At 43.4% G+C, this 72,089-nt stretch overlaps 1 protein-coding gene across 1 annotated transcript; it reads left to right on the top strand.

Moving 5' to 3' along the window:
* Window positions 1-13,201: 13,201 nt before the first annotated feature.
* On the top strand, window positions 13,202-67,496 carry SUSD3 (sushi domain containing 3). Its single transcript, XM_063123387.1, has 5 exons — window positions 13,202-13,306; window positions 47,250-47,438; window positions 49,948-50,095; window positions 52,829-52,987; window positions 67,185-67,496. The coding sequence occupies exons 1-5, from the start codon at window positions 13,219-13,221 to the stop codon at window positions 67,399-67,401; spliced, it is 801 nt and encodes a 266-aa protein (XP_062979457.1). The 5' UTR covers window positions 13,202-13,218; the 3' UTR covers window positions 67,402-67,496.
* The last annotated feature ends 4,593 nt before the right edge of the window (window positions 67,497-72,089 follow it).

Below are 72,089 nucleotides of genomic sequence, written 5' to 3'. Positions count from 1 at the left end.
ATCCTGAGACCACGGGACTTATGGTTGGCTGTCCTGGTTTCATCCCGGCTCCTTGCAACGAGCCGGGAACCGGGCATGGGGCATGGAGCTCCTGAGGAGCTCCATGCCCATCGAGGGTGGGGTGGGGGAGCGGGAGGTTTTGTTTTTTTAAAACTCACTTTTGCGATGTAGCGCTCCTGTGCTGTTTTTCTATTAAAAAACAAAATGGCGGGCGCAACGTCCTCTTCCTCCCAGGACGTCACGCGCTGCGTGTAGACTGAGGGGAGGATCTCACGATAATCATATCACGAGTTCATCCCCCTCCACCCCCCTCATCTAGCCATGCCCTTAGAGTACACCTATTGAAATGAATGGGACTTGTTAGGCATGACTAACTTAAATCCCATTCATTTCAATGGGTCTACTCTAAGTTGGACTTTAGTTGGATTCTACGCCCTGTGTTCTTGAAAACCAATCTTGTTCCTCAGCACCTGAATAAAGATATGAAAGTCTAGTTTGGGAATCGCTGTGTGAGAAGAAGCGATTCTGCTGATTCCCCATGTCTTTGGATTTACATGTCAAAGAACAAACCTTTGATCAGTTGGCTAGTGTAGTCTCACATTGTTCTATGAAGAAAAGAAGGCAGCCACTTCTATATTGCAGGCGTCGGCAGCTGATAAAATGACACTGATCCTCCAAGCGTGCTCAAGATTTTAAATGCCACTGTTCGGTGGTAGGAAAAATGACAACACGGCTCTCTGAAATTGAGCAGATTATATCACTGTAAGTTAAATTTTCATGTAGCAGAAATTCAGAACTTGAGCAAGATTGCAAACAGCACATTCCTATACACGTCGACTCAGAAGTAAATCCGATTGAGTGAGTAGGGCTTACTCCCAGGTAAGTATTGTGGGATTGCAGCCTAAATCACTCTTTCTAACGATGGTATTATTTACAGGCATGGCATTATTTATCACCACAGCCACTGGTACTATCTCATTATTTCACAGGTACCAGTCCATTAATGCCTGTTTGCTACTCACAACTCAAACCAAAGGTGATAATAATTACGCATCATCAGAGTTTCTTCCGAATATCCTAATGTGTAGGTTGACCCTAAAAGTTGTCTTCTCATCAAATGAGCAATAATTCCCACCCAGCCATAGCCATATAGGCCAGGCCTAAGACATACTGCTGTATGAAGGAAATGGGCCTTATGATCCCTGCAGGACTCATTCTGAACACCATGAAAAAACCCATTTGAGAAGCCTTGGGTTAACATGGCAACATTCTTGTTAGAATTATGAGAATTCTAGTAGGGAATAAATAGCTCATTGAGAAGGCACAGTTTTAACCCTCATCATTATTAAGACAAGATTTATATGTTCCAGTCCCAGAATGTTCATCTGATCTTCTTAATCTTCATATTTCAAAGAACAATCTGATACACTAGACTCATGTCCTTGGATTTGGCAATTCCAGAATTCCACAACATTTGTCAGCTACCCAGAGAAGAAAATAAGTGTTACAATTCATTCATATATATATATATATATATATATATATATATATATATATATCCCCAGAACTGTTGTTGTTTAAATGGATACTGTTGTTTTATACGATTGTTTTTATATTTTTGATGGTTTTAAATTTTGTATACCTTTTAATGTTCACTGTTTTAAACTTTTGTAAACCGCCCAGAGAGCTTTGGCTATGGGGCGGTATATAAATTTAATAAATAAATAAATAAAATAAATATTTGATTGTCATACTTCCCAATTAAATTAAAATACACATAGAACAGAGCAATGGAATTGTTTGCTATGGACCATAATGGTAAAAATTTCTTCATCCTTGTTTTTTTTAAAATGTGTATATATATCATGTATACACAACACACACACACACACACACATCACCTTTCTGGACAAACATCAAGGCAGTTTACGGAGTTTAAAATATAAACCTTTACAAAAATAAATAAATAAAATGCCAATGATATAAAAGACAAAACATTTATTATCTATAATAAAATAGCAGCGACTAATTAAAATTAATTAATCAACCAGACCAGCATCAATGAATTAAAAGCAATTTTAATTAGAAGCAGTTTCTCTCCATTTCAATTAATTTCACTTTAAAGCAGATTCTTAAGGCCCTGTTTAAAAGCATTCAATGAGAGAGACTGATGCACTTCCAGAAGGAAGGTAGTTCCACAATCATAGGGCCACCGCAGAAAAGACCCTGTCTCTTGTGCTTATCAACTAGCTAGGTTGTAATGGTAAACTTGACTTCTGTGGCTGATCTTAGAGTCCAGGCTATTTCATATTGGCGCCTGTGGGTAATTTCCATGCCAACTCCAGAAGCCCAGACAGAGCTCTGGCATTTGTGAGTGGGGAATTATCCTCGGCAGTTGTACTTTACTGCTGCAACAGGGAGTATGAGCCTTACATTATGCAAGTCTAATTTTATGCTGCCAAAGCAACTTGTGAATGGACTGGGAAACAAGTCCGAGGTGAAGAAAGAACAGGAATATTATGCCGCTTCTGTCAGCATTACAGGACTAGTGCAGGGGTGTTGAACTTATTTTAGCCTAGGGGCCAAATCCCATTTCTGAGAAGCTCAGGGGACGAGGGGATGGGGGACATTGGTGGGCAGGGCCAAAGGGTCATGGCCAGAAATACCAGCAAATTTTAGTTCAAAGCTCTTACTGCAGGTGACTAAGCCTTAGGAGAGGCATTTCCGCCTTTTAGAATGGGGAATAAAACTGCACAAAAGCCAGAAAACCACTAAACTATGAGTGGTTGAGGGAAAAGAAGTGGGGCCATAGGAATAGGGTGTGGCCCTCTGGGGAACCCTGGAGGACCATCCTGGGACACCAGGTGGGCCAGATTTGTTCCCTGGGCCTGAGGTTCAACACCCATTGCTTAAACGTTTCTGTCGCTGATGAATGTGCACTCCTAAAAAGCACAAACCCTCACGTGCATTATATGTTCCAAGCCAAAGGGATTGAAGTGTTGAGATCCTTGTTGCAGGGGTGGGAAAGCTACAACAGAGGGAAAAAGGGCAGCGTCTCCTTTTTTGACAGCTGCAGCTCATAACTAGTTTTGTCTCCATCTGGTTGGGGGAACATGGTTCTTCATCCGCCTTTCCCAAATACTTTTTTAACTTATTTTTTGTTATAAAATTTCAACAAAAGAAAGAAAAAACAAAGAAAAGAAAATAGGAAATGTGGTTACATAGATTGGAATATATCAGTTTCAATGGATATATTATTATACATACATACATACATACATACACACACACACACACACACACACACACAGAGAGAGAGAGAGAGAGAGAGAGAGAGAGAATACAGGTTTTTAAGAACTATATATAAATTTCAGCAAAAGCAGAACATCACCACCCATTCACAAATGTTGAAGACATCATGGTCTTCAATCCATTGCATTATAGGAGGTGAGCAGCATTTATTTTTACAATGTTGTAGTATCAATCTTTTAGCTATCAAAAGGACACAGGGAATCATTTGTGCTGATTGCATGTAGAATCCAATCCAATGGGGTGTTTACATGCCTGCTAATTCTTTTGTACTCCCCCCTCCCCCCCTGATTCTGTTACTTCAAGTGGTGGGTCCTGCCAATTCTGTTGTGCAAGTGGGACCCACCATTTGCCCAACAGAGATTTAGCACTTCCCAGAGGAAGCCGTGAAAAGAGCAGAAATGCTCCTTTCTTGATTATGCAAGCTCCGTTGACCTGCCCCATTCTAGAAACAAGCTTTTTCGCTTCTTTCTGCTCATCCCAAAAGTGCTACATTTTTATTCTGCAAGTGGGAGGAACTGATGGGGCATAAAAGAATTGGCTGAGGTGTATGCTAAACTCAGCCCCATGTCTTAACTTCCAGGAAGCAGGTAGATAATTTAAAAGACTGTGTACATCAGTAAATAGTAAGGACTGTTCCAATGCAAAATTTATCTGTATAGTGACCTCCTTCCAAACAGGGGCAACTACTGGGCACTGCCAAAACATATGCTTAAAAGGAAGCATTCACTGTATTACACCTCCAACAATAGCCAGCATAGAGAAGCCCTTATTAAAGAGGGTGTTGCAGACTTGCCAAACATTTAAGAGACTCTTGTGTATCATGGAGCTGCCCCAGTATGGGGTCTCTCTGGGAGCAATTTGTGTTAAACACAGGGCAGATGACCTATGGCTACAAAACCTGACAGGTGCTTTGTGATGAATCCCATAGATTTTAGTGAGTTGGGTGGAATTCTACAGCTGTTTTGGTTTGTAACCTTCAGACCCTGACATAGGATGGTGACAGTAATGGACATGATTATTCCATCTGAAGTTCAGCACCTTTAACCCCCATTTATTTCTATGGGAAAGTAATACATAAATTTATCACAATTAATCAGATGGGTGAAATGTTGCAGTTGGGCCGGGGAGATGGGCGTTCAAATCTCCATTGTTTCCTGAGGCACTGTGCATGACTTGAGTTTAGTCACCACTTCTTTGCATAATCCTTACAGGTGAGATGTAAGGGTAAATTGGGGAAACCCCCCCCCTTCCTGCTTGTAAATTGGAGGTACAACTAGAATAATTATAACAACTCCCTTCAATTGAAATAAAAAAAAAAAATAGGGAGCAATCCTATCTATCTTCAGACAGAAAAATGTCCTACAATACCCTCTCCTAATGATGGTCATTCATGCCATCTTAGAGCTCCATCACGCCTATTCTTTTATCCAGTTTTCATCCACGGTTTCCCCCTCCATTTCCTTAGAGAATCCAGTGCTGGGCACTTTCAAGTGTGTGTGTTGTTGCACTCTTTCAGCTCATGTATCTTTTCACCTGGAGCGCTACCATGCCGGCAAAATCGCCTGCCCCACCCCCTACATTCTCCTTTCCCCTGCAGTTAATTTTTTATCTTAAAAAAATATTTCTTTATTTCTGCCAAATACAATAGTACAGAAGCCTGAAACTGTTACGGTAAAACGACACACTATACTTCCCCCTAAGACCATATTAAACAAACTCCAAGGAAGGGAGGCCATTTGTAGGAAGCAGGAGGCTTGGAAAAGGTTTACAGGGGAAGAGGAGTGAAGGTTTGTTTTGCTAGTTTCAAAGGGTGGGCAGTTGAACAATAATTTTAATTAATTTGTTTTGTAAAGGTGGTCAGGTCCCCTCCTTTGCTTGAGGTAACCAAAATGCTTACATCTGCATAATTTTTAAAGATAGAGATCAAACTTGGCATGGTGGTAGGTCTTAAAGAGGGCTTTAGCCACCCCAAGACTGAATTAGATTGGCTCATCCCTTGATTTTAAAGAATTTTAAAAATAGAAATTAACAAAAATGCTTACATCTGTGTAATTTTTAAAGATAAAGAGATCAAACTTGGCACAGTGATAACTCTTAAGTAGAGCTTTCAGCATGCCATGTTTGAATCAGATCGGTTCATTTTTAGGAATTTTTAAATTTCCCCCCTTAAGCTCTTTTCCTGATAGTCCACCAGTGCGAAAGTCCACCTGTTTGCATTAGTGAAGGATTGATTTTCCTTTACTTTGATCATGCAAAGATGTGCGTCTCCAAGTTCATAAAATAGAGATCTGCTGGTTCCCTTACTCAAGAGTAAATCTCATTGCTTTCAACTGCATTTACATTGAAGTCATACTAAAATCCCATGCATGCTTACCTTTGAGTAAATCCCATTGAACAGATTATTATTATTATTTATTTATATAGCACCATCAATGTACATGGTGCTGTACAGAGTAAAACAGTAAAACAGTAAATAGCAAGACCCTGCCGCATAGGCTTACATTCTAATTAAATCATGGTAAAACAATAAGGAGGGGAAGAGAATGCAAACAGGCACAGGGTAGGGTAAACAGGCACAGGGTAGGGTAAAACTAACAGTATAAAATCCAAACAACATCAAGTTTTAAAAGCTTTAGGAAAGAGAAAGGTTTTTAGCTGAGCTTTAAAAGCTGCGATTGAACTTGTAGATCTCAAATGTTCTGGAAGAGCGTTCCAGGTGTAAGGGGCAGCAGAAGAAAATGGACGAAGCCGAGCAAGGGAAGTAGAGACCCTTGGGCAGGCGAGAAACATGGCATCAGAGGAGCGAAGAGCACAAGTGGGGCAATAGTGTGAGATGAGAGAGGAGAGATAGGAAGGAGCTAGACCGTGTAAAGCTTTGAAGGTCAACAGGAGAAGTTTATATTGGATTCTGAAGTGAATTGGAAGCCAGTGAAGAGATTTCAGAAGTGGAGTAACATGGTCAGAGCAGCGAGCCAGGAAGATGATCTTAGCGGCAGAGTGGTGGACAGAAACCAGCGGACTGATGTGAGACGAAGGAAGGCCAGAGAGAAGAAGGTTGCAGTAGTCCAACCGAGAAATAACCAGTGCATGAACAAGCGTCTTGGCAGAAGAGACAGACAAAAATGATCGAATCCTGGCAATATTATACAGGAAAAAATGGCAGGATTTAGCTACTGCCTCAATATGAGGAATAAAGGAGAGCGAGGAATCAAATATAAAGCCAAGACTACGAGCTTCCTTGACTGGAGTAAACGTAACATCATTGACAGTAAGAGAGAAAGAGAGATGAGGAGAAGGTTTAGGAGGAAAAACGAGCAATTCAGTCTTTGCCATATTAAGTTTCAAACGACGATGCAGCAGCCAAGCTGAGATATCTGAAAGACATGCCGAGATACGATCGTGAACATCAGGAGAAAGTTCCGGAGATGAAAGATATAATTGTGTATCATCGGCATACAGATGATATTGGAGGCCATGAGATTGAATAAGCTTGCCCAAGGGCAACATGTATAAAGAAAACAACAACGGGCCAAGCACCGAGCCTTGCGGAACCCCTACTGAAAGGGGAAAAGAGGAAGACGAGCTGCCATTAGCCAACACGCTGAAAGAGCGACCCGCTAGATAGGAGGCAAACCAGTTATAGACAGAGCCGCAAAGTCCAAGGTCATGAAGGGAATCTAGGAGAAGATCATGATCAACCATGTCAAAGGCTGCAGTTAGATCAAGGAGAATAAGAATGGAATAAAGGCCTTTAGACTTGGCAGTAAGAAGATCATTGGTGATCTTAGTAAGGGCTGTTTCAGTGGAATGCAAAGGACAGAATCCAGATTGAAAGGATCCAGAGCAGAGTTACTAGAAAGAAAGTCAAGACAACGAGAGTAGACCACACGCTCCAGGATCTTTGAAACAAAAGGCAACAAAGAGACAGGTCGGTAGTTAGACAGAGCTAGACTATCAAGAGTAGGTTTCTTGAGAATGGGAGAGACTGTAGCATGTTTAAAAGCAGAAGGAAATGAACCAGAGGACAGAGAAAGATTAATAATATGAAGCAAGGAAGGGAGGATAGCGGGAGTAAGATTAATAAAGACACGGGAAGGAATCAGATCACGAGAACAAGTGGAAGGCTTCGAGGAGCGTAGTATTGTAGACAGTTCATCAGATGAGACCAAAGGAAACGTAGAGAAATTTGCAGGAGGAACTGACAGATGAGGAACAGGAACTGGAAGAGGAGCAGAGCTGGCCAGATCAGAGCGAATAGTTTGGATTTTAGCATTGAAAAAAGAGGCAAAGTTATTAGCAGACAGAGAGGCGGGAAGAGATGGTGGATTAGGCTTCAGAAGAGAGTTGAAGGATGCAAAGAGCCGCTGAGGATGCATAGCATTTGACCGGATCAACGTTGAGTAATACTGCTGTTTGGCCAGTGAAATGGCAGAAGAGAAAGAGGAGAGTACAAATTTGAAATGGACAAAGTCCGCCCAGTCCCTGGTCTTACACCAAAGGCGCTCAGCTGCCCGGGAACAAGAGCGAAGGTAGCGGAGGGAAGAGGTGAGCCACGGTTGGGGTTGAGAAGGGCGAACTATCCGAGTTGTAGATGGAGCAAGATTATCAAGAGTTGAAGATAAGGAGGAATTAAAGAAGGAGACAGCAGAGTCCAAGGAGACAGCCGAAAAGACAGAGGGAAGAGAGGAGGCTAGAGACTGAGAAAAAGCCTAATAATTGATAGATTGCAAGTCGCGACAAGAGCAAGAAGCAGGACGTGAAGGAGGAGGATTATGAGTAAGATTGAAGGAAACTAGATGATGATCTGACAGAGGAAAGTCAGCAGTGGAAAAGTCCAAAACAGAGCAATTCCGAGTGAGAACAAGATCCAGACAGTGTCCAAGGGAATGTGTGGGTACATCAGACCAAAGCTTAAGATCATAAGAGGAAGATAAGGAGCGAAATCGTAGAGCTGCAGCGTCTTGAGGGTCATCCACATGAATATTGAAATCACCCAAGATAAGAGTAGGACAGTTATCAGAGAGGAAAAAGGATAGCCACGAATCAAAATCAGAGAGAAATTTTGAGGACGAGCCTGGGGGGCAGTACAAAACTGCAATCCGCAATCGCAGTGGAGTGAAGAGCCTCACCACATGTGCCTCAAAGGAGGAGAAACAATGTGAAGGTGGAATGGAAAGAGGCTGGAACTGGCACAAACTAGATAATAAAAGACCCACACCACCACCCCGACCCTCTGGGCGACTAGAGTGAGAGAAAGAGAGTCCTCCAAGAGAGAGGGCAGCAGAGATGGCAGTATCATGGGCAGGAAGCCAGGTTTCAGTAAGAGCAAGGAGGTGAAGAGACCTAGAGATAAACAAGTCCTGAATGATAGGGGCCTTAGAAGCAACAGATCGACAGTTCCATAAGGAACATGAAAAAGGCAGCTGAGAAGAGGGGAGACGCTGAATAGGAACTAAGTTGGGAGAGATGAGATTGGAGCGAGCCATAAGGAACAGATAGGAGGAGAAAAGAATTGAGAGAAGAAATGAGGAGAGAGATAGCAGGAGGTCAGAGAAGTAAAACAAGCGCAGGAAAGCAGAGAGAGACTTACTTCTGAGTAAACAGAAGTAAGACTTCAGAAGTAAGCATAGGGTTGCAGAGCAATTCTTTCCAATATGCTATTTTAGACTTAAAAAAAAAAGCTTCTGAGTGACCACACTATTAAAAGTCAGTTGTATATGTGTTTACTCAGACTTCCTGTTGCTGTCTGGAAACAATTCAAGGCGTGGGTTTTGATCTTTAAACCTCTAAGGGTACAATCCTATGCATCTTAGACAGAAAAAAAATCCTACAAGTCCCAGCATTCCCCAGCCAGCATACCATACCATAGCTGGGGAATGCTGAGAATTGTAGGACTTTTTTAGTTTAAACATGCATAGTATTGGGCCTTAAGTTGCTTTGGGTTTACAGGCCATTTCTTGCCTTGTTTTTCCTCTGTCACAAAACTAAAATGTTGGAGAGAGCCCTCCTCACTATCTCACCCGTAGCCCATGTCAATATGGCAATGAGAGGTATTCTGTATGAGGACGATCTCTGTCTCTGCTAATGACCTGCCAAAATCTGCCATCACATCACAAAAACAAAGATCAGTTTTCAGATACCAGGTTCATAGGCATTTAGCAAGATTCACAGATGATCTAAGCCCTCATATTTTGCTTAAATCCAAATATTGTATTTGGTTCATAGCCACAATAGATAAGAGGTGAATACTCTCGCGCAGACACAGACACACACAGAGAGACACACACGCAGGGCTTTTCTACACAAGGCATTTATTGTGCACTTGTCATTCCCTACTCATGGTTGTTTACAGGTTCTTTAGACTACACTGTGATTCTCTAGTTTCATTTCTGTGTCTAACCAGCACTTTTGGTGAGTTTTTTAGATGAGGGAAAATGCAGCATTTAATTGTGAAAGTGAAAGGAAGTGCAATTTCCTTTTGTGTTTTTGTGCTATTCCATCACACCACAGTGCCACCTAGAGGTTATGTACCAGAAAAACAGGAAATGCTCCTCCTGTAGTGCTCGGATCATAATTCTGCGATGAAACTGGAAGCAGATACAGTGGATTATCCAATTATCAGCCTCATGTTGAAAAACTCTCTCACACACAGGGTTGGATCCAGATTTAAGCTGGGTCAACTGCACTGGTGGAAGTGGACTCCCCCAGCCCCTCATTTCCTTGGCAGCACCATCCAGCACATAGAGAGGCAGGGGACCCTGCTGAATGGGCTGAGTTGTGATGGGGAACATCCCCCCAAATTAAATGGAGGTTCCTTCCTCAAGTACAGCTCTCCCTCTTGCAGAAGGCTGATCCTGGATCCAACCCAGTGCTTTTGTGTTTCCGGCTACATGTGCTGGTGTTTCCTTGAAATGATTTCCTTGTTGCTGATAAGCATCCTTCTGAGGCCACTTCCATTTAAAAATTACCCCGTGGTCTCTGCAGATCAGGCTCCAGTCATATAAACAGATGGTCCTGCCCAGACATAGACCACCCCAGATTAGTTTTCTGCAGCCTGCCAGTCAGTTGGTCAGGTGGTGGTGAAAGCCACGAGGAGGGGATTATGTTATCAATTCCAAGACTAGGGATTAATCATGACAAATTCATTAAGAGTTCACTCACCCCTTTTAACCCTCCAATGCTGACTACAATCAAAGCCACTCCACATATGTAATGTTTCCCTAAAAATAAATTAGGGGGTTGGCCTGATCCTGTGCACAGTTACTTAGAAGTAAGCTCTGCTGAGAAGAATGCTGCTTATTTCCAAGTCAATGTGCATAGGATTGTGGTTCATCATAGTTTTCAGCGATGCCAAAGAGCATAATTCATTCACAATTCCTTGTATGCAGGAACAATTAGTTACAAAAGGGATTTGTGTGTGCTAGAGGCTTTTACTGGATTTGCTTTAGACATTCTATTGAATGGGGCAAAAAACCTTGTCTGCAGTGGAAAACAATTCAAGAGCACTGAAACAAGGGTGAGCTCAATTTGTGAACCGCCCAGGGAGCTTTGGCTATTGGGCGGTATAAAAATGCAATAAATAAATAAATAAATTCATGCTGTAACTCAAATGTTGTCTGTCTGATTTGCTATGAAGTGATTCTATTACTTCAGTCAAGGCTGCAGATATTTTGTACTGACTAGGGAGGCTGGTGACTATAGCTATTTCCATTACATGCATATTTCTATTTAACACCCCCCCCCCAGCCCCGTAACGATGAGAACTAGAAACTTATAGCATGATCCAGTTTAGTACGGACACAGTGCCCATATGTGGAGGATTCCCACGGGCTTAAATGAGCTAGTGCAGGGTCTTGCTATTTACTGTTTTACTCTGTACAGCACCATGTACATTGATGGTGCTATATAAATAAATAAAATAATAATAATAATAATAATAATAATAATAATAATAATAATAATAATAAGACACATATAGCTAAACACACACTAGTAGCACTAAGGGCCATTGGAATGAATGGGAGTTTTGTGTGGGTCTCTCATATCCCCCATCCACTCCATTTGGCGAAATTTACTTGTTGCATGAATAGCTTGTATTAAGTGGAAAAGAAGGACTAGATATGTGAGGTGTACATATTTCTTGCAATGGCCTCCTGCATTGCCTGCTTACACGTAGGCAGGGGAAGAGGTGGGGAAAACAGGATTCTGACTCAATGCTTTCCACTGTGTCCATTGTGAACGAGGTTGTGGCATTATACTTTTAATATTTTTTTTAAAAAATAATTTGCTACCACGTGTTTTCATCCTTGTTGGTTCTTGGTTTCTTTTCTGCCCTGTTCCACCCACCCAGCCCCTGCCATAGAGACGTTTTGTAGGGTGTGAATAGCTGCAAATCCATGGATCTTGGGACACTTCAGTCATTGGCAGGATCTACGCTGCTGCTTTATAGCGGTATTAAAGCACATTGACAACTGTTGGGGGCCAAGATACATTCCACATACTGTTTTCATGACGTTATATCCTGCCTGATCTGGCCATTGTATTTTTAGAATACATGTAAAATATAAATGCGAATGTATACATGCAAAGTGTAAATGTGTACATTGTGTTTGAAAACACTCAGGCACAGGACTGTTTCCAGATTCAGTTATACTTAGAGTAGACTCATTGAAATAAATGGAATTTAAGTTATATGACTGCCTTAAGTTCCATTGATTTCTACGGGTCTATGTCTAAATTTGGAACCATCCTGCAGTCTTCAGAGACCTCTGACTGTATCCTCCGTTGCGTGTACACTGCGTAATGTGTGAATACCCCCGTTGTTCCATTACACATCACGTTTTTAATACACAGTGTAAGAAGTATCACCCACGTGTGCAGTTAGGTAATTTTAGGCTCTTGACTTAATGGTCTTGCGCCCTTCTCCCCGTTTCGTGGGTAACATGTTTTGCTTCACCGGCTGCAAAATGCGATACGCCAGCCTTGCTGCATTTGGGGTCCCCCATACTCATGATTCTGTTGAGTTGGGGTTTGTGCGTGTGGCTGGAATCCTGCCCGCAAAGTCCTGTCGGCACCACCGCCAGTGCATTCACACGCACGTCTGAAAAACCCTCTGGGTCCGCCCCACCGAGCAAAAGAAACACTTGCGAGGCCTTCCCCCACCAGCGTGTGCATTAACCCTTACGGTGGGCCGCCGTTAAGGGGAAAAGCAGCTGGGACGGCGATCCGCGCTCTGCCAGGCCTGCTTGCAACTCTCTAGGGTGGGTGGAAGGCGGCGGATCTCCTCCTCGGAGTGTCTGAGGTTGGGTGGGTGGCTGAACTAGAAAAACCTAGCCGAGCTTCCTATCTGCAACTCAGCGCTGCTGATCTAGCGAAGGAGGTTGGGGGGGGGGGGCGGCGGCGGCGGGGGGAGGGCGGGTCTTCAGGTGCTCAGCACCGTCCTTTTTCTCTCTCTCTTCTCGCTTAGACGCCTGAGGAGCGGAGGCGGAGCGGGGCGAAGAAGTGCGTGTCAATCGAAGAAAGGGAAGTAAGTGCGGCGAAGGGGCGAGCACGGGGAGGAGGGGGCCGCTCAGGGCGGGATCCGGATCGTGTCCCCTCCAAGCGAGACCCATCTCGGAGTCCTCTTTGAGCCCGCAGCGGCGGCGGCGGCGGCAAAAGCAACGTGCGACGTCGGTCCTCGGGATTTCCTGCATGCAGGGAGAGGTTTGCTGGAGCCCCTGGATCGCTCAAGGGCCAGAGATTGAAGGCAGCGAGGAGGAGGAGGAGGAGGAGGAAGGGGACCTCTCCCCTTTCTCCCCCCCGGGGAGGAGCGGCGGCTGCGCCCAATCCCGGCAGCCCCCCCACCGGACCCCGCCACCTCTGGGTTAGGAGCGCCAAGGGTCGTGCGGCGGGGCCAGCGACGGAGCCATGCAAACGGCGACCGCCTCGATCCTCGACGTCTCAAGGACGGTGGTGATCCGGGAGGACGCCAGCCGTGGCCAGAATAACTACACGGGTAAGAAAGCGCCTCGGCGAGACGGCCGTGGAGGCAGCTGAGGATCGCCGGGGGTGGGTGGGCAGGAGGGGGCCCGGTGCCGCTGGGAGGGCAATGGAAGGGGTGGACGGGAGTTCTTGGTGGGATCGGACGAAAAAGCCCCAGTAGCTTTGGTTTGTGGGATGTTGGCTTGGCAGGTGCAGAAAAGTGTGTGTGTGTGGAGGGGTGGGGGAAGGCGCTAGCCCTAGCGGTGAAAGCTACACTCCTCTGATATCCCCCTGCTTCGTATTTGAAGAGGTCCCGGGGCACATTTGGAAGGTGATTTTTTTTTTGCAAATCTAATAATTACAAACAAACAAAAAAGGGTGGGGAGCAACGAAAAAGAAAGAGCGGGGAAAGTACCATAAAACATCTATACACAATAATCGTTTTCATCACCCTTAATAAAAAAGAAGAAGAATTTGACACTTCTGATTCAAATGCACATGTTAATGTAAGCGGGGATGTGGAAGTTCTGCCTCTCCGCGGTCTGACTATGTGCCATCACAGGGCGGAAGGACCAGCACTTTGTAGACTCCCCGAAGCACTCTTGTTTGGACTATTAGAGGCTATACTCGGAGCCTGGCACTGTCGTAGGTTCAGGAGCTGAACTCAGCTAAGCTCTGGGGTCCCCTGGTAAGAGCTGGAGCTCAGTAACCTGGCACATGCCCTGAATGAAGGAGACGCCTAAATCGATTCGTGGGATCTCCACTGAAAAGGTCTGAGGTACCTGAGCTAGAAAAGAGCTTTCCTTGAGGCCTTGGAGAGCTGGGCAGGATCAGACCCTGCAAACAGCTTGGTACAGCCCAGCGTATGTACAGCTAGAGGCCTTGAAGAACCTTCTGGGTCTTTTATGCTCAAACCAATGTTATCATGTTATCTGTAAAACCCCCCCCCCCCCCCAGTTCTGTAGTGTCTTGGATGAACAAAGTACTTTCCTATCGTTATCTCTTTTGCCCCAAGCTTGTGAGGTAGATGGGTCTCAGGTTGTACTCTGTGGGCACATGATGCAGCCACCTTGCTGAAGCTAAGCAAGGATATGGGTCTGGTCATTGTTCAGCATGCAACCCCTTGGTCATACTTTTGAGTGCAACAGTGCCATACGATGGTTAATCTACAGGTCTGCCTGAGCTGTAGCTTGCACAGTTCAGCTACCTGGCTCGGAGGATGGCAACAAGGGAGAGGGCCTTTTCAGTGGTGGCCCCCCAATTATGGAATGATCTCCCTGACAAGGCTTGCCTGGTGCAAACATTGTTATCTTTTCGGCACCAGGTTAAGACGTTTCTCTTTTCCCAGGCTGTTAACAACATATGCTGAGTTGCTTGTTTTTTAATTGCCCCCAGAATAGTTGTATTAAAGGATATTGTTTTTATGTTCTTGATGGTTTTAAATTTTTTATACTTGTTTTTAATGTTCACTGTTTTTAACTTCTGTAAACTGCCCAGAGAACTTCAGCTATGAGGCGTTATAAAAATGTAATAAAATAAATAAATAATAGGAACTATGGAGTTCTGAATTTAAAATCTGATTTGAAGAGGTTTTCTTTAGGGCCAGACATATTATGTGAGATATCCATGATTGGATCTCCCTTAAAGTATTTTCTCCTCCCCATCTCAAAGTCCAATGGAGGAAATAAAAATTTACACGGTCGTCCCCCACCCCCATGCACTGCACAGCTGAAGGGAGCACAATTAAGAAACTGGTGTGTGGGAGTGTTAAACACAACCGCAGCATTGCTCCAGCCAAATTTGGACCCCTCACCCCCGCACAGTTTGCTTGAATGTAAAAAAAATCTTTGGGAGATCTATTTTATTTATTTATTTATTACATTTTTATACCGCCCAATAGCCGAAGCTCTCTGGGCGGTTCACAAAAATTTAAACCATGAGGAACATAATAAAACAACCAACAATCTAAAAACCCAAATACAAAATACAATATAAAAAGCACAACCAGGATAAAACTACACAGCAGAAATTGATATAGGATTAAAATACAGAATTAAAACAGCACAGTTTAAATTTAAGTTAAATTAGGTGTTAAAATACTGAGAGAATAAAAAGGTCTTCAGCTGGCGATGAAAAGAATACAGTGTAGGCGCCAGGCAAACCTCTCTGGGAAGCTCGTTCCACAGCCAGGGTGCCACAACAGAGAAAGCCCTCCTCCTAGTAGCCACCTAATCATAGATCTTCCACAAAAGGCGTAGTTTGGCTTTTACCTAGAAATGATTTTTCTTTTTCTTCATGAGAAGCAGCAGCAGCCCAGCTTGGGGACTCCGCATGATACTTAAATATATTCAGGATAAACATGCCATCAACATTCTTGTATCTGAGTATGTATGACATGCCTGATGCTAAACACACCATGGTGATGATCCAGCCAAAAGTAGGGGCTTTAAAATCCCATTTTTTGATAGGAGAGAGTCTGGTATATGTTGCACTCTCCCATTGGAATACATGTGACCTGAAGGTGCTTATCTTTGGGTGGATCCTGCCCATTATTTGGTAGTAAATTCCAATGAAGAATGGTAAGCAGTGGTGTAGTGGTAAGTTTTTAAGTGCAGGCACTCATCATGACAGTCCCCCAAAGCCTCAGCCCCAGAGAGAATCCAAAAATTCAGGCGCGTTGATCTGTATGAGCAAATCAGTTCTAGCAGCTTTCATCTCTAAGAGGAACAGGTCTGTTTTAAAGCTGTTGGGTCTTAATTTCCCATTCAAGACCAATCCACCCCAAAATATAACAGGGAACAATATATTGCTGTTGGAAGAATTCATTTTCCTCCAGCTGCTGTGAAGATTGCAGATAAGCTCAGAGAAAACAGGTGTGGTGGCAGATGACTCCATAGTCCCTGCCACCAGGCAGCAGATGTTGGGATACTACAGCAAGATGATGAGGAGAGGCGGTCTATTCTGCAACCCCTAAGTTAGCCTGCTGCCTCCAGGTGCAATGGAAGACACTGTCCCATCTTCAGTGTTGAAGGCCAGTCCAATTGGCTTTTGGTACACGGAATGGGAAGAATGCCGTCTTTTTCTTTGCCTCAGGCAGCAAAATATCCTGGGCCGGCCCTGCTAATGAAAAAGTGCTGGTGCTGCGTTTCTGAGAGTCTTGGCTCCACTACACCACTGTTGGCAAGGAACAACTGAGGGGCAAACTGCATGTGACACTTGTCTGGTTCCCCACCCCACCCCACCCCAGTTAACATTTAACTATTTTCATTGGGACCATAGCATGTGGAGAGGAGATGCTTAACCCTTCAGTCTTGAGCAACGATGCTGATGGAAAATCTCCCAATGCTATTAGCCTTAGAGGGGAAACCTTGACTCATTGACTACTCTTTTTAAGAGTGAAAAATCCACGCCAGCAATGCCTGCTATTACATTTTTAAAAACCTGACACGCTTCCAAGTGACACATGTATTTTAGCCCCAAGATAACTTCAGTGCTAAGCCTGTTAACGGTCTAGAACAGATGCTGTCTGGCATGTTTTAACAGCAAAGAAAGAGAAACCTCTACTGGCTTGCCGATTCCACCTGACTTTGAATAGAGCTGAGTGTGCATCCTTTAGAATAGGGCTAAAATGGTACCTCTTGCCGCTGTACCGCACATTTTGCTTTCTTTAGAATCCTTGCTGTAGAGAGGGAAGTGATGTCAGCTGGGGTCATGCAATAAGCTGGCCTCCTGCAGCGAGAGGATGGGTTGGAGAGGGCACTTGCCGTGTTCATTAATGGGATGTGCTTGCAGAAACACCGTGCTGTAGCGAATAGGACAATTGAATATACTAAAAGTCAATAATGACTTCCTTCATACCTAGGAGAAAATGAAAGTGACACCGTAGTGTAGCTCTCTTGAGAAGTCAGCCATTTGTGGCTATAAACCTTATGTCCTATACCCTTTAGCTAAAACAGAGGATTCATTGCACTTTCAAAAGCCTGTAGCTGGAAGCAAATGCCTGCTCGGCAGTTCTCTGCGAGGATGATAAAATAAACAGATTTCTTATCTGGAACTCCAGGTGAAATGCCTAGCTTGCACCATGCCTCAAAACCAGTGGGCATAAGGACAGGGGAAACTCGCTGGTCTTTTTTGTTTTTGGCAGCATCCATGTTAATATTTTCAGCTAAAGTGACATAGTTTAAGGCGAAGCGTTTCTTTTGCAAATGACTCTGTCCTTGGTGCAGCTTCAGTTCTGCTGTAATCATCTATATGCTAGTATTGGTCTCCAGTCTTCTGGTGCCCAACTTGCATAGCCAAAATAGCCCCATCCATGCACAAGAGGGAGAGATCATTAGGCTCATGGAAACCCCAAGGTTTGCAGAAGTGCAACTATTGTTTAGGGGGGAAATCCTAAGCGGGGAGGGAGCAAAAATAGCCCATTAAGAACTGAGCATGCTCAGTGGCTATGGAATGCTGACTATTGAGGAGGAGAAAAACAAAGAAAATCAGCGGGGAGAGGGAATGGAATGGAGTACCATGGATGAGGGCATAGTCGAATGACTGGAGCAGTGAACAGGCACATTCCACACTGCAACATTTTACTGTACGTTCTACTTGTCATTTCATAATGGCTCTTTAGTGGCTGGCTTTTGTAACTGATGGCTGAAAGTGTTCATTTGTGTTGGTATAATTGTATTGAAAAGCTGTCAAGATGAAAAGCTATGGGAAAAGAAGGGGGCTCGATCAACATAATTTAGTTAGGAAAATGACTGCTGATTGCTTAGGATTTGTAAAGTACCTTTGCTATGCCATGCATTTTTGCAAAGCCACAGCTGTGTTTTCTCTAAAAGTGTGTGTGTGTGTGTGTGTGTGCGCGTGCATGTGTGTGTGTGTGTTAGAGAAAGTGTATGTGTGTATTGCAGGAAGAATCCACCAGTGCCCGATCATACAAAAAGCTAATGCTCTCTAGATATTTCAAAATGATTTTTGCAGCCCTGGTGAGAACTACAAAGGGCAAGGTAGTCCTCTGCTCTACATTTACAGCCTAGACGCCTGCACCAGGAGCAGATGTGCCCCTCTACGTACGTTTGTCTCAGAGCAGCTTCAGCTTGTCTTTTAATGCCTTCTTTTCGGTAGTATGCTTTGTTGTAGCGCCATTAGGAACGTAATCTACTTTACTCGCATAAAGCCTGATTCTGTGAGCTTTACTTGACTATTTATGGTACAGTAATGGACCCCCAAGGGAGTCGTGCCCTAAGGACTGTCTGTTCGAGGCTGGCTGAACCCATCCAGATTGTCCGTAAAGAGTAACTGTTGGACCAATCAAATGTCCTACCTGATAAGTTGCATTTGCTTTGATCCACTCTCTCTGTTCTACCTGCATTCAAAAAACTATTTCAGTGGAAGCATTCAGTAGTGCACACCCTTCTCTTGTCCAACTAATGCCACACACCTTAAATCTGTCATGGTGTAGAGCAGGTTTCCCCTAACCTGAGGCCCTCCAGAGTTGGACTGCAACTCCCATCATATATAGCAAGCAGTGCCAATGGCTGCAGTCATTCTGCTGTTCCTGCCAGGTGTTTGAAACTTCCCTAAGAAAATGCCTGAAATTCCTCTCCTGTCAAGTGCTGAAGTCATTTTTACCAGCCTTCCTGCTGATATGTGCCTGTATGTCCTGGAATGACTTGAGCAATGCATCAGGCTTGCCTAAAAGGAACTGCTTCTTGCCCCGGGTAAGTAGCCTACTGTAGGACTTTGGCAATAGTCAGTGTACTATAATGTTATGCTCACCCCATTGCTCTGAGTGACGAGAACCTCGATGGACTCAGTGCAATGTCTCCTCATCAGCTCTATAGAAAGAACCAGCAGCATCCCAAAATGCTATTGGTTTACAAAATCCCCCAAAATTCCTCTCTCAAACGGCAGTGTGTCCCCTTTGTCAGACACAAACCTCGATGATATCATTCTTAGCTAGAGGCAAAGAATCCCCTCCCTGATTAGGTTTTCCCTTTTCATCCCAGACTAGTCTTGCATCAAGAAGCACTTTTCTAACAATTCCCATTCGAACACATCACCTGACTATTCTGGGCTAGTAACACTCCTTTGTCAAGTAGTCCAAGACTCTGGCTAGGTTTTACTTTATTTAAGCTTGGGACAACCTACACTGACAGTCCAATTTACAGTAATCTGGTAGCAAAACCTATAACAGTAAGTTATAATGAGGAACTTTAAGGAACCCTTGTGGACGCAGGAGGCCTTGGCCTTCTGTTTTCCCTACCTAAGGACAGTTATGGTACCACATTGGCCCCAGTCTAGAGACATAGCAGAATGGGTATTCCAATATTTTTGGTCATAAAACAGCGGAAGAGATCAGCCTAGGAGAGAGATGGTGTGTGAGATCAGTCTTTGCTCAGGGAGTGGATGAACAGTTAGTTAATCTTGGAGTTAAGTTATTATTTGAAAAGACCTGCAGGAGCCAGAAAAATCTGTTTGTGTGTCTCTGAAGTGCCTGCTTGCCTGCCTGGGGCTTTTCTGTAAGCAATGTCTTTGGGTTCTTTCTTCCAGCCCTGTCTCCTGTCATTCGCTCTTTTCCTTTTGCTTAGGCACCATTCACTAATGATGTGGAAGAGAACAAGGAAGGAGATCAATAAACTAGTTAATATAATTTGATCTGCATGTATTGATTTCATAGCCAAGCAACAAAGATTGTCCCTTGTTTGTTCGTGGTGATTTTGGTATTTCTTGTCTTTATATTCTTCATCATCTTATGTTTTATTTGTTTTCTAGAAAAAATATCAGATGCTTGTCTTCTCTAGATTTCTCGTCCTAGTTCAAAGATTCTTGCAAAAATATCCTGAGTCTGGCACAATATTATTCATACAAGGGAAGGCTAATGAGGTTCTCCATGCAGTGGGGTCCAAGAGCTGAGAGTCTGTTTTGCTGCGTGAATGGTCCCCCTTACAAAAAAACTGGCACCTTCTAGCAGTCTGGGACATCACAGTTATGGAGCATATATGCTCAGCCATAGCAAATATACATACAAATATGTATATTTACACATTACATATGTGTTATACACAACATCCAAAAGAAGGGTGGAACATTAAGATGCAAAACGTATCTTTCTATTTCTTACACCTTGGAAACATTCTTTCCTCTTGAGTGAAACATTTAACTATACCTTGATGAAAATTTGGTCTCAGGGGTCAGATATGGCCAGTTAGTCATTCCTGATTTATATGCCACCCAATCCTGCTACTGCCTCTAGAGTTAATGTTTTGTTTCTTTAAAACAATTCTCACAGTGCTACTCTGCTGAAGGCACACACACATTTTCCTTTATGCCACAAGACTGCTCATCTAATCTTTTTTTTTTTAATGTATAAGCCTTATTATCACCTTTAATTTGTGATAGAAATTTTCACAGGGTTGCGGCATTATAGATCTTGCAGTAGATAATTTCACCCAAGTCATGATTACGAAATGACATTTGTGCTACTAATGGCATTTGGGGGTTTATTTTCTTTTTAAAAAATCTGCTTAAACTAAAAGAAATGCTTTTTCCTACATATTCTGGGAATGCTGTGGATCAGGTGGTTGTCCTTAGTCCCAGGTTGTCCTTGGCAAATCTGCACTGGGGAAATGAGGATAAGAAGAGTCCATTCAGGTTCATTAAGGCTTTTGCTGTATGAGGTTTTCTTGGAGGGGGCACACAAGGCTGAGCATTCCCTTGGAGCCCCTACTCAACTGAGGGCTCCATCTACACCAGTGTTTTATCGCACTCTCGTCATGCCTGGTTTGTGGTTTTGCAGCATGGCACTCAGATGACGTCGGGCCTATCCTGCAGACACCCCGCCTCTCCCCTCCCTTTTTTGTGTTTTCCTAGAGTGGGGAAAGTGTGGATTATTTTCCCCAAACAGAATTAAAGTGCCCTTCAGCCCCCGTGTATTGCTGTCCTCTTGCTATTTCCTTTGTTGTGGACATGTGCTTTGAAGGGAGAGATTGTTGACGAAAGAGGAGGGTGGGGCGGTTCTCCTTCAGCACCGTATTGGTAAATTGCTAGGCAACAAAGCCAGAGTGAGGGGGAGAGGGAGCCTACACCCATCACAATGTTACAACCAATGAACTGGAGGCAGAAGGAGAAGGAACGGAGTGGAGTAGAGTGGAAGAGCAAACAAGCGAAAGGGAGGTTTCATCAGTTTAGCATGATACCACAAACCCACGTGAAAGGGGCCATTAGCTTGACACGCTAATGTAACAGAGCTAGAAATCGTGGAGGAAAACCAGGGGTGGGGGAAGTAGGTGTGATGGAGCTCTGAGTGCAAATTAATAAAAACAGAAGTTGGGAAAGACAACTGGGGGAGAGTGGTAAGAGTGTGAATAAAGCTAACTTAGGGCATAGTTCGAAGGCACATGAGTCAGCCACCTTGCTGAAGCTAAGCAGGGCTTGGTCTGGTCAGTACTGGAAGTGGGGGAGAACATCCAGGAACTCTTGAGTTCCATGAAGGAAGAAAGGTGGGATATTAATGAAACAAATAAAAAACAGAGGAATGGGCAAGATCCCATTGGAACTAACTTTTAAAAACTTTCATTGCGTGTGGGTGGGAGGGGCAGAATTCCCCTTAGATCAAAAGAGGGATGAGAGGGATGTAAATGATGAGGATAGGGTTTGGTTCCCCCGCCCCCCCCAAAGTATTTGGTGCAAAAGGGGGTTGTGTGCATATTTTGGGTCTAGATACCTAATCTTGACGGATGCTAATGTGTGCTAATGTGTTTCCTGGTAATGGCAGTGCTTTTGGCCTGGAGCTCTCTAGGATGGTCAATGAAATGGGTTTGTGTGGATGATTTGATTGCATCAAGAACCAATCATAGAGAAAGACACCTGCATGTTACGGAAGTCTCAGTTCCCTTGCATGTTTGGGTAAGAGCCACTCCTGCATAGGAACACAGGAAGCTGACTTATCCTGAGTTAGACCATGGCTCCATCGAGCCCAGTATTGTCAACGCTGACTGGCAGAAGCTTTCCAGGGTTTCAGGCAGGATTCTTTCTTTGCTCTAGCTGGAGATGCCGAGCATTGAACCTGGATCTTCTGCATACCAAGCAGGTGCTCTACCACTGTGTTACTCCTCTTTTCCTCTTCTAGCCACTGCTTCTGCGTTTTATGTTAATAGAGAACAGCCTATATATAATGTGACTTTGCTTTTTTGTCTTGGTAGTCCTAGTTTAGTTTATCTTTCCCAGACAAAATGGAGATTTGGGAGTTAAGGTGTTAGGGAGAAATAAAATGTAGCCATGAGACTTGGTAATAACACATTCATTGTACACTCCTCCAAACTACATAAAAAGGGTTTCTAGCTCAACTGTTTAGCACTGAGTTTCTAGTGGGATGAAATCTCCTGAGGAAACCTGTAGTAGTTGTTCTTCCAAAAGCTAGCACTTTATCATGCGCAGCTATTCCAGCAAAGTCGGGACATTTGACCCAAGCTGGTTATTTCTCAACTTAAGGCAAAAAGCGTTTACCTTATTGTTGCCACTGCAGCCAAGAAACCGAATACTGTTCCACTGCAAAAGTGTGGCTGAAAAATTAAAAACACAAAAAAACCCTATATAACATTCTCTTCACTCCCTACTCTCCGTCCACCCCTCATATCATGAGCCATTTAACTAGAGAAATCACAGTAAGAATAAAAGTTCCAATTATTCGACTCTATTCCACCATCAGTAAAAGATGCAATATTCCTTTATCAGGGAGATGGCCTGATTTAATGGACTTCTGATTTTATTCAACTCCAGCCCTGGAGTGACCATAAACATTAACAGAATCTAAGGGCTTTGCTAGACCTACCTTAAAATCCAGGTGTGTGGAGGTGCGAGCCCGCACTGCAACTAGCGGGGCTGTCATTCTAATCCACACGTCAGACGCGATGGGCTAAAGGAAAGCCCTGTTGCGTCTGCCATTTTTTATTTTTAAAGGGCCGGGTGCGCAGGAGCGCATGAGCGCCAAAGATAAGTGTGTTTTTTTAAAAAAATGTTTCCCCACTCCCCCTGCCCCCGATGTCCCCCCCGGCCCCGATCTCCTCCCCCCCCCCGGTCGTGATCTCTCCTCCTGCCCTGTGCGCGGCTTCTCCCAGCTATACGAGAGTAAGCTGCGTAGCCGGGAAAAGCCACGGAATGGGCTAGACCTTCCGGGGTCCTGGGCTCAGACAGGGACTGCAGAAATACTGGGCCAAAAGTGGAGCCCATTAACCCAGGGCAAGGGTTGACCCCTGCCTGACCCTGGGATCCCCTGTGCGTCATCTGGACACACAGGGGTGAGCCCGGGTATCAGCCCAGGCTAAACCCTGGTCTAGCAAAGCCCTAAGTCTCAATCTGTCTAGGTTCTGCAGTTACCACTGATTATTTTTAATTATTAGTCAGGCAGATCAGAGGTCTGAGGTAGAAATGGGATAACTAATCTGACTAGAAAACTATTCATTATTCTTAGGAAGTGACATGATTGACTTAGACCAAATGACAAGAAAAATCTGGATTTATTAGGAATTTTGCTAACAAATCTGGGAGTGGGGATTTGTGAAATTTGAAGAAAAATCTGGAATTTTTTCTGCCCTCGCAAATGGACCTATGAAGTTAAGGTCATGGCAGCTCTCAATTTTTCCTATATCTATGGCCGCAAACTGCAGTGGCCATAAAGAGGAATGTCCCTTTATGGCTGCGGTAGTTTTCAACCATAGATATAGTAAAAATAAAGTTGCCAGGATCTTAACTTCATAAGCCTGTGGAAACGGGGCTCCTGCTTCTTGTTCCTGCACGCACGCACGCTCAGCTTCCCCCCTTGTCATAAGGGCTTTCTGTAAGGACAGGGAATGAGTGAGTGGCTGCTTCTTGTGGGGGGAGGAGGAGGAGGAAGAAGAGGCTGATGCATTTTGAAACTGGGCTGACCTGACTGACTATGTTTAGTAAAAAGAGGAGGAGGGGAGTCAAAGGAGCGAGGAAAATGGTAGGAAAGAGACCTGGACCAAGGGAGGGGGGCAGCAGAGTATGTTTACTCAGAAGAAAGTCCCACCTATGTTCAGTGAGGCTTACTCCCAGGAAAGTGTAATTGGATTGCAGCCCAACTTTTCTGTTGAAATGTTACCCTCTGCCAACTCCTCCTTTTGCACTTTTAGCCTCACATGTCAGGAATCTTCCATCTGAAATGGAAGCCATTAATATTCTTTTGCAAATGGAAACTGAGGGCGAGTGATGATAACAATAAGTGGCAGCAATCCTATGTACACATAGTTGGAACCCTTGGAGTAAATCTCATTGAACTCTGTGGGACTTAATTCAGAGTAAATATGAATGGCCTGGGCTATACAACATCACTCCAGGGTCTTTCTCACTGGCAAGTCTCCCATTAAGATATTTCCATTGGAGTTCTACTGATGAAAAATTTGACTAGCAAAACATCTCAACTTATGCCAATATGAGCAAGATTTCCTAAAACCTTTGCTGGGTCATCATACTTGGGATCAGGAATTTTGAGTCATGAAGAAAATTCATTAAAACCCAGGTAGTTGCTTTTAGCCATCCTCTGTGGTATGTGGCTTGGCTTGTTTGCTTGAATTATTTTGTGCCTACTTGCTCCTTAGAGTAAAGGAAGAAGTGGGTCTCTAACTTGTGCTAGAAGATAGCAATTCATTTTTAATAATGCATTTTGACCCATAGACCTTCCTTTCCAATTTCTTTGATATAACTGACATAACGTATATTTTGTAACAATTGCTGATAATTGTTCATCCTTCTTTAAAAAAATATTTTTTAAAAAATTAACAGTGTTGCCATTATTATTATTATTATTATTATTATTATTATTATCATCATCTCTCTTTTCTTGCAAAGTATTGTCTTGTCCCAGAATTGTTATGTCCCAGCAAGATAATATGTGAGTGCATAGCGTGGCTTGTCTTGACTTGTCTGAGTATGTCTGGATCTCCTAGGCTCTGAAAGCATCTTTCTGGAGAGCACCTGCTGGTTGCATGATACATGAGGCCAGGTTCTGGTGAGTGCATAGTTCTCCTTGACAGGAGGGCCTTGAATACATGTGAAGAGGCTGCAATCCTATATTCATTTATCTGGGAGTAAGCTTTATTGAAATCAATGGGACTTGTTTCTGAGGTTTCTTTGGGCAGTTTTCTTTGGGTCCCTGATTGGGATTTTTGTTCTCTGCACACTGAGGCAGTGTTAATTCAGAAGATATTTGGATAAAAGGAGGGAAAGATCCTTGTCAAGCATTGTGATAATGGGCATCTGTTCTGGCCTTCCTTTGTATTGCTACTGACCATGGTCTTGTTTACATGGCTAATGAACCAGAGACATAATGACACATTTTTAGATTAGTTTCTCATTGATAAACCAGAAGTTGAAACAAGCTAAGAGGTGTTAGTGAGAAGTGACTGCAACAAGGCTTTATTCCATTTTGTTCCATGACTAATGTTTGCAGGGTAATAGTATTTTATACTCTTTCTGAATGCTTGGTTGCTAGTTTGTTGTACTAGATTTTTCTGCACTTGTCAACTGCTTCATTTGTTCAGTGGTAGCAGTATGCTGAATCTGTAAGTATGGATATAAGAAAGGTGATGGGGAAAGAGTGTTAAATGTTAAGAAAGGTGAGACTATGGTCATCCAGTGAAGGATTTGCAGTCAGAAAAGATATTTGAGGGAAGGGGAGACTGTGGTCTTAGCTAGACCTAAGGATTATCCCAGGCAAATGGAAGGGTCGTCCCTGCCTGCTCCCAGGATCCTCTGTGTGTTATTTGCATGCACAGGGATGAGCCTGGGATGATCCCAGGATATAGGCCTGATCTAGCCATGCCCTGTATCACACAGACTATAGTGAAAGCTTGAAAATATAACAAAAGCTACAAAAGTTGACGTGAGTGAAGTTAATTTCAGATACACTGAATGTCTCCCTCGTTCTTTTTTTCCAGTGATGTTAACATTAAGATGTTATGTAGAACAGGTTTGTCTTAATTGTGTGTTGTGAAATCAGACATGTGATGAAGGCCATGTTTGGGTGGAGGACACACCCTCTTGGGGGCCAGCCATGTTGTCTTCCTTTGTGGTTTCCAAAATATGGTCACCTATAGAGAATACTAATTGTCACTGGATTCTGCATTTAAGAACATAAGCAGTATCAACCAAAGAACAACAACAACAACAATAATAATAATGATAATGATAATAATAATTTATTTCTTACCCATCTCGTCACTTGGATTGAGGCGGGGAACAACAGTGAATATAAAACACACAAAAACTTATTAAAAACATAGTATACATGATTAAAACATCCTTAAAACATTCTAAACATTCTATCTAGTTCAGCATCCTATTTCCCACAGTGGCCAGCCAGTTGCCTCAATGGGAAGCCTACAACCAGGACAAGAGGGCAATTGGTCTCTCCCAGTTAGTGGTATTCAGAGGCATACCTATGACTAGCAGTCATGGATAGTATCCTCCTCCATGAATTTGTCTAATCCTCTTTGAAAGCCATCCAAGATGGTGGCCATCACTACATTTTGTGGCAGCTGTTTCCAAAGCTCTGCAACACTCCTTGTGGGAATATAGGTGAAGGGAACAATTGGGGTGATTTCAATGCAGCTAAGATGGCTCTCCCTATAAGAATAGACCACTTTGGGCAAATTGGTTCCACAAGGAGGCTGTACTACACCTTTTCACCAGCCTTAGAGATCAGGTCCTGAAGAGCCTCCTTCCCTCAGCCCAGGTGGTCTTAACAATCAGGTGCTTTCATAGGTGCGTTATGGTAGAGTAATTGTGCTTATTTTAAGGCAGCTATATGAACCTGCCCTAGAGCTTTTTCCTTTATATGTAAGAACAGTTTTTTACTGTAAGTAAAGGATGGGACAGCTAAGAGAACCCAAAACTACTAGGTCTGATAAAAGACTGGTTTGAGCTGGAGTGAATTTTGGGAAGTGCTTATTTGGATAGCAGACTTTGTAAAATAGAGAAGTTTATGGGAAAAGCTGGTGGTTAATGTTTCTTTCCTTTAGATATGTTGTCAACTACAAGGTACAGAACCAGGATGCTTAAGGAGACGTTAGAGACTTTTTGAAATTCTTTGGAATTAGTCAAAACGCCAGTAGCAAGGTTTTCAGATGAGAGACATTTGGATTGAGAGTGAGGGGTTTAGATGAAGCTAGACTACCTTATACTGGCCAATCAGCAAGCTTGTGGCATGGTGGTTATCAAATATAGTATTGGATAAGGGGGTGGCATAGGACTTGTGAATATAAAGGAATATTTTATCTGATGAGTGAGGTTCCTGCCTTCTGTTTTAACTCTAAGGCCCTATTCACATGATCACAGGGGTCAGTGGGTGGGTAGGAAAACTACACTATGGCTGAGTGTGTGTGTAGGAAAACCACTACATGAGTGCCCCTCACACAATTGGAAACTGCATGGTGTGGTTGACTTGTCCTCCTGCTGCCACCACTGCTTATCTCAGCAGCCACAGCAGCCTGCTATTCAACCATGAAAAGATCAAGGTACTGCTGGCAAAGTCCTTCTACAAGTTACTGGGTGAAGAGATCAAAGCCTGGTTATAAGTAATGTATTACCTAAGGTGTAAAATGCAGACACACTTGGTTGTGCTTTTTATATTGTATTTTGTATTTGTGTTTTTAGACAGTTGGTTGTTTTATTATGCTTTTCATGGCTTTAATTTTTGTGAACTGCCCAGAGAGCTTCAGCTATTGGGCGGTGTAAAAATGTAATAAATAAATAAATACAATGCTGTACATCCTTGCTTTGGCTAGAACCCTGCCAATAAAGAATTGTTAACTACATGGAAGGAATTAACATCCTATATAGTAATGGAGAACTCAATTTCATGAGTGTTGATTGGAGCCAAAACACCACCATCCATGCGCAAGAATGAGGTAACAGCAGGCTTGAAGGAACCCTACGGTTTGCAAAAGTACAAAAAAAGGTTTTTTAAAATAAGTTAAAAACCCTCAAAGGAGAAACCGGCCCCAAACCAGCCCAGTGAAGGCTGAGAACATGCTAAGTGGCCATGAAATGCTAGCTGATGGTTGGATTGGGTAAAAATGGAAAACTAGGGAGGTGGGAATAGAATTGGATACCCTGGAAGAGATATGGTGGCCATTATGGGTCACCAAAAAAGAGGAAATGTATCATCGATAAAGGACAAAAACAGACACCAATTTGCATAACATTTGCATATGTGAATATATAATTTGCATTATATATTATATATAATGCGAATTTACAAATAAGAACTATAATTTAAATAAAAACGCAATAATTCTCTGAATGGGGAAAGACTGTGATCAGGTGACTGGTAGTGTGCTATCCAGGTGTTAACTCTTGATGGGTTCTTCGACAGCCCATCATATAGAGGACACCTTCATAACAGAAGACAGTCCTCTTGACAGCTCTTGAAATAGAGGACTGTCCTCTCTAAAGAGGGACACCTATTGAGAAGAGCCTATTTTCACTTTAAAAAAAAGGAGAGTTATGCTCAGGGTTTGTTCTAAAGTTGTTGAAATTCTGCAAGTAGGAAAGCTACTTCCAGAATTTCAAAGGAAATTATGCAATAGTTACATGTTTCGTCACTTTCCTAATATAGTTTCATGTATTTTCTTGATGTTATTTAGTATTCTGTTTGTCAAAACAACAACCCACAAAACCTTCAAGTCTATAGAACTTTTCCAAGCATCTTTACTATTCAGTCTTTTGTATTTCAGCAATTATTAGCATAATCATTATAATTGTCACATGAATTAAGTTTTTGTGTTAATTTTTTTTAAAAAAGAATGACAGATTCGAAATAACGTGAAACAAAGAGACACTCCAGGAGCTATTTGTATGACAAAAACATATTTCAGCCTCCGAACATGCTTCACCCTCTGATTTGACAATATATTCAAGGCATGAAACCAAAATTGGGATTGAGAGACTTGACAACATGGGCTCTTAATGCGCTTGTCAGTCATCTAGAGTTATCTTTTAAGCTAATTGATGGGCATTCATTTGTGTAGTTAGTGCACAAAAGGCCTGTCAAATTTGGGAAACAATTATTAGAGACACTGCCTTTGCCACCCTGGCTCATGGCACTCAACAAACCCTGAGCTAACAAGATTATCTCAGCACCCCCTTCAACGTGGCGCCCAGGTGAGCACCCAGCTTGCCCACCCTTAAGCCTGGCCCAGGTTACATCTCTGCATGGATGTCATCAGAGGAGAGACAGGTGCGCCTGGTGGGTGGGGAGGAAAGGCCTGCTCTTGCTGCCATTTCCAGCCACGCAAAGGAGATCACTCAGAAAAACGTATTGTTTGATTATTCATCACATGGGGCTGGTTTGCACATCACTTGGCTCCTTGTCAAGAGGACGGTGTGCCTGATTAGTTCTAGCTCAATGAGTCTACAGACTCTGCTGAAATGTATTGAGTTTGAAGTGACGTTAGATGTGTTCTGTCATGTTTTGTTTGTGTTACGGATGTGACAAAGGAAATATCCCAGAATGAATGCTCGTGAGCAGGATGCAGGGCAAACACATCCCTGCTCACAAGGCTCTGATACTGCAAGCTACCTGTGCTGCTGCCTCCCTCCTCTCCTGTCCCAGAAACATACCTTGTGGCGGGAGAAGTCAGATGTAGTGGAGGTGCTGGCAGAATATCTTTTCTCACTTGGGTGCCTTCTCCTCAGTGGGAGTCATATGAAGAACACCATTTTCCGACTGTGAATGCTAGGATGTTCTAGGACCCATTCTAGTGCTTTGTGAACCTTCTCCTTAATGGGAATAACACACAGAGCATCCTTTTACATTCCTGCCAGGAACTGGACCAGACCTAGGCATGCCCAAAGCTTCAGCCTTTGCCACCACCGTCCCCCTGTCTGAAGGGAAGTTTCTTTCTGTGCCTTGGGGAAGAAACAAAAAGCAGCAGCAGAAGTAGCTGTGGGCTCTTTGTGAGTGATGGCACTGAATTCTCCCAAAACCCCCAGGCTTTTGCAAATGTTTGCTTGGAGTATTCCCAAAGGCTCGATCCCCTTTTAGAGTGAGTGGAAAGATGCTTGTGCATTCCAGGTTTGTGTTGGCTCACTCACATGTAGAGGCCATCCCTTGATGTTGTAATTATTGAGTGATGAAAAGCATGCTCAAGGTGACTCAAGACTGAATGGTTGATCTTACTTCACTAAAACAAAAAAGCAAAAGCCATGTGCTTAAAGTGATGTGAAGAATTTTCGTGGGGGAAAGGTCCCGTTGTGCTGCTTGACCTGCCATGATCGATTCACATATGGAAGTTGCCTTCTGCAGTCGTAAGTGATAATCATGCATGGGTGAACCAGTGGATGAGCAAGGGCCAGCAAAGGTGTGTGCCTGAAAACCCAAGAATTCTTTGTACACGTAGGTGAAGGCTAATCGTGAAAGCTGTGCACAAATGGCCTCTCAAAATCCTCCGTTCTGTCTGTGCGTAGAGAAACTGAGGGGGAAATTCATTGCATTTCTCCAGGTGAAGGAGAAATTCTCCAGCACTTTTTCACAGGTAGGGTTCACCATGGGCAGGGGCTGTAGCACAACTTCTTTCTTTTTTCCTAAAGTTTTCTGTTTCTTGTGCTTTCAATGCCACAGCATCGACTGTGATGGCAAGCTACACACTCCACCATGTAGGAGTGAGGTAGACAGCATTGTATCCAGCTCCAAGGAAGAGGTGGAGCTAGCGCTGTGCCAGAGAATCTGTCCTCTAATTTCCTGAAAGTGTTCTTCCCTCATTAAAGAGGCTTCCATTTTTTTGCCTCAGTCAAAGAGCATTTTAAGACTTATTGTTTTAGTTTATTTTGGTGGTGTTTTTGAGCTTAATCATTGTGATGTGGCTGAGGGTGCTGTTGTTGTTATCCCGCTCTCCTTTGCTCTGCAGCCTTCCAGGCTGCCTGCGCTTCCAGATCTGAAAAGTCCCTCTGGGAGGTGTTAACTCATGATGTCTTCCCTTGGGCTTTAATTGAAGTGTGAGAAGCCAAGGAGTTTGGAGGCTGCCAGAGAAATGTTTGTACAACGAAAGATTGTGCCCACTCCTTGCCCACCTTATAACTAAGATAAGAGCAATTTCTCTGAAATTTTCTTTTCCTTTGAATTTCTTTTCCAAAAGAAATATCTTTTCTATCAAATTGAATGAGAATGGTAAATATATATATATGTGAGGGAAATTTTAAGCACAGCAGTAATAATAACCCTGTGATGTCAGTCTGAGGCCTTAGTTAGACCTAAGGTTTATCCCGGGACTGTCCCGGGGGTCATCCCTGATCATGCAAATGACACACAGGGAATCCCAGGAGCAGGCAGGGACAACCCCGGGACGATCCTGGGATAAACCTTAGGTCTAGCTAAGGCCTGAATCTTAACTGTATAAAGCACCTAAAAGGCACGGTCATAAACTCATCACCTCTTGGATTTTCCACCCAGAGGAATTCCAGGGGTGGAGGTGGGAGTGGATGGCCATGGCACTGTCTTTTGCAGCAAAAATAAGAAAGAGTCTGATGGCACCTTAGAGGCTAAGAAGTTTATTCTAGCATAAGTTTTCGCTTCAGCCTTCCCTAACGAGTCAGCCTCTAGATGTTTTGGACTGCAAGTCTTATCATCCCTGATGATTGTCCATGCAGTCTGGGGCTGATGGAAGCTTTAGCCCAGTACATTTGGAGAGCACCAGGTGGAGAAGGCTGTAACTCTTCATTAAATGTGGACTATAGTACACAAAAACATATGCCAGAAAGTGCCACAAGACACCTTGGTTTTTTTGTAGATGAAATTAGCCATGTTTGAAGTTAAACACGAGTTTTGCATTTGTACTGAGCAAGTAATCAAATATAATTCTAGCTCGTCTTTCTTGTTTCTTAGGCAGATGCGCTTCTATTGATTTAAAAGGTCAGGGGCAGCTCCGCTTTGCTACAGTAAATCAAGTCAGGAGGAAGTCTGTTAGAACTAATCTGTAGCATTTCACTTTGTCTTTCTTTTCATTACAGTGATAAACAAGCTTAACCTGCTCTTGATACCTGTTATCTACCCCTAATACCCTGCAACTAGGGGAGCAGAAACCTGCTTCTGCTCTTTAATCATTGTAGAATGTGTGAAAACTTCCCAGGTATTTTTGTGATTATTTCTGCCTTGCCAAACAGTGGGATTGCATGTTTATAACACTTATCTGCAAAGCAACATATGTGATTTTCTACAGGGCAGACTTTTCTGAATGATTATTTTCCATATTATTTTGGCTCCTAGTAAAATTATGCTTGACCTCCCCTTAAAGGCATTGACTTCTGGCTTAATTATTTATGATTGCAGATTTAAAGCATAGTCCCAGCTTAATGAAATGTTCTGATTGAGATGTAAGGGGCATTTAAAAAACAACCACCCTCTTTATAGAGATACCTTCCACGATATACATTTCTTTCTCCCAAAAAACCAAAACCCACTCTGATGAAAGCTGCTTAGTTGTGCACTGAAAAACACAAATCTGGCTTAAACGTATATTATCCTCACAGTGATGGAGCAAAGAAAGATGGGAAGGGGGAAGTGGAAGTACATGGTCATTAACTGTGCTTCCCCTAATCCACCCACACATTCATTGACCTGGTTCACACATAATGATAACTTAGGGCCATGCTAGACCTACCTTTAAATCTGGGTGTGTGGAGGGGCCAGCCCGTGCTAGAAGTAGCGCGGGCTGTTGCTCCTGTCTACACGTAACATGCGATGGGGTAAAGGAAAGCCCCATGGCGTCGGCCATTTTTTTCCATTTAAAGGGGCAATGTGCGCAGGAGTGCACCAATGATAAGGTAGGCTTTTTTTTAAAGGGTTCCCCGCTCCCCCTGCCCACGATTCCCCCCGCGATGTCTGATGCCCCCCGCCTGCCCACCATGTCCAATGCCCCCCGCCCCTGCCATGTCCAGTGCCCTTCCCACCCGTGCCACCATGTCCGATGCCCCCCCGCCCCCCCTGGCTGCGATCTCTGATCCCCTCAGCAGCGATCTCCCCACCCTGGCTCCGCTCTTCCCTGCATCTCTCCTGCCGGGTCTGCTCTTCCCCCCCTGCCCCCATCTCTCCACTCCCGTGATTCCCCCCCTCGGCCCAATGGGCACAGCACAGCTTCTCCCGGCTACACGCGAGTAAGCCGCGTAGCCGGGAAAAGCCGTGGAATGGGTTTGACCTTCCGCAGCCCCGAGCTCAGCCCAGGGCTGTGGAAATACTGGGCCACAATCGGTGCTGGTTATCCTGAGCCAAGGGAGGGTTTAGCCCGGGCTGACTCCGGGATCCCCTGTGCATCATCTGGACGCACAGGAGTGAGCCCGGGTATCAACCCGGGCTAACCCGTCGTCTAGCAATGGCCTGTGAGTGCAGATTGAGTATGGGTTGGGTATGGATTGTCGTTAAATCATGGGTTGTCATTACGTATGAACAGTGCACTGTGGGTTGTCTGTGGGTTGTTAACCACTAACAACTCAGAGTTCATAACATGGTGTGTGTGTGTGTGTGTGTGTGTGTGTGTGTGTGGGTTGGGTGGTGGTGGTGGACTACATACACCACGCTGAGCAACTTAGAGAAAGGACATATAAATATAAAAAGGGCATATAAATGTCATGATTAATAAATACACACCCATTCTTGTTCAAAACAAAGGACAAATACTTGTCTATTTGGGCATGGTTCCTCATTCATAAGCACAGAACTAGCTCCTGCACATCATTCAGAACAGTGGAATGTACTACTGCTGACTCTTCTCCATGTGAAAGAACGCATTGCTTATATTTCCTGCTTTTGAGAAGCTATTAGGTGGTGTAAAAATGAAATGGTGATCCACTCCTGTGTTTCCGCTATTTTTATTACTTTTTAGTATAGGCATTCCAGTGGTCCCCTTGGGGCTCAGAAGAGTCTTTTGTCCATTCTGACAATTCTGTAAAGGAGATCAGAATGTTGGAAGTGGAATTAATTTGCTTATCCTTGAGCTGGGGCAATTAGGAAACCTACATCACCCTTCCCCAACTGGTATGCCCCATATGGATTATACTGCAAATCTTATTATCCCAAGCCAGTGTGCCCATTCTGCCTGGAGATGATGGGGTTGGTAGTTCAACATCTGGAGGGTGCCAGGCTGGCTTCCATCTTCAACTTCCTCCATCAGAGAATCACTTCTGAAAATCAATCTTTATGGTTTCATTCCTGGGGAAAGCAGAGCCACAAGCAGTGCATGACTTATCATGTGAACATCTCCTCTAGCAGACCACCTGATTAAGTCGGGGGATTTGGGCCATCTTGCATGAATGCAATCAGCAAGCTGTTAGTGACTAGACAGTTTCATTGCTTTGGAAGACCCAGAAACACATTGATGTCATTCTGAAACCTGCATAGTCATGGCTTTATTGTGAGGTCGTTCGGATGCATCCCAGGAATCATTTGGGAAGTTAACACTGAAGAGCATCCAGTTATAAGAACTTGCCTGTTATGAAAAGCTGAAAGAAAAAAGCCCGGTAGAAACCGTTCCTTTGAAAGTTAGCTTGTTAGATTTATATGTCTCTTGAAAAGAAAGAAGCTAAGCTGCTGAGATGAGGATTTTCTTTTATTTTCACATCATACATCTTTGCAGCCTGGGAACTGCAGGTTAAATGAACCCTCAAAACCAATGAGAAAAATTAGAAACATCTGTACTTTTTTGCAGCACCCTACTACTGTTCAGTTTCCCACCATGTGTATTCAGGCAGTTGTTTCTGTGCTTCTCATAAAAACGTAAGAGCACTGCTAGATCGGACCAAGGATCCGTCTAGTCCAACCAGCCATTGGCCGGGAATCCACAAGCAGGACACCTAAATCCCAGACCTAAAATGAAGCCATACCTTAAAACAGACTTCCCCAGCCTGGTAGCCTCCAAAAGTATTGGACTAACAAGTATTGGACTGCATGTTTTCCTGTGAAATAAGTTTAAGGCTTGTGCCTTTCCCCTTACCAGTCCTCTGTAGTCCGTATTCTTGATACTATTTTTTTTGTAGCTCTGTGTAATATTTATCCATTTATTTACTGCACATGCAAACCATTGCACATGGTTTGGCAGGTTGGCTTGCTGGGGATGTCCCAAAACTGTTACCTCTGTTTGAAGCATTAACATTTTAAGGCTGCAGATCTAGGCACACTTGCTAGGGCGTGGGGATTGGGGCAGAGTTCTCCTTTAACATGGGGTCTTATTTCTGAATAAATATGCATAGGTCAAAACAGCAGCTGAAGTTAAACACTTCGAAATTCTGTTTATTTCAGTGGGGGAGATTTAAATCTATGCTTAATTCTTTCCTCAAAATCAATGGGAATTTAAAGTGTTTTATTGAACTTGCAGTATGCCCTGCTTTGTTGTTAGTTAGCTGGCTGTTTCCTGCAAAATGAAACCACTTATTCCATCCTAATAAAAGCTTGACTTAATTTTATGAAATATATAGCATTCTCTCTTTTTTTCCACAGAAGAGGAAAGCTTCTTTAATAATAGGACCATCGTGAGTGGATTTCGGCCACTCTTACATTCTGTGCATGCAAGCGCAAACCTAATGAGAGATTCACTGCAAAAAAAGTGTTTTTTCTCTATTGAGCCTTGATTCATAGATCAGCAAGATGTTTAGATGGAGGATAACATTAGAATTTTTATGAGGAAGTTATAGATGCTTTAGAAATGTGGAGCTGGTATTCGAGGTTTTGTTTCTTTATATTGAGAGTGCTTTGACAGTTTTCATGGAGCTCTTTTATGATAGTCTGAAATGTTGAACATTATTTGAACATTATCCTCAGATAATATTTCAGCTTTACTATGGGCATGGGAAAGTTAACTTTTCTGTTCATTGCTGCTTCTATTAGAAGATATGGCTTCTAGTTAATGGGTCCCATGGATTGTTAGGCGGTGCCTGCAGAAGTACCATGGTTGGCTGCACACATTTAACAGATGAGAGGTTATTCATGAGTGCTGTTAGAGAATAATGATTAGGGCTGAGGCAAATGTTCTCTGCATTTGCTTTTTGCTTCAGGAATAGGAGTTTGGGGTGTGTGACCCCTCTGGTTCCAAAACCCCCATAATCCAATGTGTTTTTTGATGGCTGATTGCAGCACCTCTTTCCATTCACTGCAGTGCTAGATTTCTTACATAAGAACATCGGAAAAGCCATTCTGGATAAGATCAAGGGTCCGTCTAGTCCAGCATTCTGTTCATACAGTGCCCAACCACCTGTTGACTAGGAACCCACAAATAGATTTTGATCAACCTTGAGAGATCCCATCCAAACATGGATCCTGTACTGGATAGGATAGTATCTTGATGCAACAAATCCAGTCAGATTTAGCTATGTGCAGATGTCTCTAAGAATAAATGATGTCTCTAAGAACCACCCAGGGAGCTTCGGCTGTTGGGCAGTATAAAAATGTAATATAATAATAATAATAATAATAATAATAATAATAATAATAATAATAACACAACCATCATTTACACTGAGGAAAATACTTCTTATGCTGGCTTTATAGGCAATCCTAGCCACTCTAACAACTGGACACTTCCATAGCCTTTCATGTTACCTGCAACCTGGTCCGCTAGACTCCCTTCCTTCTTTGGCTTGGCTCTAATTATGATTAAAAAATAATAATTAAAAAATAAAAATAGGTATAAAACTGAATTCCAAAAGGTCTTCCACTAATAAGGAATAACACACTAATGCTAGGCTTCTTAAGTAACAAAATGGTTATATACTCTCATCATCAAATAGGGAGTCACTGAGATCAAGATCAGCTGCACATGAAAAGGAAAGGAATTAAATGCAAAAAAGGAGCAAGTCTTTTGGTGACATTTTAGAGATATATATTTTTTGCACTGTGCATATTCTGTTACTCATTCCTGTTATTCATTTCACATTAATTTTATGTCAGCTAGTCATAAAAAGAACAAAGGGAACTTATTTAGCAACACACTAAGAATCTCTCCCCACCCCCCTTCCAATTGCTTGTCCTTTTCCAGGGGAAAACTTTCGGTGCTGATGGCAAGAGTGAAAACACTATGGCCCCGTTCAGAAGACCCATTAAACCATGGCTTTAACCATGGTGAATAAAGCAAAAAGCCGTATTCACTGTCATTAAAGCCATGGTTTAAGGTGCCTTCTGAACACAGCCCGGCTTTCTGGCTTAACAACCATGGTTAAAGCCATGGTTTAAGGTGTCTTCTGAATGGGCCCATCGATAGCCAGAGCCAATTCTATTGCATGGCATTAATGCAATTTGCACATTTTGTGGTGGATAGCAAGCAAAATACATTGGTTTTATGGGACTTATTCCATAGTGTTTTTAGGCTTGATTTAGTAATGTCACTGGTGGAACAGAACCCCTTTCCCAGGCTGGGTTCTATACTGTCATCATGTCCCTATGTATACTGCATTACCATGCCAAAGTAGTATCCATCTGGGCTATGTAAGAGAGTTGGCAATTCTGTTTGAAGGCAATGGCTGTATGGTGCCCCAGATGGCTAAGGCTTCTTGGCACACCCATTATCCTTACATTGGATTTTATTTTAGAATTATTAAACCTTAAAATAGCCTTCCTCAACCTGCTGTCCTCCATATGTTTTGGACTACAGTTTGCAGCATTCCTGACCATGGGCCATGCTGGCTGGGGCTGATGGGGCTTTATTTATTTATTATTTATTTATTTTATTGCATTTATATACCGCGCCACAGCCGAAGCTCTCTGGGTTGAAGTCCAAAACATCTGGAGGGCAACAGGTTGGGAAAGGCTATCTTAAATTATTAAAACTTTTAAATGACTGAGGCTTAGACATTGTGGAATAGTATTTGCAGCTGTCGGATTTGACAAAGTAATTGAATTATAGATGCACATTTTAACAGCCACAGCTAGGCTAATGACTGGCCGGGAGAGTTTGTAAATGAGCTGCAGGCGAGACCTCAACAGCCTGATCTTAAGGGCCGTTGTGCAGCACTTCATGGTACAGAGTGTACCAATCCAAGTGTTGCAAAGCTCTTACTCATCCCCTGCTTGGTACAGCAGCCATCCTGGGCTATATAAGGGGTTTGTGCAGGGATGTTGGTATAACTGCCTCTGAAGCTACACACTACTAAAAGCCCTTTATTATACATGTTGCCAGGTGAGGTTTCTGAGCTAGACGGCAGTGCAGAGCAGGACCGATTTGATTACCAGATGCTGGAGATAAATGACGAAGGCTGGCAGGTTCTATTATTCCTTGTTAGTATTCTTTGCAGAAGCGTCTCACCGGTTGGAGACGAAGGGCGGGATTGTTCCTTGGCCTAATAGAGCAAGGCGGTATTCTTAGCAGGATGTCTTTGCCCTATTTGCCAGAGTTAGGAGCTAATCTAGTCCTTCCAGCACAAAACGATTACTCTCAACAGCCCTGTGCAGGCAACTAAAATCTGTGCCATCAACACATGGGGATGGGAATGGTTTTCTGCCTGCTGGCCCTGCTCCTTACTTTATGTCAATCTTTTCTTGTATGCAGATCCTATGTGTGGGCACAAGTTACGATCAATGTGTTGAGGTTGGGTGTACCGCTGCTCTCCCAATCTCCCTTCCACATGCTGATTGTATGCAGGGGTGCAGAACTGCTTTCAGTCTGAGGGCCGAATTCCATTTTAGAGAAGCTCATTCCAATAGTGGTTGAGGTGGAAGGCAAAGGGGGGTGGAGCCAAAGGCAGAAGGGGCAGGGCCATAAGACTAGCATATTTCAGCATAAAGCTCTTGCTGCCAGTGACTAAGCCTTAGGAGAGGTATTTCAACCTTTTGGAATGGGGGAGAAAACTGCATCAAAGCCAGGAAACCAGCAAATGATTGGTGGTTAGGGGGAAAGGGGGGAAGGGGTGTGGCTTTCTAGGGAAACCCAGAGGGCTGGACTTGGCCCCCGGGTCTGAAGTTCTACATTCCTGGTTTAAGTTACATGTCCATCAGCTAAAACTGATTTGTAGGACTGGGATCACACTTAGGAATGGGACAAATATCCATAGTCATATAACTATTATTAAGACCATGGAAAGGAAGCAATATTTTTGTGTCTTAAAAGTTGTAAAACTTGCTTTTCATTTGATCCTCTTTAGACTCCCTTGTTATTAAACATAGAAATTAAGTGATTCATTAAATACTTGGCCTTGTCTTCTCCCTATTTACTTTTCACTGGCATGATAGAACGTATATAATGTGATTAAATTCTCCCCAGTGGAAAAGGGAGAAAAATCAGAGTTAGCAACACTGTGATATGCGATAACTACAAAAGAAAAGAATAAGAGAGAGAATGGTATGCATCTCTTCCAGGAATTAAAAACCAATTGAAAATGGCATGCTTAGAAGGATAATTGCTCCAGCAATATCCATTGCTGCCTATTTTAACTAGAGAATAACAGTCAAGATGTGACTATACAACACCTTTGGTTTATGGCTCTCCTTTAATTAGAGCATCGTTATATTTATCCAAGGTGTTATAAGTCAGTTTTTCAGTGCTGTTGGTGAATGCGTGGATTCAATCAAAGGTTTTCTCATCACTGTCTTTAAATAGGCTATCATTTTAATTTGGCTAATTCTTCTTGAATTGTTCTTTTCAGAGAGAGAGAAAGGACAAAAAGACTCAGTATCTTTGCTGATCCATGAGTGTGATCAACAGTTTATTTAATCAAATCTGGCTTTGATGTAAATGAGAAAATGTAGCAGCTGGAGCAAATTGTCTCCTTGTCAGAAAGTAACGTAAATGTCACAGTAAAGCATCTCCTTGCAAAGATTCCATATATTCTGACTGATATGATTCCTTCATATGTATCTCTTTGAGTCAGAATACATGGACTTTTTTTAAGGAGATGTTTTGCTTAAAAAGAGTCTTAGTCACAGAATGATAGATTTTGGTTGAACATTAGGAGAAATTAGGTGTACTAGTTCAGGATATCCTGCATCAAGCAGAGGGTTGGACTAGAGGGCCTATAACAGGGCTGGGCAGAAAGTAGATCTCTGGATGTTCCAGATTTTATCTACCAGCACTCTTGACAATTGGCCATGCCAGCAGAGGCTTTTGGGAGCCAAAGTCCAAAACATCTGGAAATCTACCTTCTGCCCAGCCATGGTGTACAAGACCTCCAACTCTATGATACTATGTTGTGAATGTCAAATTAAGATTGTCCCAAGGTAGTAAATGAAAAAAAATCACTTGAAAAAATTGCTTAGGTATATATAGTCTACCTAACTCCTAAGGTCAGATAATGCTTCCTGATCACAAAGCCTGAAGGTACTTGAGGGTTATCTGTTTGAGCACACATTTATTTGCTATAACAAAGACAATGGGTTGGATCATGACTTGGTCATATTAGAGGAGGCCCATTGCAATCAATGGGGCTTAAGTTGGTCATAATTACTTGTCCCGTTGATTTCAGTGGGCCTACTCTAAGAATGGCACAGTCTGAATCCAGCCCAGTGGTTGAAGAATAATATGAAATAGTGTTCCTGTATAAATGGAGCATTACAGGCTCTTTGCTTTCTTAGTAACGCAAACAGCAGTAGAACTCAGTGAGCTGAGGAGTTGTTGGTAAGTGCCTCCTCCAGTAAGGAGCTTTGTTGTTACTTCTGCGCTGGACAAGTACCTTCCTAATCACGAGGAATTCTGGGGACCAGCTTTTAATCCAGGTTTTGCAGAAACAGATAAGTTTGTCCCACTCCCTCTCTCCCTGGAGATAATGGTACTGGCAGTTGAGGGAACGTAGCAGTTGAGGAGATATTGTAGTTGAGCCAGCAATACGCAGGGCTTTCTGATGCAATAGTGGCTGTATAGCAACTCTGTTAGAGGGAAGTGAACTGAGGAGTTACTTCGCTGTGATGATGAAGAAAACCCATGTCTCCCTTTCCGTCCTCTGATCTGTGTAAACCTGTAACTTAACTAGATAGAGGTGATAGGAGTCCATGTCCCAGATCAAATAGGAGAGTGCATTTTGTATGCCTCAAAAGTGATGTAAGGAATTGATGGTATAACCAGCAGGATTCCTGTGCTGTTGTGAATGGGGTCCTTCTAGTCTTGTATGCATTTGGGCTCTGCTTAAAAATAGTACAGACCTACTGCTACTCTTTGCATTTTATGGCCTTTTGGACTATCTTTGTATACAGGTAGCAACCAGCCAGCAACTAAAAATCAAAATGACACTTCAGACGAAGTGGGTTCTAGTCCACAAAAGCTTATGCCACTATATCTTTGCTAGTCTCTAAGGAGGTGCACTAACTTTTTTTGGTCAGACTATTGTAATGTGCTTCACGTAAGGCTGCCTTTAAAGATGACTTTGAAACTTCAGCTGGGGCAGAATGTTTTCATCCACTGCATAGAGCAAAAGATTTGTTACTGATTTGCTAATTGCACAACCAAAGCACTGAATAGCCAGATATGTTCAGAGCACTGAATGGTGGTAGGGGTGGCAGTGAGGCCTTTCTCCTCATGCTGTTTTTTGATTTAAAAACAAAAATCCTTCCCCAAGCTTCTATTTGTCCATAGGGTATTTCTCCCTCACTCTCCCTTGTAGAAAACAGGTTTCGGAGGAGATTTTGATCAGGGAAACAGCATGGGAGAAATGGTTAAATATCCCTAACTAATTGGTCCCTTCCTTCTGCCCCATGGCTCCCATTTCTGATATTCAAAAATGGGATATCAGTCCCAGAACTTCCAGTGGAAATGTGGTTTGGCCTAAAGGCTTCAGTGCAAGAGATTTGCTGATGTGGTATTTCCATATATAGCTTCCCAATATTTCACAATATTTCCCTGCTTGCACATTGTTAAAGACTCTCCCACACCTTCTTTAGGCAGTATGCAGGGCCAACCCTATCATTAGGCAGACTGGGGTGGCCACCATAGGTGACAGATGCTAAGGCATATGGGGAGCAGCAGGAGCACCCCATGGCCATTCCTCCTGAGTTGCATGACCATTTCCTATTTCAGTGGGGCAGTGAATCTGCTCTTGAGTTTCAGTCAGAACCAGCCAGCATCTAAAGGAGCTATCCAAAGTGCTGAACCCATTTTGGGGGCTAGGGTTCAGCACTTTAGATAGCTCCTTCTGAGTTCTGACTGAACCCCAGAGCAGATTCACTGCCCCACTGAAATAGGAACCATCAGCTTTCACTGACATGGAAAGTGGGGCCATCTTATCTTTTGCTGAAGGTGGCAAAATAACTTAGGCCAGCCCAGTTTAGGGTGTTCCTTCTTTCTGTTAAAGACAGACCTGAAAAAGAACATTTTTCCACATTCAAAGCAGACCACAGCAGCAGAAGTAGAAGCAGCTTCTCTCTGTGTGTGTGTGTGTGTGTGTGTGTGTGTGCGCGTGCGCCTTACCTTAGTGTTCAAGCATGTGCATCAGCCTACATGTACACTGATGACAAGATGCTTTTATCCACCGATTCACTTCTAGTGTCCCTGGGGAGGGAACTGAACCTTGAAAAATGACAGCACTAGTAACTTGCACACCAAAGAACGAAGAACGTATTATTCCCCAAAGGCAAAAATAGGAACAAAATTAGGACAGTGATTTATACAAGAAGAGAAAATCAGGACCACCCCAATTCGGAACGTACGTTTCCAAGCAAACCTCAGGGAAGAAATACTGGATCTGATATAGGAAGATTTAAGCTTAATTTCAAGATTGGAAGTTAAGGAGCCAGAATACGTTTCAGACAGGCATCCAAATACTGGGCAGCTCTTTTGAACTTGTGTATTGAATCTTGGGAAATGCATCCTTTATGGCAGGGATGGGGAATGCATCACCCTGCAACTCCCAGCATCCCTCACCATTGGCTCTGCTGGTTAGGGATGATGGGGGTTGCAGTCCAACAACGTTTAGAGGGCCACATGTTCCCCACCCCTGATTTATGGTAATGATGGGTTTTCAAATCCTTTCCACAAGTCCAAGTGGTGATAACATAAGGCAATTAGGGCGAGAAGGGCACACCAGGGCACGTGCATGCAGCTTAATAGGCCATCAGCTGACCAGTCTTAAGCACTCTTTGAAGGGGTCAAGTGAAGGGGATGTTTGAAAATACGCAGCTCAAGAAGAAAAGCCGACAAAGCTCAAGACTTTTTAATTACTCTACAAATACTGAGTGCAGCTGAGTGGGAATTGATAAAAAAAGAAGTCAAGAATGCCTCCTCGTGAGCACCACAGAGAAAGTGGGGTAAGGGGGTGACAGTGGCCATGTGTCCTGCTTTACAGAAGATTTGAAGGCATTCAGAGGGCTGTCTAGTCTGATTTCTGGTTTATAGGTAAAGAACTATAGGAAGGGAGAGCAGCGGCCTTGAAGTTGCCCATCAGCAGTGAGCACCTCAAGAACAGGCTGAGCAGGCAGGGAGGCCACCTGGTCAGTGTTGCCCACCATGTATTGTGTTTCTATTTAAATATAGTTATTAGGTTGGATCCAGTTTGAGGCGACTGGGCTAGCAGAAACAGATATCCCCACCCCCTTCTCCTCATAGCAGTTCCTCCTCCCCATAGTGGTCCCTCCAGGCCCTTGAGAATTCAGGGATGCTGCTAAACGGACTGAGCTGTGATATGGGAGGTCAGGAGAATCAATGAAAATTGAATGGAGGCATCTTCTGCAAGCCCAGCCCTTCCATCCATGGGAGGCAGGTGCTGGATCCAATGCCTCATTCCTAAATTTGCATAAGTCTGCATGTTATTTTATTTCTTTGGTGATGCTTAAGTAGTCATCCTGTCTATCCAGCTATCTATCTACCTATCTATTCCCTTACCTTTAGTCTGTCTTCTTGGCTCTGCTTATTTGAATTGCTTGTTAAATGACTGTTCCTCTTGCTTCTCTCATCATAGATCATATCTCGCCAGCACTATGAATGGCACAACCTCACATGTGATTGAAGGCCCTTCCCTGGGCTCTGGATTTGATCTAGAAGAAAGCTATACAACTCTGCAACCCATGTGGGACCTGACACTATGCATATATTTGAATATATTTTTCTTAATATATTCCTTTCAGGGATAAGCAGGCAGAGCAATCATATGGTTGTTGGGAGACCGTCTCAGGGACCATAGGACGTGGTGGTTTTCCCCCTCCCCAGACTGTAGACATTTATATGAACTTGAGAAGGGGACTCTGAGGTTAAGCCATTTCCCCCTCCCATCACAAGTGCCACAGAAAGCACCAGAGTGGCTACTCTTCCGAAGTCTAAGCAGCAACCTTGGATGACCCCATAGAGTTCAAGAAGGGGGCATTGTAATGGGCAGGGAAGGGAAAGACATGGATCCACAGGATCCTACAGTCTCCCTGCCACTGTCACCGCCCCCTGGCTCATATAGCCCAACCCTACGGAGTGACCTTTTCCGTAGCAGCGTCAGCAGTAATTGGCTGCGCTGGGGTTCTTCAACTGAAGTAATGGGCGCCACTTCTGTCATCAGTGTGCTTGCTAGCGATGTTGTGGGCACAGAACAAGAAGTGGTGCAGGAGCTCCAGGAGCTTCTTGCTTTGCTCATCTAGAGTATTGCGTCCAGTTCTGGGCTCCACAATTCAAGAAGGACGCAGCCAAGCTGGAGCGTGTTCAGAGGAGGGCAACTGGGATGATCAGGGGTCTGGAAACAAAGCCCTATGAAGAGAGACTGAAAGCACTGAGCATGTTTAGCCTGGAGAAGAGAAGATTGAGGGGAGACATGATAGCACTCTTCAAATACTTAAAAGGTTGTCACACAGAGGAGGGCCAGGATCTCTTCTCGATCCTCCCAGAGTGCAGGACACGGAATAACGGGCTCAAGTTAAAGGAAGCCAGATTCCAGCTGGACATCAGGAAAAACTTCCTGACTGTTAGAGCAGTGCGACGGTGGAATCAGTTACCTAGGGAGGTTGTGGGCTCTCCCACACTAGAGGCATTCAAGAGGCAGCTGGACAACCATCTGTCAGGGATGCTTTAGGGTGGATTCCTGCATTGAGCAGGGGGTTGGACTCGATGGCCTTATAGGCCCCTTCCAACTCTGCTATTCTATGATTCTATGCTGATGTTGGGTAATAGTGCTGGAAGGAGGAGGCCATTTCTAACCAGAGCTTCGCTTTAGATGTGCTGCAGTGTCTTGATTGGTTTTTCCAATGAACATTCTCCCATTGTTAAAAGGGGAAGATCATGACTTGTTTAAGTTCTGAAATTAAGCCTGAAGCAATTGAGCACTCATAATTTCTAAAAGCCAAAATGGTTTCCCTGAGCCAGTCTTTCCTTTGTATTGCTGTGCGGTGAAGGCATTATTGCTACAACTGGAGATTTATTTATTTATTTATTTATTTATTTATTTATTTATTTATTATTGCATTTATATCCTGCCTTTTTTCCTCCAAAGAGCCCAAGGTGGCATACATAATCCTCCTCCTCTCCATTTTATCCTCACAACAACCACCCTGTGAGGTAGGTTGGGCTGAGAGGCTGTGACTGGCCCAAAGTCACCCAGTGGGTTTCCATGGCCGAGTGGGGACTAGAACCCAGATCTCCCGACTCCCAGTTCAACATCTAGCCACAACACCACACTGGCTCGAATACTACCGAGTCTAAATACTGTTGAGCCACAATAATTAAAATTCAGACCTACTGTGTTGAAAAAGAGAGAGAAACTATTCAGGTCAACCCCAAATCCAGGAAAATGCCATAATACTGATGAGTCCTTTAAAATTAAGGATTTGTATTTTCATTATTGTATTTTTTAAAATCCAGGATAGCCAATAATTAGACTAAATTACAGTGCAACGCCATCCATGTTAATACAGAAGCATGTCCCTCTATGCTCAATGAGACTCATTGCCAGGAAAGTGTGCATAGGATTCAGCTTTAATCATTCCAATTATATTTTAAAGGAGTAGGAAGTGTCATATCAGTGTCTGTGTTGTTTTGTTATACATTTAATTAGTTAGAATATTTTTTAGCCATAATACATGGCAATGTGAAGTGTTTAAATTATTTTGTGTTTGAACATACTTGTAGAAATGATGTTTTCAGTGATTCAGATATGGACATTTTTGGGCTAACGCAACCGACATTGCTTTCAAAATGAGATATGAGGCTGGGAATCTAGTTGACGGAGAGGAAATAATATTTATCTCTTTAGGATTGTCAATATTTGGCTGCTTTACACTTACAATCCAGTTAGCTTGTTTACTCTTTGTAGCGTAGATCCAGAGCATGTAAATCTTCTCCCCCATCTCTAAGGCTGCTACTTAGCATTTATATAGCACGTTTCAAGCATGTAAAACAATCCATATGCATACTCTGAATAATATTTATGTTGGCTCTGTAATGTAGGCCAACACAGGTATCCCTTATTGCAGGAGTGGGCAGACTTCAAGCTTGTGGGATCTGTGTTGTTGTTTGCTAGAACCCTTAGATCCACCAGCTGGATCCTGGTGCAAAAAGGCATACAGTTAACATTAAAGAATTCTGAGCCCACAAATTAATTCTGAGTACCAGAACTGAATGGAGGTCGCACAAAAATCTACTCCTGGTTACCCTAAGTTTTCTTCATTTTAGCAGCATAATTTTGGGAGTGTCTGTGTGTGTGGGGTGTGTGTGTGCTTTTTAATTTTGTTGCTGTTGTCAAACAATTGGGAATCAGACATCCTTTCAGATTTATTGCAAATCACTCAGTTCTACTTCACGCCCACCCCACCCCACCCCCTTGTCCTGTTGCAACTGGGGACACAGAAGCTGAGAGGCTAGCCTACCTCTACCTAGTGAGTTTACCTGAGCTGAGATTTGAAACCAGGAATTCCACGGTCACAGTTTACACTCTTAGCCAGTCTGCGACACCAGATATAATATAATTCATTCATGGTTATTTTAATCTTGTGGTAATATCAAGATGGGTTAATGTTAAAGATGTTTAAGCTTATAGGTCTGCTGGAAGAACATGTTGATATAAGTAAAGCAACTGGTTCCCACTTCTTTCAACAGGGCAATGCAACCAAATATTTCCACCTCACCTTGGCACATCCCAGATAATCCATGGCAACGGTACCACTGTTGGCACAGTAATAACGTTTCGGTGTTCTGCAGAACACCAGCTGATTGGACAAGGAGTCGTCACTTGCATTTGGAAAGGAAATGGTACGCAGTGGACAGCAGACATTCCATCGTGTAAGCGTAAGTATTTCTTTATTATTATTTTTGCATGTGATTTGCATAATTCTTCACCTTATATTTTTTCTGACATATAAGTGTTCCATAGCACTGGCAAACCAGGTGATGACGGATACAAAAAGAAGAGTAGATTATATGCATTACTCTTATCACTGAAATCTAGACTGCTGTAGTCATATTAGCCCAGTTAGCACAATATGAGAATCCACGGTGGATTAATTTCCCTGTGGGGTTTTTCATTGCAGCGGCAGCTGCCATATTGAATATTCAGGACATGGTGCAGGCACACCATAACTCCTTGTTACATGGGAACCCAGCGACGGTGGGTGGTTGACAAGCCACCTACAAGTCCAAAACAATCCATGGGTTTTGTATGGCTTATGAACTACCCCAAAAAACTCACCTTCACTGGGTTCCCACATAAAGAGAAGCCACCTATGCAGCTTGGATCACGAATGTGGCACCTACACGTGCCACAGCCCACAGCAGCTAATTAGCTGCAACAGGCTGTGGTGACTGTGAACCAGGTCATTCTGATGTCAATGGCAACCGTCAAAGAAAGGCTTTTGGATCGTTTCATGCTGGATATAAATGCCACTAATTTTAAGAAAGTTACTCCTGGAGTTGTTTCATTTTTGTTTAAGACATGCTTGATACAGTTTCTAGAAAATTGCTGGTCAGACCAATAAGTCTGTTTCTTTTATATCATATGCCTGTGAACAGCTTTACTTATTTAATGTTAAGCTTTTGAAAAATGATTGATGTTCTAAGAACGTGGCGAGTTTTGTAAAGCACAATTAGGCTATTGTCTGTGGATAGCAAAAGGAAGCAGCAGTGGTATTGACAAATAGGACTTGAATGGCAACGATATTAGCTCCTTTTCACTCTGTGCTTTTTCTTACTTATTACACCAACAATAAGACTCAATAAATCTTATTGTTGGTGTAAGATTGGGGAAGAAAGCCTGAAGCCAAGCCCCAGGCTTTCAGCACTATAAATTGTTGATAGGTCTGAAGTGGATCCCTATCTAATTTTAAAATGGCAGGCCACTCGTGCCTTTCCCACTCGCCTGAACTCGCGTGCTGTACTGAACCGTAGTTGCATAGCCAGGTTAAAAGTGTTTCCCATCCCAGGAAGCAACTGGCAACAGTCTTTGGAGCCTAACGCAAGAGGTATCTCATTAAAACATTACCTAGCCCCATGTTAACCCTTGACACCCAGTTATGGATATAAGTCAATATGCAGTTAAGACTCAGCTCAATTTCTCCTTTATATTACACCCAGGTGGAGCTCCAGATATCTGTCTGGAGGGAATAAGGGTCTGGATGAGAGCTAACAAACTGAAGCTCAATCCCGACAATACAGATGTGCTGCTGGTGAATGGCCTATCAACGTAGGGAAGTGGTATTCATTCAGACTGTACTGCGTGGGGTCACACAGCTTGGAGGTACCACGGGATACCAACGAGGCATCTGTAGCTCATAGTGCCTTTTACCAGCTTCGCCTGCTTCATCAGCCTTCATGTATTGGGCAGAGGTGATTTGAGCACAGTTATCTCTGCACTGTCTAATCACTCAGCCTGTCATTAGACTGAGTACAGAAGTACAGATTACTGTGGCGCAGTGCTAGGGGGATGCCCTTGAAGAGCATCCAAAAGCTACAGCAAGTTCAAAACTTGGTAGCCACTTCGTTAGGCAGGACTGAACACCAGGAGTATTTTATGTCAAGATTAAAAGAGCTTCATAAGAATATACGAACATAAGAAGAGCCACACTGGATCAGACCAAGAGTCCATCTAGTCCAGATTTTTGTTCACAGTGACCAAGGAGCTGCTCACAGGAAGCAGGACAGGAGTGCAACAGCATCCTGCAACCCTCGTTCCCAGCATACTGCCTCTGATACAGGAGATAACAGACGGCCATCTTGACTAGTAGCCATTGATTGCCTCATCCTCCATGAGTTTGTCTAACCCCCTTTTAAAGCCGCCCAGATTACCCCTCCTTCTTTAGTGGGCCCGGCCACTCCCCTCTGCCATTCTTGTTGCTGCTGCACATTTGTTTGCCTTTCTCTCTGCACCACGGCCCAGAGGAAGTATGTGGGTGTCATTGCTCATTGACTCAGAGAGGGCAGGTGAACAGGCAGCAACAAAGAGGGTGTGTGTGTGTGTGTGTGTGTGTGTGTGTGTAAGGTTCTGGAGATTGGCAGTGGGCCCCCTGTGGGGGCGTGGCCTTGGCAGGTGCCCAGCCCTGAGATTGCCTCCCCCCGCCTTTCTTTGTTCTTGTCTGCATCACGCCGGATTAATTGCTACGCCGACTTGTGAGGATTTCATTGCTTGCTTATAAATAGGACACTTTTAAATAGTCTGCTCTGAGATGTTCCCTGATTGGAATGAAGCCGGAAACACTCCAACTGTCAATGCATGCTGAAGTGAAGGGTTTGTTACCAGGCGTGGGAAGGAGGCAGAGGCTATCGATACAGACGTCAATCTGAGGCTGTGTTTGCTTTATTCCAGCCATACCCAAATATGAAACTTTTGGATTTAAAGTTGCCGTGATTGCCTCCATCGTGAGCTGCGCCATTATTCTGCTGATGTCTATGGCTTTTTTAACCTGCTGTCTTATCAAATGTGTTAAGAAAAGTGAGAGAAGAAGAGCTCAAAGGTATGTCATGTTTGACAAGGGAAGTCTTTTAAGCCCAAGGTTTTAAGGCAGGGATGGGGGAGCTCAGGCTTGGGGGCCATATGTGGCCCTCCTGCGGTCCCAATCCAGCTCTCTGGGATTCCCCAGAAGGCCACGCTGTTTCTCCTTCCCCCCCAACCATGGATTGGTGGTTTTCTGGCTTTGGGACAGTTTTTCCCCACCCTCCATTCTAAAAGGTTGAAATGTCTCTCCCAAGGCCTAGTTACAGCCATTAAGAGTTTTCAGCTAAAAATATGCTATCATTTTTGGCCATGGCCTTTTTGCCTTTGGCCCCGCCCCCTTTGCACTCCTTCGCACCCACCACTGGAATGTGGCCCCTGAGAGTTCCTCCAAAATTGAATTCAGCCGTTGGGCTGAAAGAGGTTCCTCACCCCCTATTTTAAGATATCAAGTGAAATTTAAACTATTGCTCTACAACTGCTTTTCTCTTTGCTGTTCATTTATTTCTTGTTCACGAATGGAAGGGCTAGTTGGAAGATTCCCATAGTTCTCTATGTCCTCTACCACAGTGAACATTTGTGGTAAAATTCAAAGAAACACATTGGAGGTGGAAGAATCACCACACAATAGGCCTGTTGTTCAGACAACACGCTAAGCCATGGTTAGGCCGCTAACCCTTTTGCAGCAAATGATTAGTGAAAACCAAAAGCAATAAAAGAGGAACCCTCACTGTGAATATGTTTGAACCATGGTTGTGTAGCCACCATGGTTAGGAATGGCTCACATGACGTGCACAGCCATAATGTTTAGCTCAAAATGCTTAACCACTGTGGCTTAGCATTTTGTCCGAACAGGGTCAATCTCTCTCTCTGTTCCCCCCACAACCTCCAATATCCGGGTAATAAAATAGTCTTGTGAAAGTAAGATTCAATTCACAGTCCATTGAGTTTCTGAATGTAGAACGGTGACCAGGCATTTATTCAAGTTGTGGTAATTTCAATCTTCCCCTACATGGCATTTTCCCAAGGCCACTCACCAGAAGGATGTTAGGGAGAAATCCATTGCGTGGTTACCCTTCAGTCTGAGGGAGCTGCACTGCGCATGGGATCAATGGCTGGTAACGCTATACATTTCCTTTTGGGAGGAAACAAAAAAGCCCGTTGAGATTACCCGTATCACATGCAACCACATCATTTTGGCTCTGTGAAACCTAGATGACTGATGATGAAGTAAGTGTTAAAAACATTATATGTTTGACAGAATCAGAGCTTGATTCTAGTGTTGCTACTCCAGAGTTCCTTGTAACCATTCCCATATCTGAGAAAGCAGCAAGGACCAGAAATCTAGGAAGTTACATAACATTAGGGCTGTGCTCCGCTCCGTTTTGGTTCCCCGAGTCCGGAGCGGAGCAGAGCGACCCGATCCGCCTCTGCCAAAGGCGGATCCGAATCGGATCAGGGGAGCTGCGGATCGAGGCGAGGCAGTTCACCTTGATACGGCGCTCTGGACGCAGGTAAGTGGGGGGAGAGGGGCTCACCTGGCGCCACCAGTACCGCTGCAGTCTGTGCAACAATGGCGGTGGAGCCAGATAAGGGGAGGGGGGCTTGAGGCCTGGGCCTCAGTTGAAGCCGGCACCGGACCGCAATGGACACAGGTAAGTGGGGGGGAGCTTACCTGGTGGCAGCGGCGGTGCAGTCTGTACAGCGATGGCGGCGGAGCCAGGTAAGGGGGCAGGGGGAGGGGGCTTATTCGGCCCCCATTTTGTCCCCACTTACCTACTTACATGCCTCCGCCGTCTGCCGCAGAGGCAAGTAAGTGGGGAAACGGGGGGCAAAATCTCAATCTGGCCCTCCAGATCTCACTCTGCAGAACGGAGCGGGGGAGGATCGGATTGACCCGAAGCGGTTCGGGCCCGATCTGGAAGTTCCGGATCAGGCCACGAAGCAGTTTGGGGGGTCCGTACACAGCCCTACTTAACATACTGTTCTCTGCATCTCTACCTCCCATACCAGCGGTCGCTGGCTGCTGCTGCTGTCTTGTAGTTAAAGTTTAAAGGTGCAATCAAGTGCATGTTTAGAAAGAAAAAAAGTCCTACAACTCCCAGCATTCCTCAGCTAGCCATGCTGACTGGGGAATGCTGAGAGTTGTAGGGCTTTTTTCTGTCTAATCATGCATAAGATTGCACCCTAAATCTTTCATTCTAGACAAGCCAGAGGTAATGGAACAGAACAGGTTCAGTGCCAGCACCCAGCATGAGTGGGCAAATGCTGGGGCCCACTGTGGCTGATGCTGGTCACCAGCATCACTTTAAATAATAATTGTTTAGGAAATTGGTGCTCAGCTCAGTGCTGTGAAGTGAAGTCTGCTTGAAGCAATAGCAACTGTTTGGTGGGTTTTTGATGCCTTCTGGGGAACGAGGATGTGAGCAGTTTCTGTAGCCACTTTGCCTAGCGCTTCCCTTCACAGCACTAAGCTGAGCACTGCTGCCCATCCCCAGTGGCTTCTCCTCCCTCCTCCTAGCTCCACACCTCCTCCATAATGCTGTGGAAAGAGAGGGCTAAAAGGAAATGTCCTGGGAGAGGCTGTGGATCTGCATCAATTCCCCAAACACCTCTCCCCCAAGAATGGGAAAAACTGTGCAGGCTGACATACGTTGTTACTTCCAACATTTAGGCTGTGTTTGATGTCCATCATATTTGGAGATATACCATAGATATCTGCTGTAGATGGGTAAAACGGTGCCTGTTTTGACAGGGATATGCAGCTGTGGTACCAGCTCAGAAGTGAAGAACTAGAAAACATGCAAGCGGCTTACTTTGGTTTTAAAGGCAGGAATAACAACAATAATAAAAAAATCAAGCCAGTATCTGATGATGGTAATAACATGTCATATGACAACCAAGGCTTCTGCAGGTAAGTTAGCCACTTTCATGGCACATTTCTGAACAGCTTTTACACTGTTGCTTGTCATGAAAGAAGCAGATCATTTTAAAATGCTAGGCATCAGCAAATGATGGAAAACTCTCATCTTTGTACAGATCTATTCACTCTTTGCCATATATCTATATTTTAACAGTACGGGCTCCATCCTGCAGAGTGCTAAATGCCTCTGTCATTCAAAGCATTGCAAAATGTTCTGTTTTCAGTCCAAAAACCATGTTTCAAATGAAACCCTTTGATCATTCTCTGTGTTGCTCCTTCAGGCTCTATCTACATGTAATGATTTAATTTAACATATACCACCTTAGTATATGTGATGCAGTCTTCTTTGGAATGATGCTACATAAAACCCAAAAGTTGAACTGTATGCATTGGAGATAACTAAGGACCAAGTTACACTTGGCACTTAATATGTAATGTCCGTCTTTCAGTTGACTTTTAAGTAATCCCATTCTTCCAGGAATGGAAGAAAGGAGGGTAACTGGTATCATAAAGACCCAATTGGCTGATTAGTGCTCTTGTATGGCACACAAGCATGGAGCAAGGAGATGTCCCAGGTGCTTCAAAGGTGTTCTTCTGTGGCATCAGACAGATATAGACAAAAGGTTGCAAATTCCAGCAGATTCACTGTTGGAAAGAAAAAAGTCCCATTGAGTTTGATAGGATTTTATCTAAGGTAAATAAGCATAGGATGGTGCTCATGGTGCTCATTCGCTGCAGAGGCCACCAGTGAGGGAGGAAGCAGCAGCCAGGCACCTCTCCACCATGCCTGGGTCCAGCTCCAGCTGAGAGCCCCCTCCCTCCTGCTACCAACTGTCTCTGCAGAGGCCACCAGTGAGGGAGGAAGCAGCAGCCAGGCACCTCTCCACCGTGCCTGGGTCCAGCTCCAGCTGAGAGCCCCCTCCCTCCTGCTACCAACTGTCTCTGCAGAGGCCACCAGTGAGGGAGGAAGCAGCAGCCAGGCACCTCTCCACCGTGCCTGGGTCCAGCTCCAGCTGAGAGCCCCCTCCCTCCTGCTACCAACTGTCTCTGCAGAGGCCACCAGTGAGGGAGGAAGCAGCAGCCAGGCACCTCTCCACCGTGCCTGGGTCCAGCTCCAGCTGAGAGCCCCCTCCCTCCTGCTACCAACTGTCTCTGCAGAGGCCACCAGTGAGGGAGGAAGCAGCAGCCAGGCACCTCTCCACCGTGCCTGGGTCCAGCTCCAGCTGAGAGCCCCCTCCCTCCTGCTACCAACTGTCTCTGCAGAGGCCACCAGTGAGGGAGGAAGCAGCAGCCAGGCACCTCTCCACCGTGCCTGGGTCCAGCTCCAGCTGAGAGCCCCCTCCCTCCTGCTACCAACTGTCTCTGCAGAGGCCACCAGTGAGGGAGGAAGCAGCAGCCAGGCACCTCTCCACCGTGCCTGGGTCCAGCTCCAGCTGAGAGCCCCCTCCCTCCTGCTACCAACTGTAACTGCTGAACTTTGCAACTAAGATTGTAGTGCCTGAATTTGCTTTCCTTTTCCCCCTCCTCCTCCTCCCTCCCAATCCCCTTTCCTTTTGTGTCATGTCTTTTAGATTGTAAGCCTGTGGGCAGGGACTGTCAAGAAATACTTTTGTAAGCCGCCATGAGAGCCTTTTTTGGCTGAATGGCGGCATAAAAATCCTTAATAAATAAATAAATAAGGGTAGGATCCAGCGGGGTTAACTTTTGTGAACCGCCCAGAGAGCTTCGGCTATTGGGCGGTATAAAAATGTAATAAATAAACAAATAAATAAACAAACAATACTGGTGGCAGCAAGTACCACCAGTTCCCGGTGCATACGTGGCTGGCCCTGGCAGCAGCAGTACAACATGTGGCTCCTACCACTGGCAGCGGCAATGTAGGACTTACAGGGAGTAAGCCCCCAAATGACTGGAAACGCACGTTTCTGGAAGGGGCAGGTCACGTCTAACCATTACATTGGCTAGGAACTCCATTGGATCCTATCCAATGTGTCATGATGAGTTGAGTGTATTTATTTATTTAATAAGTGTATTTAATTAATTAATTAATTAATTAACAGAGCTGTTGTTGTTGTTGTTGTTATTATTATTATTATCATCTAACATATATTTATTAATTTATTTAAAATATTTCTTGGACAACTTTCAGGGTAAAAGCCCTACCAATGAGGCTTACAGAAATAAAATATGTAAAAACAATTAAAATATTAAAAGTGCTAAAAACATAAACATAATAAAACAGCAATAAAAACAATAAAAGGCAACAATAAAAATAAAATATAAGGAATACAGCAGTAGTCAAATGGCAGCGTGAATGCTTGCCATTTGATTTAAGTGAAATGTTACACCTTAAGATGGGAGCAGAGGCAGAGGGCGGCTGTAAGACAATTAACTCCAGGGTCGAAAATTGCCTGAAAGCATCACTGTCCCCCAGCTTTCTCAGTGTGCCTGACTCTGCACAGAGCTTCCCAGCCAAGTGTTCCTGGGCAATTGCACTTGCGCCCTGCGCTCCTGACAAGAGGAAGAGGAGGCGCGTTGAATGCTCACCTACCAGAGGTCTTCGTCATCTGTGCTTCCTCCAAGCTGGCCCAGGCCCCTCACCTTGGGGAAAAACAGAAGTGGGTTTGTTGGCAAAACAGATTAGAATAAGCAGCAGTGTCTGGATTTGGGCCACAGTCATCTATGAGTAAATAGCTTGGCTTGTTTGCATGAGTGTGCCTACAGCTCCTTGACTCTGCAGCTATCTTTCTAGAGAGCACCTTGCTGTTTGCATGATCCATGTGGCCAGATTCTGATGGGTGCATGGTCCTCCTTGGCATCAGGGGTTTGAAATAGGCTAGAGAAAAATGAATAGATGTGGGAGGAGGATACAGGCTTCTTAAGAACATAGGACCATAAGAAGAGCCATACTGGATCGGAGCAAGGGTCTGTCTAGTCCAGCATTCTCTTCACACAGTGGCCAAGCAGCTGCTCAGGGGAAATCGACAAGCAAGACATGAGTGCAACAAGCACACTCCCACCCATGTTTCCCAGCAAGTGGTGTACATAGGTTTTCTGCTTCTGCTACTGGAGGTAGCACATACCTGTCTTTAGCCATTGATAGCCTTCTTGTCCAGGAATTTAAGTAACTCCCCTTTAAAGCCATTCAAATTGGTGGCCATCGCTGCATCTTGTGGTACCAAATTCCATAGTTTAACTATGCACTGTGTGGGGGGAAAAACCCCTTCCTTTTATCTTCCATGGGACGATGCCAGGTTCTACTATTTTGAGAGGGGGAGAAAAATGTCTCCCTATGCACGTTCTCCACACCATGCATAATTTTGTACACCTCTATCATGTCCTCCCTTAGCCTTTTTTCCAAGCTAAACAATCTCAGTTCCTGTAACCTTCCCTCATAAGGAGATGCGCCAGTTCCTTTATCATTTTAGCTGCCTTTTTCTGCACTTCCCCCTCCCCCCAGTTCTACAATATCTTTTTTTAAGCATGGTGACCAGAACTGTACCCAGAATTCCAAGTGTGGTTGCATCATAAATTTATATAAAGGCAGTATGATATTGGAAATTTTATTCTCAAATCAAATTGTGCCTAACATGGAGTTTGCCTTTTTCCAAGAACTGCACACTGGGTTGATATTTTCATTGAGCTGTCTACCACAACTCCAAGATCTCGTTCTTGGTTGGTCACAGCTAGCTTAGATGGCATCAGGTTATACTTGAAGTTGGGATCTTTCACCCCAGTGTGCATCAATTTACACTTGCTTACATTGAATCGCATTTGCCATTTGCATGCCCATACTCCCAGTTTGGAGAGATCCTTTTGAAGCTCCTCACAATCGCTTTTGGTTTTGATCACCGTAAATAATTTGGTGTCATAGGCAAACATGGCCACTTTACTGCTCACTCATTTATGAGCAGGTTGAAAAGCATTGATCCTAATACAGTTCCCTGTGGGCCCCCGCTATTTACTTCCCTCCATTGAGAGATTTTATCATTTATTCCTACTCTCTGCTTTCTGTTTTTTAAACCGTTTCTGATCTTGCTCTTTTCTTTCAAAAGCCACAAAGCCTTTGTGTTTGAAGGCCACAAAGACTCACATATTTACTGTAGCGTAATAAGCTGTCATGGTCTGGAGTCCGTTGTACAGAAAACTAATTTGAAAGATGTTGCTTTTCATGAAACTGGAGAAAAATAGCACTTAAATAAAAGTACAGGACCCCTGATGATCTCGGTTGCACCTGATCCACTGGACTAGCTGGGTGTTTTTTTGTCCACATGCTTCCCGTCCTGTTGCCTCCCTTGATTTTTTTTCCTACCTCAACTTTTTCCTCCCTGAAATCTAATACCCTCTTCTCCTTTGTCCAAACAACCCTTTTTACAAATCAGAATGTCCTTGTGAGAGAAGGGAGCTTTAAAGTCACCTATACACACACACACACACACACACACACACACACACACACACACCCCTTTTAGAGTCTAAGGCAGCTGCCTCAGACAGCTGATTTTGGATATCATAAAGAAAAGCAGCAAATTATTCATTATTTAATTTAATAGTACCTACTTTTTGATAGTTATCCCTGGTGAATCACTGTCACCATTTTGTCTCCATTTTTGCCTTGTGGAGAGATGCTTTGTCAACATGTTTTTAGTGTGTGTGTATGTGTGTGTGTGTGTGAGAAGTGGATGTTCTCCAGGGTTCAGCCCTCTCCTCAGAGTCTCTAGAAGTTAGATCTCCAACTGGGGATGTGTCTTGCTTCTACTGCACGTCCATAAACCCTAAACAGCCATGTAGTGAATAAATCATGGAGAGCTGCCCCAAGGATGGCTTTGGCCCATTAACCAAAAACATCGAACACATTTTGATACAACCATATACTTCCCCTGACTTCAGTTGATTCTTGTGTGAGGGGCTATATGGATGGGATGACATATGGCATTTGGTCCAGTGCATTATGTGGCAAACGAACCTTGAAGCTGACAAATGAGATGCCAGCTTTGAATGTCACTTAAGGGATACTTGTTGTATAATGAATTAGACAAGAGTCAACTCTTTTTCATTATCCCCAACACATAAATTGCTGTTAACAGCAAGGCAGCAAAGAGGAATTAGTGGAGTAAGTGCAATCTGAAGAAGCCCTATAATGCATTATATAACAAATGAAACTGGAAGACAACAAATGAAGTGTCTTTTTTGCTTGTCGCTTCCAAGGTTTCTATCCTTGCACAGTGATCACTTCTCAGGGATGGGAGAACCAGGGATGCTCACAGTCACTGAATTTTTCCAAACTTCACTTCGAAGCTTGGTTCAGCTTGCTGCCATTTTCATTTGCGATCTTTTTTTTTTATACTGTTTGTTGGAATGGGAGAAGCGGACATTTTTCATTGATTAAACCATGACAATGAATTTTAAAAAGTGTGCATTTTTTGAAGTCTGCATTTTTAAGTCTGTTTTTTTAAGATGTGCATTTCTTAAGTGTGCATTATATGAAGTACATATTTTGCCAATGCGAACACATCTTTCGGAATTTGTGAACATTTTAGGAGATCATGTTTGTGATTGGGACTTATGAGTGATTTGTGAACTGAAACGACATTTGCGTACATCCCTAGTTTTCACCACATGGATGTGCCTCTGAAAGCTTGGACAATTGTGAAAAATAGTCAAATGTCCAAGACAGCTCTCTTGAACTTGTGTTAAACAAAGGCTATCCCTTCCTGGTGGCTGGCCCTATCCTGAAAAGAAAGAAATTGCTAACTTTGAAAGTCTGATTCTCCTGGCATGTATCCCAGGCTGTAGCTAGACCTAAGGTTTATCCCAGGATCATCCCGAGTTCGTCCCTGCTTGAGGGCTGGATGCCCTGTGTGGCACTTAGATGAACAGGTTTGACCCCAGGACAATCCTGGGATAAACATTAGGTCTAGTTTTCCTTGACAAATGGATATACCTGTTCCTTGCCCACTGTTTGGAAGCTTCTGTTTGTTGTTGTTGTTGTTACCTCACGAAGCAACAGGTTTTTTTAAGCACATGGAACAAACACGAACAAGAATCTAAAGGAAATGTTTCACATTTGAAATCCTGCCTGTTCAGTAAAGAAGAGGGTGGCCCTGTTTTCTACTTCACAGAGAACACTCCTCTCTTTGAAAGCAACCTCTATTCAAAGGGTTGTGCAGTCCAAATCTAGTTTAAAGATAAAGAACCATAAGGAGGGAGAGCAGGAGGACCTTAAAGTTGCCTGTCAACAGTTAGCACCTAGGCAGCAGACTGAGCAGGCACACAGATCTCTTGGTCACAGTCTTTCCCGCTGTGGTGAAATACAGTGTATTTCTGTTTAAAATCTACTCACTATTTCTAAATGTGCGCGCATTAGCATATGCAGATTTTATGCAAAGCTGTACATTTTGGTCTTACATTTCCTTTGTTTTGAGGACGCATAAGTGGCTACCCTAGTAGAGAAATGTATCTTTTTGGCCAAACTAGATGTGATATTATGTGGGAGGTTCGTGATCAGATCTCATGATTTCTTTTTCTTTGGATAAAGCAACCCTCTATGGGTGTGTGATTTGGGTCTAATCAGTGGAGAGTGGTAGCACCCATGTCAGTAGGTCAGGGAATCCACTCTGGGTTTCAGTTAGAACCAGGCGGAACTCTAAAGGCGCTACCTCCTTTAGACTTCTGACTGGTTCCGACTGAACCCAGAATGGATTCACCACCCTACTGTTATTGGAGCCATCATCCTTCACTGGTTTTAACCCTTTCCTTCATGCTGTTTACCTAGAGGAAATTGTGCCCCTCCCAATGCCTTTATTAGCTGCAGAGGGGAAGGAAAAGACAGGCACCTCAACCCCCTCCCCCTGGCTGTTTTTGACAAAAGTAAAAGATGGGGTGGGGGGCTTGAAGGGCTATAGCTCACTAATAAAGCACATGGAGGCAACAGTTCAGAGCTAGATGGATAAATAGTTTGTTACTATACATTTGCATATGATTATGAAATGTTGAGGCATCTAGATTGGCCCTTAGAGTTAAAACAGGGGTCTTATTTTCTAGCATGGGTGTTTTCAAAGAAAATGCTTTTTAAAAAATATAATATAAAACTGGAAAAACATCTTCTAGAAAGGCAAAAAAGAAATATTTTCAGTTTGCCACTGACTGTTTTATCAGCTGAAATGCTAATAGGAAAATGTCACTGGTTAGCTGAGCTAATTGCTGGGTGAACTGTAAAAAGCCGGTGTATTTGGCTAGGTGTGAGAGTCCGTCTCTTGCATATTAGCTGCTGCAGCTGCACCTATTACCATGAAAAATCTTCTTTGCAGGGCTGCTAATTGGTGCACTCCCTCAGAAGTCTTTGCAGGGTATTTTTAGATGTTGCCTCTGAAGGGCTTGAGATACTAGATACGGTGGCTTTTCTGCAACGTTAAATCAGTATGCTATAGCAATCTGTGTACTGAGCAGAAAAATCTAACAGGCAAATGGCTCATTTAATGAAAACAACAATCTCTTGGCGGTAATTGGAAGGAAAGGAATAAAAATTATATGCAAATGAGGTTGGTGGTTGCTTATGGAAGCTTAGGGCCTTAGCTAGACCTAAGGTTTATCCCGGGATCGTCCTGGGATCATCCCTGTTCATGTAAATGACACACAGGGGATCCTGGGAGCAGGCAGGGATGACCCCGGGATAAACCTTAGGTCTAGCTAAGGCCTTTGTTACCAAAAGAAGTAATCTGGTAGTATGCCTATGTACACCAGTTGCTGGGGAACATGGGTGGGAGGGTGCACTCCAGTTTTGCTTGTGGGTTTCCCATGGGTGGCTGGTTGGCCACTATGTGAACAGAATGCTGGACTAGATGGATCTTGGTGTGATCCAGCATGGCTCTTCTCATGTTCTTGTCCACAATCCTATCCACTAAACTCAATTGGCAGAATCCAACAGGACACTTACGCCATCACTGATTTCCTTCGACAACCGATGAGTCCCACTAATTCCATTGCACAAGCAGGACTCACCGTTTACGCAAGGGAGGTTTAGTTCTTCTCAGGGAAACTCCCAAAATTAGCAGAAACACTCCTTTATGGAAGGAGGCAGGTTGGTGGAGCAACCTTATGTGAGCTCCGGCAACCTGCCTCCTTCCAGAAATGTTTGTGCTCATTTCGGGTTGCCCTGGAAGCACTAACAACATTGCGCTACACAATTTGTGGGGCGCAAGAGAATCATCGGGCATAAGTGCTCTCTTGGATTCTTCCCAATTGGTTTTACTTCTGAGTAGATGTGCATAGGATTGTGTTATGTCTTCCAGTACTACAGTATATTTGGTGGCACCGATTGACATAGCAATCTGTCTGGAAAAGAAAGTGCTAATTAATTAATTTATTTTTATTTCTTACATTTATATACCGCCCCACAGCCAAAGCTCTCTGGGCGGTTTACAGCAGTTAAAAACAGTAAACATTAAAAAAGTATACAAAATTTTAAAAACCATCAGAAATATAAAAACAACATTATTCATTTAAAAACAACAGTTCTGGGGTCCGTTAAAAACAAACTTAGTATTGTTAAATGCTATTAAATGCCTGGGAGAAGAGAAAAGTCTTGACCTGGCGCCCGAAAGATAACCGTGTTGGCGCCAGGCGAGCCTCATTGGGGAGATCATTCCACAGTTGGGGGGCCACTACTGAAAAAGCCCTCTCCCTTGTTGCCACCCTCCTAGCTTCGCTCGGCGTAGGCACTTGGAGGAGGACCTTAGATGTTGAGCGCAGTGTATGGGTAGATTCATGTCGGGAGAGGAGTTCCAATTTCTTTGTCTCCCAAGAGTGTACAGTTTGTATCTGATGAAGAGGGCTCCTATACACAAAGCTTAAATCCCAATCAGTTGGTTGGTCTTTAAGGTGCCTCGGGACTCTTTGTTGTTTTTTCTACTACAGACTAACACAACTACTACTATGAGGTAGTGTGAGGCAGTTGCTTTAGGCAGAATGCTGGTGGATGGGGGAGACCCCCCCCCATTCCCCTTGAGGCCTCTATCCTGCCCTGTACCCCTTCGGCTAGTATGTTGCCCTCTAGTGTAGTGGAGGAAGATGCTATCCTGTTACCAACATTGAAATAAGTTTCAATGGCCAGTCTGGTTGGATTATGTTCATAGGATGGGGGACATGCCCTGGAAGCACTAACAACATTGTGCTACACAATTTGTGGGGCGCAAGAGAATCATCGGGCATAAGTGCTCTCTTGGATTCATGTTTTCTCTTGGAGCAAGATGTCTTGGGCTTGTCATGGTAGTAACAAATATCATAGGACATTGGAACCTTCTCTTTTGAGGGCATATCCCAAAATGGCGTTGTCAGCCTATTTCTTCTTTTCCTCCTTTATAGTGTTTTTTTTCTTTTTTTTTTTTTTTTTTGAGCAAAGAAGTGGCAAGAAAACATGGGAGGGAAAGCCCAAACTGAAGATGATGATGTCTGCACTCCCTGTACAATTCTGTGAATGAGGCAGGGCAATTGTACAATAAAAGCCTCATCTGGAAGCACAGCTAGTCACATTCGTCATGATGTACTTCTATTGTCCTTATTGTAATATCATCCTGTTGCAAACATTGTGCTCTGCGTGTCTGCTTTTTCATAAAGAAGCCATTATTGTTTCCATAATAGCTGCGTTATTGCCACTGAAAATGTTATGCATTTACAAAAGGGACAAGATTTCCGCCCACCCTTCTTTCAGAAGAAATTTCCTTGTAAAGTGATTTCCAACATCAGTCAGTAGATGAGCATACTTGTAATGTCTTTCCGTGCTCAATTCTTCTTATTGCAAGTCCTATTAGCATTAGAATCTCTCATAGGTAGGAGCACCACAAAGGAGAATTAAGGCAAATCTTTTAATGCCCATTCGTGTTCATTTGTTTTTTTCCTATCTTTTTTATTTAATAAGCCCCATGAATGTTGCATTCCAGTTGACCAGGTGGAGTACTCCTTTTTAAAAATGTGAATGGGGATTTACATCCAGGGCTGCCAGATGTTAATGTGTGAATAGTTGCCACTCAGTAGGATCCATGGTTCTCGGTGCATATGCAGCTGTCCTCGGCAGCATGTGCACAGCCCCTAACACCAGCAGCAAGGCCCCAGATGACCAGAAACACACGTTTCTGGAAGGCGTGAACTGCTGCTGCCAGAAACTTACATTTCAGCTCATTTGGGGGCATGCCTCCAGAAGCGCTATATACTACTGCCAGTATTAGGGTTGCACATGTGCTGCCACTGCCGAGGCCGGTCATGTGTGCACTGGGAATTGGATCCTACCTATCCTATGTTTGCAGTGGAATCACGGCCCAGCCTGACACTTGGCTCCGTTAATTTCTAGTTAATACTGGGAGTCATATTCTGATGGAAATGAAGGATTTGGTCAGGAAATTTCCTTTAGACTACTAATTGATTTCAGCGGGATGTGAATATAATTGTTCAGTGCTTTTAACAGCACTGCTTTTAACAGCATTCCTGGTTACAATTGATACTACAGGGATTCAAAGAAGATTCAGGGAAACAATCCTTTTGTTTGTGTACCTGGTGGAGTCAATATTTGTGGGAATATGGCCCTTTCCTCCATCTCAGCCTCCAGCACCTTGAGTAGATAATGGCTATACAAATCATACTGAATCAAGTCATTTTGATTTGAGCCAATTAGAATTTATCGGGGCTTTAGGATCTAGTCCTTTGTGGCATTTACTCAATAAACAGCCATAGTGTAAGGGCAACATTTAACTGTCTAGATACAGTTTGCTTTCTGTTACACCGTCCAAAAGACTCTTGGTGCTACTGCTCTGACATAAAACTTTGAAGGATAATGTCACTCTGGGATCAATTATAGAAGTTGGAAAACAAGCTCTGTGTAAGGAACATGGAACTCTTTTTTTTTTTAAGGCTTCTGTCTAAAGGGGCTTTTCTTTTGTGTTACGACTGTCTCCTGACAGAGACCTTGAAAATGAAAATAGTCTTTATGCATCATCCAGGATCTAGCAGTGAGATATAAATTTAGCAGACAGCCACTCCTTTCTCCTCAGGTAATTTGTGTCTTCCTGCCTCTTTTCCTCCTTTGTTGCTATTTCAGTTTGACTTTTGACTTGTAACCACTTTTATTATTACCTCAAGAAAACTAAATTTGGTGTGTGAGAAGCAATATAGGGAGGTTGTGGGCTCTCCCACACTAGAGGCATTCAAGAGACAGCTGGACAGCCATCTGTCAGGCATGCTTTAGGGTGGATTCCTGCACTGAGCAGGGGGTTGGACTCGATGGCCTTGTAGGCCCCTTCCAACTCTACAATTCTATGATTCTATATGCCTTTGGAAACGCATATGGAGTTCAGTGAAATGTTATGTGTAAGTCTTTGTAGGTCCTGCCCCTCCTCAGTGACCTCTCAGAAGCTGGTAAGTCGGTAGAAGTCAATAATTCTTTACACGGGATGTGAGTTTCCAACACTTGATTAGAAAATCTTTACCCTTTGATTCTTCTGCAGCTTCTTTAGATACTTGCTTTTAAAACATATATTTTAAAATGTATAATCCTTGAATAGCTAAGTGATATGCCCACCTCCAACTCCCTTCCTGTTGAAACATATTGATTTCTTCTTTAGCTATGCTGAGGTAATTTAAGAATAAGATGTATGTGGCTTTGAAGAAATGGCTTTATCTCTAAGATGCTACAAAGATCTTGTTTAACATGGTTCCAATGGCTCGCATGACACACCAGTTTAAAAAAAGACCATTCACATCAGTCATGTTACATTGAATTTTATATATTGTGGTATTTATCTAGTATTTTGCTTGTATAGAAAGTCTAAAAATATGTTAAGTTTTTAGGTGGGCATCACATTCTGACTTAGTTCACACATAATGACAACCCAGAGCTTGGATTGTTGCCTTACCCAGAGTTTACCCATAATTTGTCTGATAGACAATCACACAAAGTGGAGGGTGTTTTTTCCATTCCTGGGTTGATTCTCTCCTCCTTCACCCACTCTTTCCCTCTGTCCCAAATACCTTTGTAGTGCTGCAGTACTGGCATATAGAGCAGCTGAGGTTTTTTTTTTTTACATGATTGCCTACTGCCACTGTAGCCTGGTGAAATAACCCATATACAACCCATGGATCTGGGTTGACATGTAGTGACAACCCGTGATTCAACAACCCATAAAGGAATACAAAAATGGTGTATTGTCTATTCTGCTAACATAGCCAAGGCAACTTAATGCAACTCTTCCTACTTATATAAAGGAAAACGTATATTCTCTGTCAGTTTTCACTGCATACCCTCATTTTCCAACTTTCATACATGTCTGCCTTTTATGTGTTTCTGCAGAAACTGACAGTATTTCTCTCTGGAGGGAGCTCCACAAGGTGTGGAAATAAGATCTAGAAATGTTATAAATAAATGTATCAGCAAGTTGATAAGGGTGTAAAGGAGGATAGAGTAGATAAGCTGATCAGCCCTGCAGTAATTTAGCCCCTGTGGTGATGACCAAGTAAACACTCTACTAGAAATTGGTGTGATATATTATTGCGTTGACATACCACATATTTACTTCCAGGAGCAGCACAGTGGAAACCTAAGAGAAATATTTTCCTGGAAATGCTTTGACATTTGGGCTAGCAATAAAGTGCCTATAAATGTGGTAATCCACAGTAAGAAGCATAAGAAAGAACATATTGAACTGAAGACAATGTGAAATGTCCATCTCATTAAAAAAATCAGGGTGAACATTGCAAAGTGGATTAGATTCATTATTTATTTATTTATTTATTTATTTATTACATTTATATAGCATCCCATAGCCAACGCTCTCTGGGTGGTTTATATAATTAGGTATAATTTAATGAGAACACGCCTTCAAAGAATACTATTATAGCTATGGGAGTTACCCCCAAAGACACTAGTGATGTTTCAGATAGGCTGCCCAGTATCAGATGTCAAGACTACCTTTTAGTCCACCTATCAGCGAATGTGCAATTGGCTTGTTCTTATTAATCCAGAAGCCAAATTCTACCTCACTAGTTCCAGGACCCAAATAATCTCCCATTAAGAATCAAGTGGTTATTTCATCTGGCTTCGAATAGGGACTCAGTTTGTACGATTACCATACAGGTCATTACCCACCCTTGGAAAGGCTGCATTAGCACAAATCAAAGCCTGCTTCTCTATTAATCTGGCTACTTTTTTTTAGAACTTTGTTGAGAATGGCATGTCTTTATGTCATTGCAGGGAATTAGAGAAGATGGTTTTTAAGTACTCCTACATCTCAACAATTAATTTTATTATTTTTACTCTCATTCTGGGTTCCTCTAATCTGCACCAATTGCACAGCCACCTAGTGCATACTTTGATTCTAAGAGCTTCATCACACCAGGGTTATACTGTGAAATCGCTGCGAATTGCGTGCAAAGGACTCCAAAGTTTTCCAGTTTATAATCTGATTTGACTGTGAAGTACTCCCAAGCATCCTGCTTTTATTGTGCTATAAAGCCAAAAGACCCGTCCTATTTTGATACCCCTTTAAAAGCGAATCATTTGTTGTTTTCTGAGCGGCCACTGGGGGCGCAGGAGGAGGATTTGATAGGTTTAAACTATCAATTAAACAAATGCTTACATCTGCGTAAGTTTTAAAGATAAAGACATCAAAATTGGCACAGTAATAGATATTAAGGGGAGCTTTAAGCATACCAAATTTGAATCGAATTGGGTCATCCATTGATTTTTTTATGACTTTTTACATTTCTCACCCTTAACCCCTTTCCTGGTATGCAAAGGATCTTAGGAGCGCTGCCGCCCGGGGTATGATTTAGCTAGCAACAACAACAATGACAGCATTACGCTGTAGGGGATAATTTGAGGGAAACAGGTACGTGGGATGAAGCTATAAATCAGGGGTGGGCAACGAGTGGTCCTACAGATATTGTTCGACTGCAACTCCCATCAGCCTTAGCCAGCACAGCCAATGGTGAGGAATCCTGGGAGCTGCAGTCCAACATCTTAACTGCGACAAGTTGCCCACCCCTATTCTAAATTAATGTGAAATATAAGTAAGAGCACTATTGGTTGTGTATTCTAGATACTTATCTGCTGTGCTATTTAATGTCATTCAGTTGCTACAAGAAGTCAAGGTTGTAGTTTTTCTAAATTAAAAAAATGTTCCTTTTTTGTTTTGTTTTACAGTTTCCACGAAGAATGGTTTGGAGACATCTCTGAAACTGGCTGTTGCAGAGAAAATGATATACAAAGCAAATTAACCAGAAACAGCAGTGCACTTGGTAAACCGTTAGTACCAGGAAATAATATTGCCATACATACCATCAGTACAATACATGTTGTAGAGGTTTATGGACATGAAAAGGATATGCTTGATACACCGGATACTCACTTACCTGGATAAAAAACCTCAGAAATGCAATTAAGGATTACTGGACCAAAGCAAAATGTGAATACAGATACCTGCTGAATGTGCCTTAAAGACTGCATAGAAATAAAGGACTTGATTGTTCTATGTTTTGGTTAGTGAATGTCAGATTATATCTACAAATTTAACAGATTTTTTTTAAAAAATGTTATTTGAAAATTAATCCTGGTTTGATTTAAATAAAACAATGCATCCTTATATATAGCAGCAAGCTGCCATTTCCACAATTTTCTAAAAAAAAGAAAAAAAAAGAAAAGATGTAATCACATTCGGAAAACAATATACTGTTCTGGTATATGTTTCTGCATATCATTTCTGAAATGTTTGTACATTTGCTGCATGTGAAGTCCCTGACAACAGCAAGGACAAATGCACATGACTGCAAAGTTATTTTATCCTCTGTTTTTATAAATAGGTAATAAATAAATAAAATTATTTTTGCACAATGGTATGATGGAATTACAAGATTTTTTAAAACACATTTATGAAAATTGTCAAATGCCCACGTGTCTCCTTTGTTCACATTGTAAGGAAATCTTCCATTTCTGATAGTTCAGTGAATCATGTTAAGGATATACATTTATTTATTTATTTATTTATTTATTTATTTATTTATTTAAAAGACTTATATCCTACCTTTGCATTAAATTAACTTCCAATGTGGCTTATGTAAAAATCAAAACAGTTTGAAAACAAAAATCAAACAAAACATAAACAATCTGATGTCAATCAAAAATCAATGTAGATAAAACTGATCAAAGATGTTGGTAAACAAAGCAGTTTTCACAGGATGCTTAAAAAAATATTAAAGCGGGCATAAAGTGCAGGTGTGGAGAAGCTATTCCACATCTAAAGTGCCACAACAAAAAAGGCCCTGTCCCTACTAGCCACCTATTTAATCTCAGAACATGAAGGCACCTCGAGCAAGAATGCTACTGATAATCTTATCATATGGACAGATTCATACTTATATATATATACCAGATCCTGACAGTCCCCCTAGGATAACGACCTTGAGAAAACAACCTCTGATTCCTGAAAGTGTAAGCAGCCTCTAAGTGTCAAATCCACACAAAGTTGTTATGTTATTCTTCGGCGCTGATAGTGGATTGTACAAGACATAGATGTGATGCATTCCTGCCTCCTTAGAGTAATATTGCACAGCAGGCATGTAGTGCTTTATAGCATTCCAAGTACTCCACGTACAGTATCTCAGAACTTCTTGCAGTATCCCATAGGGTATATCAGCATTATTATCTCCATAATAACGCTGGTATACCTTAAAGGATGGCGGACGGGGGAATGGCGAAGATGAGAACTTGCTAACAGAGAGCAGCTTGACCAAGGTCATATAGTGGATTTGTGACTGAAGCAAAGTCGCTGGTGCTCTCCAGGTGCTTTGTACCACAACTCGCATAATCCCTGTCCATTGTAGTTGTAGTCCAACATGTTTGGAGGGCCTCAGCTTGCGTACCCCTTTGGACCATGAACCTCCTGGTTCAACTAATTCACACCAGGTTTTCCCCACGTAACAGACAAGGAAAGCTGAGGCTGAGGAAGAGGCCAGGTTCCGACAAAAGGGTAGTGGCAAAAAATTGGGAGAGGAGAACAGAACAAAACCCAGCATGAGCCACCATAGCAGAAACTTAAAGCAAAAGCCATAAACAGAGGGTGATGGATGGATGCCCCCTTCCCCTGTCTACCAATTGTTTGATGGTTACTTGGCTTTTGTGCAGTCTTTCCCTTTTCTAAAAGGTTATGGGCAATAAGGGCTTTATCCTAAAATATGCTCTTATGCCTGGTGTTTTTGGTCCTGCCCGTTTGCCCCTTCAAGAGGTTCTACACTCCTGTTGTAGCCGAAAAAATCCAAAATGGAAATAACCCATCAGGCTGAGGAAATACTAACTAACCAGCCAATGTTAATATTAATATCAATACTAATACAACATTCACAGCCATAGCAATAGGGAAGGCAGGTAGATTTACAGAAATGACATTAGTAGAGCACTGTGATTTATTTAAGCAATCTGCTGGTTTAAGCAGTGGAGTTATAACTATATAAACAAATTGCACTCAGATAATTTGGTGATGCTTGTGGTTCCATTTCCCCTGTGAATATGCTTTGTTTAGGATAACTATGCCCCCTGGAGCTTTTTTTTATTGCTCATGTAAAAATTATGTATCATCAGAAAAAAAGTGCAGGAGAAAGATGAAAGCAGGCGAGACGATTAAGCAAACACACAAAAGACCAGGTTTATTACATTAACCTCCTCCAATGTTTAGTGGCTAATGAACTGGGACAAGCTGATCCTGTTGGTCCGCTTCTGATGCAGCAGCACAAAACGTCGCACAGTCCTGGGCAAATGGTCTTTCCAGGAAACTCTCCATCTCTGAACACCCACTACCTGAGAAGCTGATCAAATTTGCAGATGACACAAAATTGGGTGGGATAGCTCATACCCTGGAAGACAGAAACAAACTTCAAAGTGATCTTGATAGGCTGGAGTGCTGGGCTGAAAACAACAGGATGAAATTTAATAGGGATAAATGCCAAGTTCTACATTTAGGAAATAGAAACCAAATGCACAGTTACAAGGTGGGGGATACTTGGCTCAGCAATACGACAAACGAGAAAGATCTTGGAATTGTTGTAGATCGCAAGCTGAATATGAGCCAACAGTGCGATATGGCTGCAAGAAAGGCAAATGCTATTTTGGGCTGCATTAATAGAAGTATAGCTTCCAAATCACGTGAGGTACTGGTTCCTCTCTATTCGGCCCTGGTTAGGCCTCATCTAGAGTATTGCGTCCAGTTCTGGGCTCCACAATTCAAGAAGGACGCAGACAAGCTGGAGCGTGTTCAGAGGAGGGCAACCAGGATGATCAGGGGTCTGGAAACAAAGCCCTATGAAGAGGGACTGAAAGAACTGGGCATGTTTAGCCTGGAGAAGAGAAGATTGAGGGGAGACATGATAGCACTCTTCAAATACTTAAAAGGTTGTCACACAGAGGAGGGCCAGGATCTCTTCTCGATCCTCCCAGAGTGCAGGACACGGAATAATGGGCTCAAGTTAAAGGAAGCCAGATTCCAGCTGGACATCAGGAAAAACTTCCTGACTGTTAGAGCAGTACGACAATGGAATCAGTTACCTAGGGAGGTTGTGGGCTCTCCCACACTAGAGGCCTTCAACAGGCAGCTGGACAAGCATCTGTCAGGGATGCTTTAGGGTGGATTCCTGCATTGAGCAGGGGGTTGGACTTGATGGCCTTGTAGGCCCCTTCCAACTCTGCTGTTCTAAGCACAGGGTTGTGCTGGCTTTCAATTGGTACTAGCGAGGCTAACTGTGGATCTTCCAATAGGTACAACTTTAGATGCTTTTGTGGCTGGTATAGCATGGCCATGACAGAGGCAGAGGGTGATCACGCATGAGGCAATGTAACTGGCATCTCCTTCATCCAAAATGGAGGCTGGATCAGACTTCTGGTATTAGGGCACCAGTTTGTGGGGAATCTTCATCCGTATAAAGCCTGCTTGGACTGTTTTAGTACCAGTGCTAAACAATCCAATTTGTTTAAAACCCAGTGGGGTCTCATGGTCAAAGAGACAGACATAGGGAGTGTTGTTTCCATATTTGCAAATCACTGCTTAGCCATGGATTTGTTATGAGCCGTTAGCAAGAAAGTCCCAGGCCACAGCTAGACCTAAGGTTTATCCTGGGATCATCCAGGGTTCGCCCCTGCTTGAGCACTGGATCCCCTGTGTGTCACCTAGATGAACAGGTTTGACCCCTGCACGATCCAGGGATAAACCTTAGGTCTAGCTATGGCCCCAGTCTCAACCATGATTCTTTATTTGTAAAACAGGAACCCACTTCAGATAACTGTTGTGAAGAAGCACATCTCAGATGGCTTTTCCTAAAGTAATTTGTTACGACTTACTAGGGCTGAACCCCAAATAAATGCATTGTGAGGCACTAGGGGGAGGTGGTGAGGGCTTCCAGGAGCCCGGTCTTTATCTTCTGCACCACCTGCGCTTTAGGCCTTCACCCATCCAATCAGGTAGGTTCTTTAGCAGGGGTGCTGAACCTCTTTCAACTCAAGGGCCAAATTCCATTTTGGAGGTGCTCTCAAGGACCACATTCCAGTGGAGACAGGGCCAAAGGCAAAAAAGTGGGACTAAAATACCAGTGTATCATACCTGAAAGCTCTTACTGCCAGTAACTAAGCCTTAGGAAAGACGTCTCAACCTTTTAGAATAGAGGAAAAACAGCACAAAACCCAGGCAACCACCAATCAGTGAGGGAGGGGGCATGGCAAGGGCTCTCTAGGCTTGAAGAATTTGACCTGATCCCACATCCTGAAGATGGAGAGCTGATCTCCCCAACCAATAGGGTAGCACCACGCCCTTCTAGGCTAGTCAGGCAATCTGAAGGATTTGCTTGTTGATAAATGCAAACCCTAGTCCCTGCCATCCAATATGTCACCTCCAACCTGACAACAACTGTGTCTCCTGTCCCCAGGCCTTGGATCTTGCTTGCTTGACCTGGTTCTTTGGCTCCCACTTGTTCCTGGCCATGCCTCCTGACTCTGGCCTATGTGTCCAGCACCTTCCCTATGTCAGTCTTGGATTCTGCAGCAAGGCTTTAGTGTCGGCTCCAGGTTTTT

This window comes from Elgaria multicarinata, chromosome 3 (assembly GCF_023053635.1).
Source record: "Elgaria multicarinata webbii isolate HBS135686 ecotype San Diego chromosome 3, rElgMul1.1.pri, whole genome shotgun sequence".
Classification (NCBI taxonomy): Eukaryota; Metazoa; Chordata; class Lepidosauria; order Squamata; family Anguidae; genus Elgaria; species Elgaria multicarinata.
This window is presented reverse-complemented; position numbering and strand designations above follow the sequence as displayed.

Excerpts from the sequence above, each read along its gene's own strand:
- SUSD3 (XM_063123387.1), top strand. The coding sequence starts at position 13,219 with ATGCAAACGGCGACCGCCTCGATCCTCGACGTCTCAAGGACGGTGGTG. Across the intron at positions 13,307-47,249 it reads TGGCCAGAATAACTACACGG|GGCAATGCAACCAAATATTT; the intron begins GTAAGAAAGCGC and ends TTCTTTCAACAG. Across the intron at positions 52,988-67,184 it reads GACAACCAAGGCTTCTGCAG|TTTCCACGAAGAATGGTTTG; the intron begins GTAAGTTAGCCA and ends TTTGTTTTACAG.